General features: G+C 42.4%; 1 protein-coding gene across 1 annotated transcript; it reads left to right on the top strand.

Moving 5' to 3' along the window:
- The first annotated feature begins 42,489 nt into the window (after positions 1-42,489).
- Positions 42,490-68,426, top strand: LOC132822703 (troponin C, skeletal muscle-like). The gene is made up of 5 exons (XM_060835969.1): positions 42,490-42,550; positions 65,676-65,819; positions 65,938-66,040; positions 67,777-67,913; positions 68,338-68,426. The coding sequence occupies exons 1-5, from the start codon at positions 42,508-42,510 to the stop codon at positions 68,412-68,414; spliced, it is 504 nt and encodes a 167-aa protein (XP_060691952.1). The 5' UTR covers positions 42,490-42,507; the 3' UTR covers positions 68,415-68,426.
- Positions 68,427-72,089: the final 3,663 nt, after the last annotated feature.

Genomic DNA, 72,089 nt, shown 5'->3' with positions numbered 1-72,089 from the left:
GAGCAATTGATTAGGTGACGATTGCTTTCACTGGAGTTCAGATGAATGAGGGAGGGATTTCATACAGACTTGTAAACTTTGAACAGAACAAGACAGGGGAAATGTAGGAAGGATGTTCCTGATCGTGGGTGTGTCCAGAACCAGGGGTCACAGTCTAAAGATTCGAGGGGAATCATTTAGGATGGAGATGAGGAGACATTTCTTCACCCAAGGAGAGGTGAGCCTTTGAATTCATTACTACAGGAAGTAGTTGATGTCAAAACATTGAATGTATTGAAGAGGCAGCTAGATATTGCACTTGAGGGTGAATGGTGAAATGGTCTCCCTGATCGGAACCCATCTGAGTGGGGAATGCCCATCAAGGAATCAGTACCTTGGCTAATATCCCTGCAATTATGGTTGCAGTGCTATCCCTTGCCTTGAACACCTCTACCCATCATATAAAGTGATTCATTCTAACTGAACATTATGTACGGAAGGGACAGGCTCTGTAAAAGCTTTCTTAATAGTTTCTCAGGTCCCCTTCATCTGGGTTGATGGAATATTTAAATATTTATAGCCCTCCTAGGATGTATTGCCAGCAGCGTATATTCTGTTGGCATCGTTTAACCACCCCACATCTGAGTGCCAGCCACCACCAGTTTTGGTATCAAGTAGTTATCATGACTCTCTTTCCATGGTGATCAATCCCATGATGCAGTCTGATCAGCATTTTCCTCGTGCCTTCTGAGATATTACTCTGTTGTAGTGGTTCTCCGTTGAAAAATGTGGTGCTGGAAAAGCACAGCAAGTCAGGCAGCATTCATAGAGCAGGAGAGTCAACATTTCAGGCATCAGTTCTGATGAAGGGCTTATGACTGAAACATTCCCCTAACTGAATCTCCATTCCCTCAGTGTCATTGGGTCAAAATCCTGGAACTCCCTCCATACAGGGAACCTGAGATGCCTACCTGCAACAAATGGACTGCAGTGACTCAAAACATTGCGCATCTTCTGAAGGGAAACTTGGGATGTGCAATAAATACTGCCCAACCAGTGATGGCCACATCCTTTGAATGAATTAATTTAAAAAAAGATTCAAATGCAAACAGATTGATCACTGCCAATCAGACAGTAATTGCAGGCAGGTCTAGTTGATGGCACATCTTTGCCTCTTTATCTGGTGCTGGATAGGCGTCAAGAACAAGCTCCTTGGAGGAAAACCCTTCTCCAGAAGCAGCCCATCACAGAATCTGGAGTTTGGCCTGGAGAGGTGGAGAAATCTGATCACAAGATCATGAAAGTTCCAAGATGCACTTTCTGTGCTGGGTTTTCAATGAGTGTCTTCTCTATTTAGGAATCTTGCAGGCAGGCTTCTTGTTGCCTGGATGATAAAGAAGGTACAATCAATCTCTCCCTGGATCTACAGGAATCCACCAGCGGCTGCAAATCCTAATACCCTCTACAAAAACCAACCCATTCTTCCCCACCTACCTCATCCTCTGTAACAGAGTTACTGTATTCTGTCTGATGGGTTGATGAGGTACCAACTGCGAAATGCTACTCAGGTCCATTTGATGCCTGGAATGATCTGTTTGCAAAAAACTTCAGGCTAATAGTGACCTTGGAGGCTGGAGTAGGGGGACTGCTATGGAATGAGTGAGGTATTAGGTCATTCTGGGTCAAAGCACAGATGTCCACAACCACCTTCCTGGATTGCTGCAGCTTCCAACAGCACTGAAACAGTCATTTGCAAGTATCTGACTAAATAGTGGTATAATTTCCATCAAATGCCAGTATTTCCCCTTGCAGTCTGTGTGTTTGCTCTTCCCAATGTGCAGGACACTCTTTGTGCTATGTGTAATTTTATTCTTTAATGTAATTTCTTCAGTGATACCTTCTGGACCAGCCAAGAAAAGTGCTGCAGGTAAAGTAGCCCTTGCCAGTCAAAATTAAAAAGTGCTTTAATGTTAAGTATTGTCTTATTTCTTTACTTTTCTACTTACTCTATTAAGAGTTGGAGGTGCTGGTGTTGGACTTGGGTGGACAAAGTTAAAAATCTCATGACAACAGGTTATATTCCAACAAGTTTATGAGGAAGTACAAGCTTTTAGAGCACTGCTCCTTCATTAGGTAGCTAGCGGAATAGGATCATAGGACACAGAATTTGTAGCAAAAGAACATAGTGTCATATAATGAGGCAATATATGGAACAAATCTAGATCACTGTTCAGTCTTTAAACTTTTAGAATGGGTTGCTGGTTTTGATTCATTAATATGTAAATCCCAGAACTTCTTTCAAGTCACAGTCCTGAGATAAATTATGGTGTTATTAAAAAAAGTGACATCACAGCTCAGACAATGTATTAAAGGTACAAGGTTAGAGTCTGTATGTATTCCAATCTTGAGTCAGATTGATTCTATTTCCAAGGTAGGAATTTATAAAATGTCACAGGTATTATAAAAAATCTTGACTGCCCACAGATTGTGTGCTTTTTGAACAAAATGGAATGTATCTGCAAATACAACTCTGCAAATGCAAATTCACCCCATATGTATGTGCGTATGGGGGGGGGGGGGAGAGAGAGAGAGAGAGAGAGAGTGTGTGTTTGCGTGTGTTGGAGGGCAGGAGAGAGAGAGAGAGAGAGAGAGAGTGTGTGTTGCTTGATAAAGTGTGTACATGAGTGTGATGAAGTATATGCCTGTGACAGGGTATGTCTGTGTGCTTTTGTGTATGTGAGTGCATGGCGTAGTGGGGTCACCTGTAGTTTGACATGAATCCAACGTCCCGGTTGAGTCTAGCCTCATGTACTGAACTTGGCTATCAGCCTCTGCTCGGTCACTCTCCATTTTATAAATTTCTGCACTCCTGTTACCTATCTCTATTTATATTGAAACCCTAAAAGCATCCATAGGTCTGCAAGTTGTCAAGATTCTGATCTGAGCCCTGTTTAAGGGGAACCCATGTCAATGGAATAATTCTGTCTTTCCTAGAGATCCCAGTGCCTGATGAAGCAAATTCCCCTTCCTCACAATCCACACTCTGGGATACAAAGATTAAATCTCAAATCTGTAGATGCCTTCTTTGTCCTTCACAGTGAAAATGGTCATATTTGTCATCTGGGGTGTTTGTTCACCATTCACTGGGTATGTATGTCACTGCTAAAGCCAATCTGTGCCTGGAAGGTTTGTACTCAGAAGGTTCTGCTGCAAGTAGACCAGCTGACTGCAGATTGAGGTTTTGGTGTGCTGCTGGCTCAGGGGTTAATCTCCTTGATTTCCTATCATTTGATATGCACTTGTTTTTGAAAGAGGCTGCACCATTCTCTTCAACAACAACGAACAACAACAACAGAAATTGCTGGAAAATCTCAGCAGTTCTGGCAGCACCTGTGGGGAGAAATCAGAGTTATTATTTTGAATCCAGATATCCTTCTTCAGCATACCATTCTCTTATTTAGTTGGGCCAGACACACTGTCTCACATGAATTTTTCCCAAGACTAGAAACCCAAATCAAAACTCTTAGGTGGAGCTTTCTAAGTGTCCTTGTAATGCTTCTGTTGACCACGCTGTGAGTGTACTGCAGACTCAAACTTTCTATGGAGGAGCTGCTTCCTGACCAAGCAGTCTGACATTTGTGACTGTCCTAATACATGGTGGATACTTGGTATGCGTGCTCACTCACTGGCATTTTGTCCTGCCACATGATCATCAGAAGCTTCTGAAAGCCAGTCATGTGGAAGCTCCCTTTCATGGCTAGAACAATGCCCAGATGTCCTTGGCAAGGGCGCACATGTTGTTCACTGGTTAGCAAGGACTTTCTCAGGTTGGTGGGAAGGAAGGACTGAGGTCTATTATTTCCACCTCTAATAATATTTCTATTCAACTCTAGTTGGCATTTTCTGTATCCATTTGAATCAAAAAGAGCAGGTCCCCGCTAAGCATCTTCAGTCCTGAACTGTCAGCCAGTGAAATCATCCCGACAGACAGAACATCATCAAGTTTATCATTGAATCGTGCACCAAACGACATGTAGCTCAGGTCACAAAGCAAAGGTTTCTAATTTTGAGATTCAGGGTTTTACTTCCGATACTAACTGTTCAAACTCATTCACAGTTCAGAACGTAATTCCTACTTTTCCTTTGATTTGGCAATTGGCCATGACCACTGCAGCTTGTGACTCACATCCAGTTCATACACCAATCTAAATAGTTCGGTTCATGGCTCTTCTCATTTCCCTGTGGTGTTTCAGGTCTAAAAGATGAGCAGGATGAAAGGGTGGAAAGACAAATATATTTCCCTCATCCCATTCAGATCAATTAGTTGTGGATCATAGTCTTGTTGTGAAAACCAACAATTTATATTCCCAGAAAACCTGGCAAAAATACCAGCAACAAAGACAAAGTGAAAGCCATAGATGTAATCTACTTGAATTTTTAAACATTGTTTGACAAGTTGTTCCATCTGAGATTATTACAAACAATAAAAGATCATTATGAAGAGGGTAACATATTAGCATAGATAGGGATTTATTAGCCAACAGTTAATAGATGCATAATTTAGTCATTTTCAGGTTGGCAAGCTGTAACCAGGAAGGTGTCTCAGAGCTTAGCTATTTACAATCATTATAAATGATTTATGAAGGAAACATTCTAATGGTAACCATCTTAAAGGGTGTCAGAGTGGCTCAGTGGTTAGCACTGATATCCCACAGCACCAGCGACTCCAATTCCAGCCTTTGGTGACTGTCTATGCAGAGTTTGCACGTTCTCTGCGTGTCTGCATGGATTTCCACAAAGTGCTCTGGTATCCTCCTGCAGTTTAAAGATATGCAGATATGGTGGATGCGTCACCCTCAATTGTCTGCAGTTTTCAATATTGTCTAGCATCAGGTGGATTAGCCATGGTAAATGTAGGGAAGATTCAGGGTCTGGGTAGGGTATTTATTGAAGCTTCGGTGCATATATGATGGGCCAAATGGTCTCTTTCTGCACCATAGGGATGCAGTCATTTGCTGATGGCACAAAGGGAGGTTGGGAAGTAAATTGGAAGGAAAGAATAATGTGTTTACAAAGTGACAGAAGGTTAAGTGATTGGGCAAAAAAAATTGTCATATGAGATATAAATTGACATGTCTACTTTGGCAGGAAGAATAGAAAAGCAGTTTATGAATTGAATGGAGAAAGCTTCCAGAACCTATGGGTACAATGAGATGTGGATGCCTTCAAATATGAGTCATTCAGGTTTGTATACAGGTTGAACAAGTAATTTGGAAGGCAAATGATGTTGTTATCTATTGAAAACTAATGGGGTTTTTAAAAATAGTAGAATAAAATAACTTATAGAGAAATCTTTAATAGCACTTAGTTATGAGCTGTGAACTGTGGATAAACTCACAAGAAATCAAGCTGTTAGTTAGAAAATACAGGTCTGTTCACAGAACTTGAGAAAATAAATCATGATAGCTTGAAAACATGCATATTACAGAAGAGGAGGGCTGGAAGCCTTTAAAATGCATAAATGTAGATAAATCGCCTGGACCTGATCAGGTGCATTCCAGAACATTGTGCGAGGTTTGGGATGACATTGCAGTGTGCCTTGCTGAGCTATTTGCATTATCGACAGTCAGGGATCAAGGAACATGACTGAGAGTTTGGAGAGTTGTCCAAGAAGAAGAGAAATGAAGCCTGAGCGGTAGATGTTGTCTATTTTTTGCAAGGTCTTTGACATGGTTCCACGTGGGAGAATGGTTAATGAGATAAGATCATATGGGATCAAGGAAGAGCTAGCTAATTGGATAGGAAATAGGTTTGACAGTGGGAGATAGAGAGTTGCATTAGAGGGTTGTTATTTGGACAAGAGACCTGTAACCGGCAGTGTGCCACAAAGATCAGTGCTGGGTTCACTGCCTTTTATCATTTATTGAAATGATCTGGATGATAATACAGGAAGCATGGATGGTGAGATTACAGATTACCAAAATTGATGATGTGGTGGATAATGAAGAAGGTTATCTAAGAGTAAAATGAGATCTTGATCAGATGGACCAATGATCTCGTTGGTCCATCTGGGGAGTGACAGATGGAATTTCATTTTGATAAATGTTAAGAGTTGCATTTCAGTAAATCTAAACAAGGCAGGACTAACCCAATTAATGGAAGGGTCCTGGGGAGGTGTTGCCAAACAGAGAGACCTCGGTACATGGTTTCTTCAAAGTAGAGTCAGGTAGGCAGAGTGGTGAAGATAGTGCTGAGTATGTTTGACTTTATTGGTCAGAGCATTGAGTATAAGAGTTGGGAAGTCATGTTGCAGCTCACAAGACGTTAGTGAGGCCAGTTTCTGAATATCACATTCAGTTGTGCTTGTCTTGTTACAGGAAAGATGTTGTTAAACTGGCAAGCATGTAAAAGTTTACAAATGTGTTGCTGGGACTGGAGGGTTGAGATCCAGGCAGAGGCTGAATAAACTGGAACTGATTTGTGGCACCTCCACCCTCAGACCCCACCCCTCCAACCGTAACAAGGTCAGAATGCCCCGGTGCTCACCTTCTACCCTATCAACCTTTGCATAAACCAAATCATCTGCCGACATTTCTACCACCTCCAAAAAGGCCCCACCACCAGGGATATATTTCCCTCCCCACCCCTTTCTGCCTTCGGCAAAGACCGTTCCCTCTATGACTACCTGGTCAGGTCCACACCCCCCTACAACCCACCCTCCCATCCTGGCACCTTCCCCTTCCACCGCAGGAATTGCAAAATCTGTGCCCACATCTCCTCCCTCACCTCCATCCAAGGCCCTAAAGGAGCCTTCTACATCCATCAAAGTTTTACCTGCACATCCACCAATATCATTTATTGTATCCGTTGCTCCTGATGCGATCTCCTCTACATTGGGGAGACTGGATGCCTCCTAGCAGAGTGCTTTGGGGAACATCTCCGGGACACTTGCACCAATCAACCGCACCGCCCTGTGGCCCAACATTTCAACTTTCCCTCCCACTCTGCTGAGGACATGGAGGTCCTGGGCCTCCTTCACCGCCACTCCCTCATCACCAGACGCCTGGAGGAAGAACGCCTCATCTTCCGCCTCGGAACACTTTGACCCCAAGGCGTCAATGTGGACTTCAACAGTTTCCTCATTTCCCCTTCCCCCATCTCACCCTAGTTCCAAACTTCCAGCCCAGCACTGTCCCCATGACCTATCCTACCTGTCTATCTTCTTTTCTACCTGTCCACTCCCCCCTCCCCCCCACCTATCACCTTCATCCCCTCCCCCACTCACCTATTGTACTCTATGTTACTTTCTCCCCACCCCCACCCTCCTCTCACTTATCTCTCCATCCTTCAGACTCTCTGCCTGTACTCCTGATGAAGGGCTTTTACCCAAAATGTCGATTTTACTGCTCCTCGGATGCTGCCTGAACAAATGTAAAAATGTCTGTACCTCTCACAACAAGACAGACTGAGGCATCAGGTTAAAACCTGAGATTGGAAGGAAGTGCCTGGAAGGCTTTGTTGGGTAAAAAAAATGTGTTCATGTATTTTTTGGGCGTCGTGCAAGTTTTCTGTTTGAATTTCGCAAGTGCCTGCGGTCACTGAGCTGCTTGCTTTGGTTTCTTGGTTGCTCTTCGATGTGTGATGTCATTTCTTTTTGCCCAATGGCTTGACAGAGGGTCACAGAATCAGAGAGAGATGTACGGCACGGAAACAGACCCTTCGGTTCAACTCGGTCATCTCAAGAAAATGTTTCATGCCATGAGGTTACAACCTGCCGGAGTTCATTTATCGAGCACATACACAAATGTAAGTGTGGATGCTTTTAAGCGTCTGAGTTATTTTAGAAAGTAAATGAAGTTAAGCTGCAGATTTATTGAAGTATTGCGTGTTGGGGTTTTGCCGCGTTATTCAGGCTCCCGCAGATAACAGACTTGTGGTGAAATGGGAATTGATTAAAGGACTAGGATCTGGGAATGATCTGTCCCCTTTAAGGAGCTAACGGTGGTTCTCAACAAACAGCGGCACCGCGGTGAGTTGAAGTCAGAATGTTAAAGGGTTTCTGATGAGAATTTCCCTCCTGGTTTTTAAATACAGTTGTATAAAAGGCAACTGAAGAGAGAAAAATCAATACAAATGACAACTGAACAATTTCACATCATAGTGCTTTGACATGGCTGAAAGAATAAATCAAATTTTGAAAACCGCTCCAGCAAAAGCAATCCAGAAGACACGGGAAAGACGAGTGACAGTTCTGTTCGGGATCCTGAAGCAGTTAGGAGTTATCCCAAAAAAAAATCAGGGATTCACAGCGTTTAGATTAATGACTGGTTGAACTGAGCAGTTGCTGTGAAGAAGGTAAATCTGTAAATATTTCGGGGAACCAAATAAACAATTATATGTGATTCTGAATGAAGTCAAGGCCAGACCGTAATTTAAGACTGAGAGAGAGAGCAGCAGCTTGATAATCCCAGGGACCAGGGGACAATGTCATGGGAAAGGTGGGGCCAGAGCTCGGCGGATTCCAGTCACAGAGACACCGCCTTTATGAGGGAATTGAACAGGGGATGTGTGTGCGCTGATAGATATGAGAACGTGGAATAGATGGAAATACTGAACACAAACTGTACGAGGATTCTATGGAGTTTAACTACTTCCCAACTGGTGGGTGTCAGTCTTAATTTTATTACAGGGACTTAGGTATTTGTCCACAGCTCCCGGACATTCATGTAGCACATTATTTTAATGACTTTTTGATCGGCGGACCAATGGGAACTGTGGTGACGGAAGCTCTCGTCGCACTTGTGCAACATATGTGAGGCAGAGACTGGGAAGGGAACCCGAAAATGAGACAGGGAGCAGCACAATCACTGCAATTTTTAAGCATTCCGTGTACAAAAAGGAATAGAGTTATCTCTAAAAAAAAACTAACAATTCAAGAAATGTTTGTTCCAACTATCAAGACTGAGGCACAGAATTTTATAGGATAGCTAGGAAATTGGGATAGGCATGTCCCTCACTTGATCATGTTACTCAGATGTTACTGATATACCATCACTCAAAAGAAAGCTGAGTGTGAATGGGGCTATGAAGAACAGAGAGCATTGATGGCCGCGAAAGAGGCCGTAGCACTAACACTGCCCCTGGTTCCCTCAGATACCTGGCCTAGCCTTTGAATTACAAATGTCAGTAGTATAAGATGTAGCCATGTGGAGTTTATGGCAGAGACAAAACGGGAAAGCGATATCTTTGGGGCTTCTGGTCCAGAAAGGTGACTGAGGCAGCTACACGTTACACAACACTTGAAAAGCAACTTATGGCCAGTTACTGGGCCATGGTAGAAACTGAAGGGCAGACGGACAAGGACAAAATGCTCCACAGCCTGGAGTTACCAATTCTGACAGGGGTGTTATTTGGTGTTGTGACCCACAAGGCCGGTAGTACCCAACAAAGCACCATTGTAAAATAGAAATGGTACATCGCTGATCGGAGCCAAGAAGGGAAAGGAAGGGGTTGCCAAACTCAATGAACAAATAGCTGAATACCCGAGCTCTGACCTGGCCATTCCTGCATCTCCTGTTCAGTGGGGCGATTCCTTTGAACAACTGCCTGAAGATACTCATCACTGTGTTTGGAGGAAAGTTAGATTAACCACCTGGAAGAATGGAGGAAGGCGATGGCGAGCAGCTGTTTAATCCCTCCACACAGACGATTACCTGGAGTGAGAGAGATGGATGAATTGAGCAAGTATGCTGAATAAGCAGCTGTAGTCCTTGCACAAGAAGAGCGTCAATGTTTGTATGTTTAAACTGACTCGTGTGGATGCCAACTTGCCAGTCACGTGACTGGAAGATTGCTGGAAACCCCCTGTGTGGAACAGAACTATGGAAACAAATCTGGGTGAAGGCACAGCACATGGAAATTACTGTGCACCATGTTAATGTCCAGGTGAAAGATTGTCTGTAATCTGCTGATCCTAACAATACTGTAAGGTGGGATAGTAAAAGGCAGCACAATTGAAGGTGCATCTGAAGAGAATCACACTGGAAAATGGGCTCATGAAGAATCAGGACATTGAGGGTATCAGAGTCCTGTGTAGTGGGCACGAGATTGAGGTTTGCACTTCCCCGCCGATCTGGTGAAAGGAGTCATTGGCAGGTGTGAAATATGCCAAAAGGTAAAACACATATTCCTGCCGAAAAAGTCAATGACACAAATCAATTGAGGAGTGCAGCCTGATCAAATCTGGCAGATGGACAATATTGGCCCATTACCGTTACAACAACGATATTAATTGCTGCTAATTATGGTGGACAGTTACTCTGGGCTAATATTAGCTTTCCGGACAAAAAAACTAAGCAGGATATCATTGTTATGGGCCTAGAACCATTCGGGCTTATGCCCGAAACAATCGATTCTCCTGCTCCTTGGATGCTGCCTGACCTGCTGCGCTTTTCCAGCAACACATTTTTTCAGCTCTGATCTCCGGCATCTCACTTTCTCCTAGAACCATTGATATCTCACTATGGTGAACCATAAGAAATACAACCAGACAATGGCTCCCACTTTACAGGTCAACAGGTGCAGCATTGAACTGCAGACAACGGGACACATTGGATGTTCCACATTCCTTACTAGCCTCACCAGCTGGTCTTGTAGAATATGTGAATGAGTTATTAAAATAACAACCTAAATTATTGACCCCTGAATCATATGTTAATGGGATTGCTCAAAGTGCTGCAAGAGATAATGTGCAACCTGAACTATCAGCCTCTGAAAGGAGGGAGACCTCTGAGTAGAATGTTTGAAGGAGCTGGCCAGTTACATCTTCCCAATAAACCTACACTGTCCAATGACCATTGTACAGGGGGAAAGGTTTGTGTACACCACCCTCAACACCCTCCTAAACCTTGTGAGATACTTGCCTCTAGACAAGGTGATATCTGACGGATATTGATAATGGAGCAGGAAGTCCCAGAGTTTATAGGCAGTGGGGAGTTAATGAAAGGAGAATGAGTTGTCAAAGATTGTATGCTGATAAGATATAATTTGTTCACAGTACCCCATGTGAATTATTATGGGAGATTGCTGCTGTGGATAACACATCAGTTTACATGGGCACCGGATTTATGTGGTTGCTGTGCGGAAATGGTGTGGTCAGCCTGAGAGACTAACAGAGTGCAGGACAACTTCACTTATCAGTCAGGACATTGATGTGTCATGCTGCAACATGTACGTCGTATGGGTGGTGGGTAACAAGGGGGAAGTACATCTGCAAACTGTGTGGTGAACAGAAATGGCTTGTGCAACAAACAATGCAACGACCCAGTAAACGACTACAACTTGGCTGTCGCATTGGGTGAAGTTTAATACAAACACACCGCAAAGCGTCAATGATACAATAAAAACCACGTTATTTGCCGATCAATGGTCGAGTTGTACCAAAACATCTGAAGTAGTGGGCAGGACTTGGATGGCGACTGGAGAAGTCAGTCCAGAAAGCTAGTCAACAACAGTTAAGGATGGTCTGTGTCCAACACCTTCACTCAACATGCACCAAAGTGATTGTATCTCCCAGTGTAGTTAATTTCATGATAAGGGTACAATGAGTCAAAATCCCCAGGGTGTAAAGTTAAGCCTTTAGTTAGGTGACTGCAAAAGATCAGATTAAAGCAGGGTCTTAGTACAATATTAGGAGAGCTAGGATCAGGCTTTGGAGTATTGAATGCCATGGAAATTAAGACATGCAAGGTTTGTGAAGGTTTGTAGCTCAGGTTGAGGTTTAGGGTGGAGGTTTGCTCTCTGAGCTGTAGGTTTGATATCCAGACATTTCATTACTTGGCTAGGTAACATCATCAGTGGTGACCTCCAAGTGAAGCGAAGCTGTTGTCTCCTGCTTTCTATTTATATGTTTGTCCTGGATGGGGTTCCTGAGGTTTGTGGTGATGTCATTTCCTGTTCTTTTTTGAAGGGTTGATAGATGGTATCTAGATCTATGTGTTTGTTTATGGCGTTGTGGTTGGAGTGCCAGACCTCTAGGAATTCTCTGGCATGTCTTTGTTTAGCCTGTCCCAGGATAGATGTGTTGTCCCAGTTGAAATGGTGTTTTTTTTTATCCGTGTGTAGGCCTAAGAGGAAGAGAGGGTCGTGTCTTTTTGTGGCTAGCTGGTGTTAGTGTGTCCTGGTGGCTAACTTTCTTCCTGTTTGTCATGCAGTTGGCTCACAGTCATCCTGAACAGAAGGGACTACATAGAGAAAGCCAATGCACTACTCGCAGACACCAACACCTACCAACAGGTGGCGGTAGACCCAAACCCCACAACTAGGAAACAAAATTACATATCTCCTAAGAAAATTGCACAATTCCAGACAATTACACAATTCAAGACAGCAGTAAATTGTGTGGAGAGCATAATCCTAATCAATGTTAAAGATTAGATTCAGATAACTGCACAGCTCTTAAATGGCATGTGTTAATTTCTGGAAACTGAATGGGAGAGTATAACCTCCTCTTCTAATCATTTGTTCTGGGTCCCCAGCGGACCATTCTTAGTCTTTCTGGATCCCCTTGGTATAATTGGGATCAAGTGAACCCCTTGAGGAATATAAGTGTTGTGAAAGTATACTAACAAGGGATGTAAGATTAAGTAATTGGGTTAAAAACTTGGCAGATGGGTGTATAAGGTGGGAATGTTGTCTACTTTGGCAGGAAGAATAGAAAACAGCTAATGAATCAATGGAGACAGTTTCCAGAACTTGTTGGTACATTGAGATCTGGGTGCATTCATAATGAGTCACAGATGGTATTCATGTTCTATTTGAAAGGAAGATTGCATGTATTGAAAGCTAAAAGGATATAAAAAATATATAACAAAATAACTTGCAGAGAAATATCTAATTTCATTCAGTTATGAGTTGCTAACATCAGACTGCAGAACAAACTATTCGTCAAAGTATCAATGGGACCATTTGTTCTCGGAACTTGGGGAAATAAATAGTGAGGTCTTGAAAAGAGTCTCGAATATAGAAGAGCAATAATGGACAGGTTGCTGCAGGAGAATCAGAAAGGCTGGAGCCACATGAATTTGGAAAGGTAAGCACTGACTGAGGATAGTAAAAATAGCTTTGAGCACAGAAAATCATGTGTTCCTAAGTTGATTGAGTTTTTGAAGTGTTGATCAAGAAGATCGATGAAGGCAGGCAGTAGACGTAGTCTCCTTGGACTTGAGTGAGGCCTTCAACAAGGTTCCATATGTAGGCCCATTCATAAGGATCCAGATAGAATGAGCCAATTGGAAATAAAATTGGCCTGAAAGTGGGAGACAGAGGCTTGTGATTGAGAATTGTTATTCAGACAGGAGGCCTGTGAACAGCAGTGTGCCACAAGGGTCAGTGCTAGGTCCACTGCTTTTTATTGTCTATCGAACTGATCTGTATGATATTATAGGAGGCATAATTCGTAAGTTTGCAGATGACACCAAAATTAATGGTTGTAATGGACAGTGCAGAAAGATAACTTAGAGTACAATGAGATCTTAATGAATTGTGCCAATGGGCTGAAGAGTGGCAGATGTGCTAACCTTCTTGTAAGTGACTTTGTCAAAACTCTTTAGAAGTTCCAAATTAACCATTTTTTGGTGTCCATCCAGCTATCACCTTTTAAAGTTTTCACAGTGTTCACTCACTAATTCTCTTCAGATGGGGTTTCATCTGAGGTCCTGAGTGTGACTCAGACCTTGGTCAAAGAGATAGGTGAGACAATTACAAGACACTGTTTGAAATTAATTGGAAGGAATTTCATCAATGGAGTCGGGTTCCTGTCATTCATGTAATTTCAGAGGCTTGTGGAGCTGGAGCGCTCTTTGTAAAGGCAAGTAGCAGCCACGAACATGGCTGCTGGAATCACAATATTTCATAGTAAGGAGAACACAGCCTGATCATCTGTGTGTATGCGATGTGTGGACATGGTTTTGGGTGGTATATGTTCAGATGTGTTTGCTGTGTAGCTGAATGCTGTAAAAATGTGCAGCTAACATTCACTAGCTGAGGATTGTTTTCACTGGAGTTCAGATAAATGAGGGGGGATCTCATAGAGACTTGTAAAATTCTAACAGAACTTGACAGGGTAGATGTAGGAAGGATGTTCCTGATCGTGGGTGTATCCAGAACCAGAGGTCACAGACTGAGGATTTGAGGTGGACAATTTAGGGTGAAGATGAGAAGACATTTCTTCACCTAAGGAGTGGTGAGCGTGTGCAATTCATTACTTCAAGATTGATTCCTGAAGAAGGGCTTCTGCCCGAAACTTTGATTCTCCTGCTCCTTGGATGCTGCCTGACCTGCTGCGCTTTTCCAGCAACACATTTTTCAGCTCTGATCTCCAGCATCTGCAGTCCTCACTTTCTCCTAGATGTCAAAACATTGAATGTATTGAAGAAGCTGCTATATATTTCACTTGGGGTGAATGGGATCAAAGGTTATGGAGAGAAAGCAGGGTCAGGCAATTGTGTTGGATGATTAGCCATGATTGTGACGAATGGGAGGTCATGCTTAGCAGACTGAATGGACTCATCTTGCTCCTATCTTCCATGTAACATCACCCACTTGTAAACATATTGATATGGTCAGAACACCTGAATGGCTCAGCTGTGGTTGTCATTGATGTCATGCGATTAATTGAAGTGGTTATTTTAGTCTACTTATTGTGGCAGGGGTAAACAGGAACTACAACTGCTCACCTCACAGCATTGTCTCATGATATGCCCTACCTGCAGTTGGCCTAATACCTGCAAACTTTCATTTGCTCCTGATCGTATTTGTAACATTAGTTATTCGGCACAGTCTACATGATTTTGGATGAAACTCTCTCATGTATGGTTAGACACATAACACCCTTTTTCCCAACTTTCAGATTTTAACTATGTGACACAGCAAAACCCTTTCTGCAGTCACTGCTGGGGGTGTTGAATTTATAGTCCTTTTCTTGCCAAACTTCCGTTGTGGTGGCTTCACAGAAATGGATGCTGCTGCCTTGCTCTTGGTCAGGCTGGTCAAGATCATAGCCCACTATTATTTCTGAGCAATGAGTAAGGACTTTCATATAGTCTGATCATGAAGTACGGATGTTTATTGAAGAACAGTAACTCCCACGCAGAATTTTTAACATATTATGCATTGTAATCTCTCTTCACTGACATCAGTGTGCATCTACATTCCTGTGTCCATCCTGTCATGGTGCATTTGTGTGCTGTTCATCTCTTTCATACTCACCTGATGCCGATGCTATTGTACAAATGGCAAACACAAATATCCCCATTCTTTGAATTGCCTGTTAAATTAAGAACAACATGCAAATCCTTACTGGATTTATCAGGCCTCATTGACTTTTGATTGGGTCCAGTGCTTCAAAAGTTCCTTCTTGCACCTGTCAGGTATCACTTGCACACGCACCACTTGTCATCAGTACCTTGTAGGGGGGATTTCACCTGGGAGTCATCGAGGTTTTGTCTATAATTTTTATCACTACATACTCATCCGCCTGTCACTCATTAAGTGGGTGAACAGGTGATGGTGGTTCAACATGCTAATCATTGCCTTTAGATTCTTTTTGATCTCTGACTTGCTGACATAATCCCTGAGTGGGTTGCTATGACGATACTGTACTTTAACGAGATGTGTTCTGTCCTGTTCACTTGCAGAGGATGCTGTCACAGTGGAGCCAAGTTGTCTCCATCAGTCAGACAGTTTAGAACAAGTTTGAATTCTCCCTGGGTGTTTCTTTTTGAAGGAAGGCAAAAGAATCATGAGTTGGTGGGGTCAGTCTCACACAGAGATCCAGTGGATTTGGGTTTTGCTTTCAGTTATTGAGTAGTTTTTGCTGGTTCCTCGAGTCGAAAGCTTGATTTCTCTGCTGCTACAGTGAAGCCTCAGACAGAAAAGCTTCCCCTGACAAATTGAAAGAGGCAGGTTCTTTCTTTCAGTGTGTCTTTCCAGTAGACTGGAGAGAGACAGCCTGTGAGAATAATAACTGTGTTGTTGAATTGCAATTACCAAGGGTGTGTTTACAAGATGCTGCAAATATTGGAACAACTGATGATTTGTGGTTAAATAATACATTGTTTTGTTAAGTAATTTCACAGAGTAAAATTATATCAGTTATGTTTTTGAACTTGAACTGTGTTTTAAGTTTAAAGTGTGTTTTGAATAAAGCTTAGTGATCGACCAGTCAAATCAAATCTGGAAAACAGTGCCTTACATTTGCCTGTTAAAAAAATGTTATTAAAGTTTCACGTAGAGGTTACCACATAATATAATATGAGGGAACTGCTCTAGTCCATGTCACTTACACACAGTTCCATTACATACCATTGAACCACTGAGGGCCTACTCTGTCCTTCCAGTCACAATGTTCTCTGGGAGTCTCATTCCTCTCCTGTGTTGCTAACAGGTTAAGCCAATTGGCAGTGGCTTGTAAAAGCTTTCTGAATAGTTTTTCAGGACCCGTTCACCTGGGTAGATGGAGTATTTTAATGTTGATAGCCTCCCCGGGATGTATTGTCTACAGGGTATACACTGTTGGCACTATTTGTCCACCTTGCATCTGAGTGCCAGTCACCACAGTTTTGGTATAAGCTAGTTATCATGACACTCTTCCCGTGGTGATCAATCCCATGATGGGCTCTGATCAGCATTTTCATCATGCATTCTGGGATATTACTCTGCTGTAATGGTTCTCCATCGAAAAATGTGGTGCTGGCAAAGCACAGCAGGTCAGGCAGCATCCATGGGGCAGGTGAGTCAATGTTTCAGGCATCAGTTGTGTTGTAGAGCTTATGCCCGAAACATCAAGTCCCCTGCTCCTCGGATGCTGCCTGACCTGCTGTGGTTTTCCAGTGCCACACTTTTCGACTCTGACACTCCAGCATCTGCAGTCCTCACTTTATGTCATAGTTCTGCTAAGATAGGTACAGTATATTGGCAATAGTTTCAGAATTCTGGAACCTACATTACTACCACCCCACTCCTCCGCCTTTGATTTCTTGGGTGTGGCAGAATACTTCCCATTTGCCTATATAAGTGAAGCTCTAATAACATTCAAGAAACATCACATCATCTCGGGCAAATCAGCCTGGTAATTGGCACCAGGTCCACAAATATCTATTCCCTCAATCATCAACTTAATAATAGTACCATCTACCAATAATAAGATACACTGTTGAAATTCACAAAGGCTCCTTAGACAGAATCTGCTTCACCCATGACCACTACCAACTGGAAGGACAAGGGCATAAAGTACATTGAACACCAAAAGCTTCAAGTTCCCCTCAAAGCCACTCACCATCCTGACTTGGAAATATATCTCCATTCCCTCAGTGTCATTAAGTCAAAATCCTGGAATTCCCTCCGTAAAAGGAGTCTAAGGTGCATAAATCCACCAAATGGACTGCTGTGACTCAAGACATTCAGCACATTCTGAAGGGAAACTAGGGATGGGCAATAAATACTGACCCAGCCAGTGATGGCCACATCCTGTGAATGAATGAATTTTTAAAAAAATCTTTCAATGCAAATTGATTGATCACTGCCAATCAGACAGTAATTGCAGGCAGCTCCAGTTGATGGCACCTCTTTACCTCTTTACCTGGTGCTGGATCAGTATCAAGAACAAGCTCCTTGGAGGAAAACCCTTATCCAGAAGCAGCCCATCACAGAATCTAGAGTTTGGCCTAAAAAAGTGGAGAAATCTCATTGCATGATCTAATCATGAGAGTTCCAAGATGGGTTTACTGTGCTGGGTTTTCAGTGAGTGTCTTCTCTATTTAGAAATCTTGCCGACAGGCTTCTTTCTGCCTGATGACAAAGAAGGTACAATCTATATCTCCCAGGATCTACAAGAATCTACCAGTGGCTGAAATCCCAATACCCTCTGTAACAACTTCCCCACCTACCTCATCTTCTGTAATACAGTTACTGTAATTCTGTCTGATGGGCTTATGAGCTACAAACTGCCAGATGCTGCTATGGTTCACATTTCATGCCTGGAATTATCTGGTTCCATAAAACTTCAGGCTAATAGTGACCTTAGAGGCTGGAGTAAGGGGGCTGCTATGGAATGTGTGAGGTATTTAGTCATTCTGAGTTAGAGCACAGATGTCCATAACCACCTTCCTGGTTTGCTGCAGTTGACAACAGCACTGAAACAGTCATTTCCAAGTAGCTGACTGAATGGTGGTATAATTTCAATCAAATGCCAGCATTTCTCCTTGCAGTTTCCATCTGTCCTCCTCTGGCCTCCTCTTGACCAGGAGGATGTTTCTCTGAAGCTCATCTTTCACTCTGTCTGCTATTAGAGGAGACTGCTGTTACCTGAGTTCCCTGAGTTGTTCCTTTTTTGTCCATCAGGCCTTCCTCTACCAGCCTCTGTTGCACAATATTAAAGGCTGTATGTCTTAGTTTGTTTTTGATTGTGGAGTGAATTGGGAAAAGGGCTGTTTCATAGCAATGAACTGAAGAAGAAATGGTTGTGCTTTTAAAAAGCAAATTATTGAAACTCATTGTGAGCAGTGTTTACACCGCTGTCTTGTTGAAGCCATGGGGGAGGATGTTTGTAGATTGATTAGCACCAGGGAGTATTTACATGTTAGATTTAGCTTGCATTTCAGCACTCTGAAGGGATTTTCTTTATGATGGTTCAACCTCAATCACCCCCAACAGCTCATTCCATTCCCAGATTCCTTTCCAGACAAATGAAGCAGGTGTAACACTTTGCCTTCAATCTCTTTCCTCCTCACTGTTAAAGGCCCTAAACACTCCTTCCAGGTGAAGGATTGATTTGCTTGTACTTCTTATAGTCTCGTCCACTAGATTCACTGTTCAAACTGTAGTCTCCTGACCATTGGGAATACCAAACACTGATTGGATAACCATCTTCCAGAACACTTCAGTGCAGTTCATGAGTATCTCAGTGAGCAATCATTGGCCTCTTATTTTCATTCTCCACCCTGCCCTCTTTTGGTCAAAAGAAAAATCTGGGATACAATGGCAGACAGGAGAGGTCTATGACAGAACAGTCAATATTCAGGAGTCAAAGGCAATTGAAATGTGGCAAGAAACTAAACAAAGAATCAAAAATGTGCCTGGAGCAGGTGTGCTGCCGGCTATAACAAAAATTAAAAACAGAAAGAAAAGAAAAGAAAATTAAGGACAGTGTAATATGAAGTGAAATGTTCAAGTCCAGAAGACGATAAAAGCCTCATTAGAATATCGGGCACTGTTTGTTCCTTTGAGCTTCTTTGGAACAGGGCAGCAGGCCATGTCGATGCCAGCCTGACAGCAGGGTGGGGCGTTAAAATGACAGGTCACTGAAAGCTCAGGGACATTCTGGTGAGCTGCACTGAAGTGTTCGGCAAAATGTTCTTCCAGCCTGTGTGTTTGTTCTTCACAATGTACAGGAGACTCTACTTTGTGTTATGTGTAGTCTTATTCTTTGATGTTATTTCTTCAGTCTTATTTCTTTTGTTTTTGACTTATTCTATTAAGATTTGGAGTTGCAGGTGTAAAACCTGGGTGGACAAAGTTAAAAGTCCCACCACAACAGGTTATATTCCATCAATTGGGGAGTAGAAGCTTTCAGAGTGCTGCTCCTTCATCAGGTAGCTAGCAGAGTAGGATCATAGGACATGGAATTTGTAACAAAAGGGCAGAGATTAGATTATTTACAGTGTGAAAACAGGCCCTTCAGCCCAACAAGTCCACACCGACCCTCTGAAGAGCAACCCACCCAGAGCCCTACATTTGCCCCTTCACCTAACACTACAGGCAATTTAGCATGGCCAAGTCACCAAACCTGCACGTTTTTGGACTGTGGGAGGAAACCAGAGCACCTGGAGGAAACCCGGGCAGATGTGTGGAGAATGTGCAAACTCCACACAGATAGTTGACTGAGGCGGGAATTGAAGCAGGGTCTCTGTTGCGGTGAGGCAACAGTGCTAACCATTGTGCCACCATGCCACCCATGACATCATTCACTGATGCGATACATTGAACAAACCTAGATTGCTGTTAAGTCTTTTAACCTTTAAAAGGGGTTGCAGGTTTTGATTTATTAATATGTAAATTCCAGAATTTCTTGCAAGTCACATTCTTGAGATAACTTAAGGTTTTATATAAAAAAGTGACATCTCAGCTCAGACAATGAAGTAAAGGTATAATATTAGAGTCCGTATGTAGTCCAATCTTGAGTCAGACTGGTTCTATTTCCAAAGTAGGAATTTATAAAATGTTACATGTATTATAAAAAATATTTTCTGCATAGAGATCTTGAGCTTTTTGAACAAAATGGAATGTATCTGCAAAGACGACTCTGCAAATGCAAATTTACCCAACGTGTATGTGTGTGTGTGTTTGTTAGTGTGTATGTATGAGTGGTGATGAAGTCTATGACATTGAGAGGGTGTGTATGGGTGCTTTTGTGTATGTGAGTGCATGGTGTAGTGGGGTCACCTGTAGTTTGACATGAATCCAAAGTCCCAGTTGAGTCCAGCCTCATGGGTACTGAACTTGGCTATCAGCCTCTGCTCGGCCACTCTCCATTTTATACATTCCTCCACTTATGTTACTTTTCTCTATTTATATCAAAACTCTAAAAACATTCTTCAGTCTGTAAAAAGTCAAGATTCTGATCTGAGCCCATTTTAAGGGGAATCCATCTCAATGGAATAGCTCCATCTTTCCTGGAGATTCCAGTGCCTGATGACGCAAATTCCCCTTCCCTGCCACATCATGCTCTGAGAGACAGAGATTAATTCTCAAATCTGTAGATGCCTTGTTTGTCCTTCAAAGTTGGACAAGTTGCTTTTCTTGAAGGATGACAGAAATGGTAGAGGCTGGTATAATTGCAACATTTACAAAGCATCTGAATGAGTATATGAATAGGAAGGGTTTAGAGGGATGTGGACCAGTTGCTGGCAAATGGGACTAGATTAGATTAAGATATCTGTACGCATGTCTGAGTTGGACTGAAGGGTTTCTTTCCATGCTGAAGATCTCTATGACTCTCTGACTGTTCCAAATTCGGTTCTGCCTTTTGTATGGTACATGAAGAAGCATTAATTCCCACCAATTGTTGTAACATCTTTAAAGTAAACTCTAATATAAAGTTAATGTGACACAGCTGACAAACTGAGAACAATCCCTCTCTCACTTCAGCCCGAGAGATCAAACAACAGTCCCTCTGACTTGCAACTGCAGTTTACAATTTCACCTATTTACATGCAGTGGCTCAGTGGTTAACACCGCTACCTTACAGCGTCAGAAACCTGGGTATAATTCCAGCCTTGGGTGACAGTCTGTATGGAAATTTGTATATTCTTGCCATGTTTGCATGAGTTTCCTCTGAGTGCTCCGGTTTCTTGCCACAATGCAATGATCTGCAAGTTAGGTGAATTGGCCATGTTAAATTGCCCATAGTGTTCAGGGATGTGTACGTTAGGTGCATTAGTTAGGGGAAAATATAGAGCAGTAGGGTAGGGGAATGGGTTTGGGTGACTTACACTTCGGAAGACCTTGTTGGTCTGAAAGGCCTGTTTCCACACTGTAGGGATTCTATATTTCATGCTGTAAGTGGATTTTAAACTAAATTTTCATTTTGTATAAAGCTTTACTATTTCCACTCTGCATACTCTCCAGTATTAATTATCCTTTCTTAATAAATGCATCTGTTGGAACTCCACTGATGGGGGTGAAATTCTATCACTTTACAACTCTGTCAAGCCATTAAACGACGCTTGGTTAGATTCCACAAACAACTTGGGAAGAAATGCATCTTCATTCTGTATTTTGAAATGTGGCTTTGTCACTTTTTCTTCGAACTTTGGATTAAAAATGTGTTCAAATTATTTACATCTGCACTTAAGTTTCAATTGTTTAACTCCTGCAGTCATGACCTCTCTTTTAACAACCTTCCTCTACCTTCCTCCCATGCCAATGGTCTTTTGGAGATCACATTTACACTTTTACTTTATCTTCCCTAATGATGCATTTGGCCTTCTTATTACATCAAAACATTTGTTCAAGGAATACAACTGATCTTTTCACACTAATTTGTTGCTTGCCTTTGTATTCTGCAATTGCTAAAACAGTTCCAAATACTGCAGAATCGGATTTTCCTTCTATTTTTACTCAATAACAAGCTCGAGACTGCAGCTAAATGAGGCCTTACAAAAATATCCCTTCATAGAGTGCTCATATGTTTGGAACTGCCTGTTTACCGGAACCTGATTAACTTCGATCATGTTTCTTCCCCTGGAGAATCTTAGCCAGTATATCTACACAGAGACCACAAGTCTATCTTTGAACACCTGCTGTTAGTAACAGTCAAATCCTTTCAACCATCTTGTGTTCGCTAAAAGTCCCCAAGCAGCCATCTTGACAACTTATTAATTGTTTTGTTGTTTCAATTACTTAATTTGGTGAAGGGTCTGAACAGGAAGAGCTGTTTTCTGGGGCTCTTGTGGCACATGTAGACACATCTAGACCTTAAAACCCATTGCATATTTTTCTTGCACTGGAGAATTGGAATATCATCTCAGAGCAGGATAATTTAAAATACTTAAGAGTTGGATTCTGTCTATATATCATGCAGACTGGGATTGTGGTACATAACACATCATTTTTAGTAATGTTGAAAACGGCAGCCCTGGAAAAGCACAACAGTTCAGGCAGCAACCAAGGAGCAGGAGAGTTGAAACATCTCCTGTCCTGCTCCTCAGATGCTCTCTGACCTACCGTTCTCTTCCAGTGCTGCTCTTTTTGACTCAACCTTTCCAGCATCTGCAGTCCTCATGTTCTCCTTTTTTTAAGCTTTGTGACAAGCTCATTATTGTTTTATCTTTGCACTTCACATTCACACTCCTGATATTTGGGGACCCAGTAGAAAGTGTGTTGGCAGACAGCTTGAAGAGCTCCATGTGTGCCTGTTGTGGACCTTGCTAAGGTAGCCATTATTAGGCACAAACAACCGCCCTTGGAGAGGGTTGTAATCCCAGACTGCTGGCCTCTTTTTTGTGATCAGTCAATGCCTGGGTTTACTTGGAGAGGGAACATTCAATGATGTCACAATGTCCCCAGTTTTGAATTTTTTGCTTTTATTTGAGCAGAAAATGCTGGGTTCTGCCCCATTTTGGGAGGGGTGTTGATGGGGTGAGGGAAAGGAGGGATGGACTGTGGGTGTGGTCGCTGAATAGGGAATGTGTCCAGAAGGGAAATGAGGAAACTAGTATTTGTGCTAAACTACAGGTTTATAAGAAAAGCCTTGCGAATTTCTGAAAGTGGTTTGCAACCTAATTCATTCCCTCAATATATAAATCTCCCTCAGCTGATACCTTTCACATTTTATATTACAACCCTAAAAATATTCTTATTTATGTAATTTATCAAGATACCGATCCGAGCCCACTTAAGGGGAAACCCATCTCAATGGAACAGCTCCATCTTTACCAAGTAGAGATCCCAGTGCCCGATGAAGCAAATTCCTCTTCTTTCTGACTCCATTCTCTGAAACACAAGTTTAATTCTCAGATCTGCAGAAGCTTTCTTTATCCTTTGAGGTGAAGATGATGATATTTATCATTTGGGAGGCATCTGGTAAGAGTCCACTGGAGACATATGTCACTGCTAAGGGCAATCTGTGTTTGGAAGGTTTGCACCCAGAAGTTTCTCCTGCAAGTAAACTCGCAGACTGCAGTTTGAGGCTTGGATGAGTTGCTGTCTCAAGAGTTTGTCTCATTGATTTCCTAACATTTGATATGCACTTACATTTGAAAGAGGTTGCACCATTCTCTTCAACAGCAACACCAACAACAACAACAATAAAAACAGGAATTGCTGGAAAATCTCAGCAGCTCTGGCAGCATATGTGTGGAGAAATCAGTTAATGTTTTGGGTTCAGTTACCCCAAATTCAGCATACCATTCTCTTATTTGATTGTGCCAGATCCACTGTATTACATTTACTTTTCCCAGTCCTGGAATCTCAATCAAAACTCTTAGGTGGAGCCATGTAAGTGTCCTTGTTATGCTTTTGTTGACCATCCTGAGACTGTACTGCAGACTCAAACTTTCTATGGAGGAGCTGCTTCCTTCGCGAGTGTCAGGCAATCTGACATTAGTGACTGTCCTCATATGGGATGGATACTTGATATGTGTTCTCAGTGACTGGTATTTTATCCTGCCATCTTATCATCTGAAGCTTCTGAAAGCTAGTCATGTGAAAGCTCCTCACTGCAACCCCCAGGTCATCTCCTCTGCCTCAACAAGGATTTCAGTGAGTCTCTCTCTCACTGCAATCCCCAGGTCATCTCCTCTGCCCCTCTAATCTAGACTCTGATTTCCAGCATCTGCAGTCCTCACTAGTCAAGGGAGAGCTAGCAAATTGGACACAAAATAGGCTTGACAGTGGGAGATAGAGAGTTGTGTTCGAGGGTTGCTATTTGGACCAGTAGATAGCAGTGTGCCACAAAGATCAGTGCTTGGTTCACTGCCTTTGTCATTTATCGAAACGATCTGGATGACAATACAGGAAGCATGGCTGGTAAGTTTGCAGATGACACCAAATTGGTGACATAGTGGACAATGAAGAAGGTTGTCTAAGAGTAAAATGAGATCTTGATCAGATGGACCAATGATCTTGTTGGCCCATCTGAGGAGTGGCAGATGGAGTTTAATTTAGATAAAGGTGAATTGTTGCATTTCAGTAAAACTAAACAGGGAAGGGCTAATACGGAAGGGTCCTGGGGAGGTGTTGCCAAACAGAGAGACCTCAGTATATAGTTCTTACTAAGTGGATCACAGGTAGGGCAGTGCTGGAAATGTTTGACTTCATTGGTCAGAGCATTGAATTTAAGAGTTAGGAAGTCACATTGCAGCACACAAGTTTCCGAATATTGCAATCAATTCTGCTTACCCTGTTACAGGACAGATGTACAGGACTGGAAATCATGTAAAGATTTATAAATGTGTTGCTGGGACTGGAAGGTTTGAGATCCAGGCAGAGGATGAATAAACTCGAACTGATTTCCCTCAAGCATTGTAGGCTGATGGGTGACACTTTGGAGATGGCTAAAATTCCACGGGGAATAGAGAAGGAAAATAGCCAAAATCTTTTTTTCCCATGGTAAAGGAGTCCAAAATTAGAGGGCATTGCACTAAGGTGAGAGGAGAAAGATCGAACAGGGGCATCTATTTCACACAGACGGTGGTGTGTTTATGGAACAAGCTGCCTGAAAAATGGGTAGAGACAGGTACAATTACAACATTTAAAAGGTATTTGGATTGACTTATGAATCAGAAAGGTTTAGAGGGATGTGTACCAAATGCACGCAAATGGGACTAGGTTGGTTTCTGACAAGGACGAGTTGGACTGAAGGGCAGTATGACTCTGTGACTCCATGACTCTAGTCACAGCTGAGATGGAGGAGCCATGCTCCCATATCACAGCAGTGTACTTTTGTCTGGAGCTTCTGATCACAAATGTAAAAATGTCTGTACCTCTCACTCCGACAACAAGGCAGACTGAGGCATCAGGTTAAAACCTGAGCTTGAAAGGAAGTGCCTGGAAGGCTTTGTTGTGTAAATAAAAATGCTCTTGTATTTTTTGGCGTCATGCAAGTTTTCTGTTTGAATTTCGCAAGTGCCTGCGGTCACTGAGCTGCTTGCTTTGGTTTCTTGGTTGTTCTTCGATGTGTGATGTCATTTCTTTTTGCCCAGTGGCTTGACAGAGGGTCACAGAATCAGAGAGAGATGTACGGCACGGAAACAGACCCTTCGGTTCAACTCGGTCATCTCAAGAAAATGTTTTATGCCAAAGGGTTATAACCTGTCGGAGTTCATTTATCGAGCACATACAGAAATGTAAGTGTGGATGCTTTTAAGCGTCTGAGTTATTTTAGAAAGTAAATGAAGTTAAGCTGCAGATTTATTGAAGTATTGCGTGTTGGGGTTTTGCCGCGTTATTCAGGCTCCCGCAGATAACAGACTTGTGGTGAAATGGGAATTGATTAAAGGATCTCGGAATGTTCTGTTCCCTTTAAGGAGCGAACGGTGGTCCTCAATAAACACCGGTGAGTTGAAGTCAGAGTGTGAAAGGGTTTCTGATGAGAGTTTCCCACATGGTTTTTAAATACAGTTGTATAAAAGGCAACTGAAGAGAGAAAAATCAAGACAAATGACACAACAATTTCACATCATAGAGTTTTGGTATGGTTGAAAGAATAAATCAAATTTTAAAAACCTCTCAGTAAAGGCAATCCAGAAGACACAGGAGAGATGAGTGACAATCCTGCTCGGAATCCTGAAACATTTGGGAGTTATCCCAAAAGACAGTCAGGGATTCACAGCGTTGGGATTAATGACTGGTTGAACTCATTTTTTGCTGGGAGATAGGTAAATCTGTGGATATGTCGGGGAACCAAGTAAACAGTTCCACATGATTCTGAATGAAATCAAGGCCAGGCCGGTAGCTAAAGACAAAGAGTGAGATCAGCAGTTTAATCATCCCAGGGACCAGGGGACAATGTCAGGGAAAGGTGGGGCCAGAGCTCTGTGGATTCCAGCCACAGAAACACCGCCTTTATGAGGGAATGGAACAGGGGATGTGTGTGCGCTGATATGAAAATGCGGATTAAATGGAAACCCTGAACACAATTAAACTGTACAAGAATTGTATGGAGTTTACCAGCTTCCCAGCTGGTGGGGGTCAGCCTTAATTTTATTACAGGGACTTAGATGTGTGTCCGCTGCCCCCGGACATTCATGTACCACATTAGATAGATGACATTTTGATCCGCGGACCAACGGGAACTGTGGTGACGGAAACTCTCGTCACACTGCTGCTACGTTTGTAAGATAGAGACAAGGAAGTGAACCCGAAAATGATGCAGGAGGGAGCACGATAAGTGCAGTTTTTAAGCATTCAGTTCGCATAAAAAAACAGAGGTAGCTCTAAAAAAATTGAATAATAAAATTCAAGAAACGTTTGTTCCAACTGTCAAGGCACAGAATTTTATAGGACGGTTCGGATATTGGCGCAGACATATCCCTCAAAACGAGATACAAAAAAGTGAGCAGCCTGACTGGGGAATGGTTGGGACTGAAGGCTACCCAGAAATATATTATCCAGTTGGTTATCTGATGGTAACGCGTAGGGAACAACTGAATAGAATGGGATGGGAACAATTTCACACATCCCTACAGCAGAATAATTTCCAAAAAATATACGATGTGCATGTTCCATGAAATTACTCGTCAATTGTCAAGAGCAGAATTGGAATGAATATCTCTATCAGGACACATGATTTGGAATATCACACAAAGTTAAAAATCACACAACACTAGGTTATAGTCCAAAGGTTTAATTGGAAGCACTAGCTTTCGGAGCGACGCTCCATCATCAGGTGATTGTGAAGGGCTCGATCGTAACACAGAATTTATAGCAAAAGTTTGCAGTGTGATGTAACTGAAATTATACATTGAAAAATTGATTGTCTGTTAAGCCTTTCATCTGTTAGAATACAGTGATAGTTTCACTTCTTTCACGCCCTCCACCTCCTTCATGACTTTCGCTTCCCCGGTCCCCAACGCCTTATCTTCACGATGGAAACCAAACCATCATCTCCGAGACCATCCATAACCTCATCACCTCAGGGGATCTCCCATCCACCACCTCCAACCTCATAGTCCCACAACCCTGCACCGCCCGTTTCTACCTCCTGCCCAAAATCCACAAACCTGACTGCCCCGGCCGACCCATTGTCTCAGCCTGCTCCTGCCCCACCGAACTCATCTCCCAATACCTCGACACGGTTCTGTCCCCCTTAGTACAAGAACTCCCCACCTATGTTCAGGACACCACCCATGCCCTCCACCTCCTCCATGATTTTCGCTTCCCGGGTCCCCAAAGCCTTATCTTCATGATGGACATCCAGTCCCTGTACACCTCCATCCCCCATCACGAAGGACTCAAAGCCCTCCGCTTCTTCCTTTCCCGCCGCACCAACCAGTACCCTTCCACTGACACCCTCCTTCGACTGACTGAACTGGTCCTCACCCTGAACAACTTCTCTTTCCAATCCTCCCACTTCCTCCAAACTAAAGGAGTAGCCATGGGCACCCGCATGGGCCCCAGCTATGCCTGTCTCTTCGTAGGATATGTGGAACAGTCCATCTTCCGTAACTACACTGGCACCACCCCCAACCTTTTCTTCCGCTACATCGATGACTGTATCGGCGCTGTCTTATGCTCCCACGAGGAGGTTGAACAGTTCATCAACTTTACCAACACCTTCCATCCCGACCTCAAATTCATCTGGACTGTCTCAGACTCCTCCCTCTCCTTCCTAGACCTTTCCATTTCTATCTCGGGCGACCGAATCAACACAGACATCTACTATAAACCGACTGACTCCCACAGCTACCTGGACTACACCTCCTCTCACTCTGCCTCCTGTAAAAATGCCATCCCATATTCCCAATTCCCTCGTCTCCGCCGCATCTGCTCCCAGGAGGACCAGTTCCAAAACCGAGCAGCCCAGATTCTTCAAAGGCCACAGATTCCCCCCAGACGTGATCGATGATGCCCTCCACCGCATCTCCTCCACTTCCCGCTCCTCCGTCCTTGAGCCCCGCCCCCCCAACCGCCACTAGGACAGAACCCCACTGGTTCTCACCTACCACCCCTCCAACCTCCACATACAGCGTATCATCCGCCGTCATTTCCGCCACCTCCAAACGGACCCCACCACCAGGGATATATTTCCCTCCCCTCCCCTATCAGCATTCCGCAAAGACCACTCCCTTCGTGACTCCCTCGTCAGGTCCAAACCCCCCACCAACCCAAACTCCACTCCCGGCACCTTCCCCTGCAACCGCAGGAAATGCAAAACTTGTGCCCACACCTCCTCCCTTACCTCTCTCCAAGGCCCCAAGGGATCCTTCCATATCCACCACAAATTCACCTGCACCACCACACACATCATCTATTGCATCCGCTGCACCCGATGTGGCCTCCTCTATATTGGGGAGACGGGCCGCCTACTTGCGGAACGCTTCAGGGAACACCTCTGGGACGCCCGGACCAACCAACCCAACCACCCCGTGGCTCAAAAGTTTAACTCTTCCTCCCACTCCACCGAGGACATGCAGGTCCTTGGACTCCTCCATCGCCAGAACAACACGACGGTTGGAGGAAGAGCACCTCACCTTCCGCCTGGGAACCCTCCAACCACAAGGGATGAACTCAGATTTCTCCAGTCTCCTCATTTCCCCCCCCCCACTTTGTCTCAGTGGATTCCCTTGAACTCAGCACCGCCCTCCTAACCTGCAATTTTCTTCCTGACCTCTCCGCCCCCACCCCACTCCAGCCTATCACCCTCACCTTGACCTCCTTCCACCTATCACATCTCCATCTCCCCTCCCCCAAGTCCCTCCTTCCTACCTTTTATCTTAGCCTGCTGGACACACTTTCCTCATTCCTGATGAAGGGCTTTTGACCAAAATGTCGAATTTCCTGTTCCTTGGATGCTGCCTGACCTGCTGCGCTTTAAACAGCAACACATTTTCAGCACATATGCACACGAGTCTGCACATGGGCAGCAGATCCGAGCAGAAAATGGTGACATCATCCATGTACAGGGTGGCCTTAATGCAGCCACACACAAAGGTGGCAGTCAGGTTGAGGGTGGCATTTGGTGTATTTTTTCTCCACGCAATTTCATCAACAGATGCCTAAGGGAACGACAACGGAATAAGGACATGCCGCAACCCAAAAGGACTGGCCACACTACCATACATCAGGAGCATTTCCGAACTGACAGCCAGACTGCTGCGACCACTAGGACTCATAACAGCACACAAACCAACAGCCACTCTCAGACAACAACTCACCAGGACAAAGGACCCGATACCCAGCATGAGCAAAACCAACGTAGTATACAAAATCCCATGCAAGGACTGCACAAAACACTACATAGGACAAACAGGAAGACAGCTAACAACCCACATCCATGAACACCAACTAGCCATGAAACGACACGACCAGCTATCCTTAGTAGCCACACACGCAGATGACAAACAACGTGAATTCGACTGGGACAACACTACTATTATAGGGCAAGCCAAACAGAGAACAGCCAGGGAATTCCTAGAGGCATGGCACTCATCCACAGATTCTATCAACAAATACTTCGACCTGGACCCAATATACTGGCCACTGCAGTGGACAGCAACTGACAACTAGAAGCGGCAGAGACAAGCCACTATAAATGTCGGAGGAAACATCACAGAGCGCTTCATAGGAGGCTCCCAAGCACTGAGGATGTCACCTAGAAAGGGGATGAAACATTTGCAACAAAAACTCCCAGCTCGGCGAACAGAACCACAACAACGAGCATCCGAGCTACAAATCTTCTCCCAAACTTTGTATTTTTTCTCCCTCCGTTGCCCAGAGCCTTGAACATCGGGTCCCTTATTTTGAAGCACCAGCTTTCGGAGCGCAGCTCCTTCGTCAGGTGGTTGTGGAGGTTAAGAGATCATGCTCACAGAATTTATAGCCAAAGGAGTCCATTGTCATTGAGATGTGGTACCGTAAGCAATCGCCAATGAAAACATTCATCTTTTGTAATGGGATATGCTGGTTTCTTTTCATTGATATGTAAATCCCAGAACTTCTTTTCAATTCCATTCTCAAAATAGCTCAACTTTTTAAACGATAGGTGTGAAGTCTGTCTGTGTCCCAATGCTATGCCGGACTGACAAACCCTTTGCATTCATGCAGTTTTTGAACAAAATAAAATAAAATTCCACAAAAACAAATTCACCCCACAAGCCTATATTTGTGTGCATGTCAGAGCAACAGATTGAATGTACATGTGAGTGTGTACATGTGTGTGAGTGCATTGATAAACTGTGTCTATATAAATGTGTGTAAGATTGATGAAGTGTGTGTGAGAGTGTGATGGGGTACATGTGAGAAGGTGTGTGTGTTGATATGAGTGTGGGGGTGGATGTGTGTGCATTTGAGAGAGAGCTTGTGTATGAGGGAGAGTCTGCATTGGTGTGTATGTAGAAGTGTGTGTGTGTGGGTGTGTGTGTGTGAGAGACAGAGAAAGAGAGTGTGTCATGCAGTGGCATGACCTGTCGTGTAGCATGATCCCAAGAGCCTCTTTGAGGTCATGATGATTGTGATGAGTAATCATGTGACTCGGACAAAGTCAGCTATTTCACACGTTGCAGGCAGGATGCCCTGAGGCATGGTACACTGGCGAGACGAGCAGTTGCTAGTACAACAGATGAATGGTCACTGCCCAGCAATCACCAGGCAGGAGTGTTCCCTCCCAGTCAGGGAATACTTCAGCGATCTGGATATTCAGCCTTGGACCTAGGGGTGACCATCCTCCAAGGTAGACTTTGGGACAAGTAACAGTGCACAGTGGCTGAGCAGAAGCTGATAGCATAGTTTGGTCTGCATGGGAATGTGGCACCTTAGGTTCGTATGACACGATAGGCGACCTCATTACACTATATATATATATATATATATATATATATAATATCCCTACACTGACCCATCAATTTCTCTCATATGCACACACATACACCCCTGCACTCACAACAACTCACACACATACACACACTTAACCAAGTTTACACACACACATTCACATTTTTATATCATTGGAATCTCTTCTGGGGTAGAAGTGATCTGCACAAGAAAGACAGACTGCACCTGAACTGGAAGCGGACTAAATACTGGCAGGGAGGTTTGCTTGAATTGCTCAGAAGGATATGAATGAGTAAGTTAGGAGGAGATGACCCAAGGAGAGAGTGAGGAAAGAGATCAATCTGAGACTTGTACAGTTGGGAAAAGGAACAAGTCATACAGTCAGGGCGGGCAGGGCCAAAGCAAAGAACAAGGAAGCTCTGATAAATTAAACTGCAATTATTTCAATACAAGCAGCCTGACAGGGAAGGCAGATGAACTCAGGGCACGGTTAGGAACATGAAACTGGGATATCATCGCAATTACAGAAGCATGGCTCAAGGATTGACAGGACTGGGAGCTTAATGTTCCAAGATACAAATGCTACAGGAAGGAGGGAAAGTGGTGTTTTTGATAAGGGATAGCATTGCAGCTGTTCTGAGGGAGGATATTCCTGGAAATTTATCCAGGGAAGTTATTTGGATGGAACTGAGAAGTAAGAAAGGGATGGTCAGGATTGTAGGATTGTATTATAGACTCCCTTATAGTCAGTGGCAAATTGAGAAACAAATTTGTGAGGAGATCTCAGTTGTCTATAAGAGTAATAGAGTGGTTAAGTGATTTTAACTTTCCAGATGCAGACTGAGACAGCCAAAGTATTAAGGGTTTAGATAGAGAGGAATTTGTTAAATGTGTACAAGAAAATTTTGTGATTCAGTATGTTGATGTACCTACTATAGAAGGTGCAAAATGTGACTTACTGTTGGGAAATAAGGCAAATTTGGTAACAGAGGTGTCAGTGGGAGAGTACGTTGGGGTCAGTGACTATAATTCTGTTACATTTTTAAAATAGTAATGGAAAAGGACAGACCAGATCTAAAAGTTGAAGTTCTAAATTGGAGAAAGGCTAATTTTGATGGTAGTAAAAAGGTAAAAACAATAACTGCAGATGCTGGAAACCAGATTCTGGATTAGTGGTGCTGGAAGAGCACAACAGTTCAGGCAGCATCCAAGGAGCAGCGAAATCGATGTTTCAGGCAAAAGCCCTTCATCAGGAATAAAGGCAGTGAGCTTTAATTTTGACGGTATCAGGCAAGAACTTTCAAAAGCTGATTTCAGGCAGATATGCGCAGGTAGAGTTGAGTGGAAAATGGAAAGCCTTCAGAAATGAGATGATGGAGCCCACAGACAATATATTCTTGTAAGGGTGAAAGGAAAGGCTGGTAGATGTAGGGAATGCTGGATGACTTGAGAAATTGAGGGTTTGCTCAAGAAAAAGAAATAAGCATATGTCAGGTGTAAATAGGATATTTTGAATGAATCCTTAGAAGAGTATAAATATAGTAGGAGAATACCTAAATGGAAAAACCCCAAGGGCAAAAAGGGGACATGAGGTAGTTTTGGCAAATAGGGTTAAGGAGAATCTAAAGGTTTTTTGCAAATACATTAAGGACAAAAGGGTAATTAGGGATCGAATAGGGCTCCTCAAAGATCAGCAAAGCAGCCTATGTGTTGAGGTGCAAGAGATGGGAGGGTACTGAACGAATATTTTGAATCAATGTTTATTGTGGAGAAGGACATGGAAGATATAGAATGTAAGGAAATAGTTGGTGACATTTTGAAAATGTCCATATTGCAGAGGAGGAAGTTAAAAATCACACAACACTAGGTTATAGTCCAACAGGTTTAATTGGAAGCACACTAGCTTTTGGAGCGATGCTCCTTCACCAGGTGGTAGTGGAGGGCTCGATCGTAATGATCGAGCCCTCCACTATCACCTGATGAAGGAGCGTTGCTCCAAAAGCTAGTGTGCTTCCAATTAAACCTGTTGGACTGTAACCTGGTGTTGTGTGATTTTTAACTTTGTACATCCCAGATTTGGCATCTCCAAATCATGACAGAGGAGGAAGTGCTGGATGTCTTTAAACATATAAAAGTGGATAAATCCCCATGACCTGATCAGGTGTACTTTAGATGGAAAGCTTTTGCAGTGATTGCTGGGCCCCTTGCTGAGATATTTGTATCATCTATAGTCACAAGTGAAGTGCTGGAAGACTGAAGGCTGCCGAACATGGTGCCACTATATAAAGAATGGTGTAAGGGCAAGCTAGAGAACTATAGACTGGTGACCCTGATGTGGTGGTGGGCAAATTGTTGGAGAGAATCCTGAGGGACAGGATGTGCGTGTACTTGGAAAGGCAAGGACTGATTAGCGATAGTCAACATGGCATTATGCACGGGAAATCATGTCTCATGAGCTTGATTGAGTTTTTTGAATTAACCAAGAGGATTTATGAGGGCAGAGTGGTGGACATGACATATGTATATGGACTTCAGTAAGGCATTGATCAATGCTCCCCATGGGAGAGTGGTTAGAGAAGTTGGATTTCATGAAAAAATGATCTGGCTTGAAGATGGAAGCCCTTTGGTGTTGATAGAGGGTTGTTTTTCAGACAGGAGGCCTGTGACCAGTGGAGTGCTGCAAGGATTGGTGCTGGGCCCACTACATTTCATCATTTATATAAATGATTTAGACAAGAGGTATATTTAGTAGGTTTGCAGATAACAACAAAATTGGAGGTGTAGTGGACAGCAAAAAAGGTTACCTCAGATAACAACAGGATCTTGAACAGATGGGCCAATGGTCTGAGGTGTGGCAGATGAAGTTTAATTTAGATAAATGTGAGGTGCTGCATTTTGGGAAAGCAAATCTTAGCAGGACTTACACAATGAATGGTAAAGTCCTAGTGAGTATTGCTGAACAAAGAGACCCTAGAGTGCAGGTTCATAGCTCCTTGAATGTAGAATAACTGGTAGATAGGATAGTGAAGAAGGCATTTAGTATGCTTGCCTTTATTGGTCAGAGTATTGAGTACAGGAGTCGGAAGGTCATGTTGCAGCTGTGACACGACACTGGTTATGCTACTTTTGGAATATTGCATGCAATTCTGGTCTTCTTCCTATCGGAAGGATGTTGTAAAACTTGAAAGGGTTCAGAAACGATTTCCAAGGATTTCCAGGGTTGGAGGATTTGAGCTATAGGGAGAGGATGAATAGCCTGGGGCTGTTTTCCTTGGAGTGTCGGATGCTGAGGGGTGACCTTATAAAGTGTTATAAAATCTTGAGGAGCATGGATAGGCAAAATAGACAAGGTCTTTTCCCTGGAGTGGGGGCATCCAGAGGGCATAGATTTAACTGGAGAGGGGAAAGGTATAAAAGAGACCTAACGGGAACCTTTTTCACACAAGGGTGGTACCTGTGCGAAATGAGCTGCCAGAGGAAATGGTGGAAGCTGGTACAATTGCAACATTAAAAAGGCATCTGGATGGGTATACGAATTAGGGGTTGGAGGGATTTGGGCTGATTACTGTCAAGTGGGTTTCGAATCGGTAGGAATATCTTGTCAGCATGGAAGAGTTGGACTGAAGGATCTGTTTCCATGCTGTACATCTCTATAGCTATGAATCTATGATTCTATCACGTGCACTCACACTAACACACATATGCATACTTCATTTGTCGCTGCTGCATGCACACACATATAAGCTTATGGAGTGAATTTGTTTTTGCAGAATTAAATTTTATTTTGCTCTAAAACTACATGAATCCATGTAAAACTTCGTAAAACTATACAAAGGGTTTGTCAGTGTGACATCACATTGGGAACAGACAGACTTCACCCCTAATGTTTAAAAAGCTGAGATATCTTGAGAATGTAATTTAAAAGAAGTTCTGGAATTTACGTATCAAAGAACAGACACCAGCATATCCCATTATAAAAGATGAAAGTTTAATCTAAGATAGTTTACTGTATCACATCTCCATGACACTGAACTCCTTTGGCTATAAATTCTGTGTGCCTGATCTTAACCTCCACAGCCACCTGATGAAGGAACTGTGCTCCAAAAGTTACTACTTCCAACTAAACCTGTTGAACTATAACCTGGTGTTGTGTTGTTATTATTACCAAATAAATATCCATATTTAAACAAATTACTATTGCAAGTATTCAATTAACTACATTTAACCAAATCCAAAAAGAAATGTTTAGATACACCCCATGATTCAAGACAGGAGTAAATTTTGAGGTGAGCATAATCCTGATCAATTTTAATGATTAGATTGTAATACTTATACAGCTCTTACCTGGCATATGTTAATTTCTGGAAACTGAATCGGAGAGTATAACCCCCTTTCTAATCTTTTGTTCTAGGTTCCCAGCAGACCATTCTTAGACATTCTGGTACCCCTTGGTATAACTGGGATCAAGTGAATTCCTTGAAGATGATAAGTGGTATGCAATTATACTAACAAGGGATGTAAGATTAAGTGATTGGGCAAAAAACTTGGAAGATAGCATATAAGGTTGAAATATTGTCTACTTTGGCAGGAAAAATAGAAAAACAGCTTATGTATTGAATGCAGACAGCTTCCAGAAGTTGTTGCTACATTGAGATCTGTGTGTGTACATGTTGAGTCACAAAAGGTTGACATTCATGTTGAGCAAGGTATTTGAAAGGCAAATGGCATTTTTTCAAAGATGAATGGGTTTAAAAAATAATACAATGAAATAACTTGCAGAGAAATATTTAATTTCATTCATTTATGTACTGTTAACTGTGGATAACCAGAAAACAGAACTAACTCTTAGTCAAAATATAAATGGGACCTCTGTTCTAGGAACTTGGGGAAATAAATATTGATATTTTGAAAAGAGGCTCTATTACAGAATAGGAGGGTCTGAAGGTCTTTAACCGCATAAGTATAAATAAATCCCCAGCATATAATCAGGTGCATCCCGGAACATTGTGATAACTAGGGAAATTGCTCTTGGTGATTCTGAGAGACTGCAGTTACAGAGTCATAGAGTCATAGAGAAGTACAGCATGGAATCAGGCCCTTCAGTCCAATCTGCCGACCAGATATCCTAATGTAATTTAATCTGCTTTGCCAGCACTTGGCTCTAAACCTTTCCTATTCACATATCTATCCAGATGCCTTTTAAATGCTGCAATTGTACCAGCCTCCATCACTTTGCCTGGCAGCTCATTTCAAACATGCATGACCCTCTGCGTAAAAAAGTCGCCCCTAAGTTCCCTGTTATACCTTTCCCCTCTCACTCCCAACCTATGCCCTCCAGATCTGGACTCCCCCACCCCAGGGAAGAGACTTTACCTTTTACCTTGTCCATGCTGCTCGTGATTTTCAAAACTTCCATAAGGCCACCACTCAGCCTCTGACACTCCAAGGAAAACACTTCCAGCTGATTAGGCCTCTCCCTACAGATGAAACCCTCCAACCTTATAAAATCTTTGTAAATCTCCACTGAACTCTTTTAAGTTTCACAACATCCTTCCAATAGGAAGAAGACCAGCATTGCAATATTGAAAAAGTGGCCTCACCAATTTCCTGTACAGCTGCAACATGACCTCCCAACCCCTTTCCTTAATGCTCCGTCCAATAAAGGAATGCACAGCAAGGACCTTCTTCGTAGCAAACTATCCTAAACTAACCTCTCTACCTGCGACTCTATTTTCAAGGATCTCTGAACCTGCACTCCAATGTAACTTTGTTCAGCAATTGTTCTTCGGACCTTATCATTAAGTGTACAAGTACTGCTCTGATTTGATTCTCCAAAATGCAGCACCTCATATTTATCTAAATTAATGTCCATCTGCTACTCAGCGAAAGTGAGGACTGCAGATGCTGGAGATCAGAGTCTAGCACAGCAGGTCAGGCAGCATCCAAGGAGCAGGAAAATTGACATTTCAGGCAAAAGCTCTTCATCAGGGCTTTTGCCTACACACATTTGTGTATGGCTGCATCAAGCTGGGCTGAGACCCTCAGTACACAAGCAGTAAGTGTCACTATGTATTGAGGTTCTACCTGTCTCAGTGTTGTGAAAGATGGGACTCATTTCTGCAGAATGTTTCAAGTAGTTAGACTATTCCATGTCACCTGTCTTTTGTTGAGGAATTTGCAAAGAAAATCAACTTTGACCACCAGTCCAACAGGAAATGGTCAGTGGGTAGGGTTATTGAGTCCTTGTGGGAAAGGGAGAGGATGGATCCGGTCAAGTTGTTTCCTGAGCAGACTGTCAAACTCTCCAACAAGCATCATGCCATGGCTTGGGTGATGGTGAGAAGGGCACTACCTGTGAGATCCTTCATGTATGCTGCTTGGTCTGTGCCACCACATTGAAGCAGTTGTGGTGTGGTAGAGATGGTCACACATCTCCTGCTGTAATGTGCCTTTGTAAAGGAAGTCTGGAGAGAGATGCAATGGCTTTTCTCAAGGTCCATCCTGGGCAGCACAGGATCCTGTGCTCTATAGTCTGTTCATGGGATACACACCAAAACCAACATCATCTGCAACTGGAGGACCATCACCTCTTGAAAGGCTCTTTGATCTGTTTGAAACTTGTTGGTCTTCCAGAACAAGGAGTTGACAGTGACTGAGTGCTGCAGACTGGCGTTATCCATGGTCCGGTAATACATGCTGAGGGATGCACCAAGCTTGGGGCAGCTGTCACCGAGGTACAATGGGGAAAGACCTCTGTCTGAGGTCTTTCTACTGAAGGTAAATGAGGATCTGTTCACTTATTGGACTCTCTCAGTATTTCAAGTATATGTAAATGTCGCTATTGTATGAGTTAGAGAGGTCTTTGGCTTTTGTTTTGGATAGAGCCAGAATCCAATGTTTTGTTTGTTTACTGCATATGGACCATTCAGATCCGAACTGCACTTGGGAGTATTAATAAAATAAATATGGTTATGAATAATGCATGGGATTGAAATTTTAAAAAAATCTTAAATCTGAGTTTGGAAGAAAGTGCCTGGAAGGCTTTGTTGTGTAACAGCAATTGCAGGTGTGTTCTTGTACTTCTTGCAGTCATAAAAGTTTTTAGTCTGAATTTCGCAAGTGCCTGCTGTCCCTGAATGATTTATTCTTGGTGTTGACTGTTATGCAACAATTGCCGGAAGCAATCATTTTGAGTGAGGTCAATCCAGGATCACTTCAGAGTAATATCTGTGAATATTTGGTGGACCTAAGCAAACAGTTCCATATGATTGTGAATGAAGTCAAGGTCAGGCAGGTACCTCAGGACAGAGAGAGAGTTCAACAGTTTGACAATCCCAGGGACCAGGGGACAATGTCATGGGAAAGGTGGGGCCAGAGCTCCGCGGATTCCAGTCGCAGAGACACCGCCTTTATAAGGGAATAGAGCAGGGGATGTGTGTGCGCTGATAGATATGAGAATGTGGTGTAGATGGAAACACTGAACACAATTAAAATGTACAAGGATTCTGTAGAGCTTAACAACCATCCAAACTGGTGGGGGTCATCCTTAATATTGTTACAGGGTCTTAGATCCACTGCCCTGGGACATTCATGTAGCACATTATTTTGATGACACCTTGATCCGCGGACCAATGGAAACTGTGGTGACGGAAGCTCGAGTCACACTGCTGCAACATATGTGAGACAGAGACTGGGAAGGGAACCTGAAAATGAGACAGAGAGCAGCACGATCAGTGCAGTTTTTAAGTAATTAGTGGACAGAAAGGACTAGAGTTATCTCTAAGATAAAGAATAAAATTCAAGAAATGTTTGATCCAACTCTCAAGACTGAGGCTCGGAAATTTATAGGACAGCTCGGATATTGGTGCAGACATGTCCCTCACTTGATCATGTTACTCAGATGTTACTGATATACCATCACTCAAAAGAAAGCTGAGTGTGAATGGGGCTATGAAGAACAGAGAACATTGATGGCCGCTAAAGAGGCCGTAGCACTAACACTGCCCCTGGTTCCCTCAGATACCTGGCCTAGCCTTTGAATTACAAATGTCAGTAGTATAAGATGTAGCCATGTGGAGATTATGGTAGAGACAAAACGGGAAAGCGATATCTTTGGGGCTTCTGGTCCAGAAAGGTTACTGAGGCAGCTTTGCATTACATACGATTTGAAAAGCAAATTCTGGCCTGTTACTGGGACAAAGTGTCCCTCAGACCTGACTTACCTGACAGGGGTGTAATCTGATGTTGGGACCCATAATAGCGAGCTCAGCAAAGCTCCATTGGGGCGGCACGGGGGCCCAGTGGTGAGCACTGCTGTCTCACAGCACCACTGTCCCAGGTTCGACTGTCTGTGTGGAGTTTGCAGCTGACACATTCTCCCTGTTTCTGAGTGGGTTTCCTCCAAAAATGTGCGGGTCAGGTGAATTGGGTTCGGTGCATTAGTCAGAGGGAAATGGGTCTGGGTGGGTGACTCTTCGGAGGGTCGGTGTGGACTGGTTGGGCCGAAGACCCTGTTTCCATACTGTGGGGAATCTAAAATAGAAATGGTACACAGCCGATCAAGCTGAGATTGGAAAGGAAGTATTTGCCAAACCCGATGAACAAATAACTAAATACCCACCATCTCTAACCTGACCATACCTGCATCTCCCGTCAATGGGGTGCCCCGTGTAAACAACTGCCTGAAGATTCTCCTCACTGTGTTTGGTTCACTGCGGGATCAGCACCTGGAGGACTGGCGGAAGGCGGTGGAGAGCGGCTGCGTTTAATCCCTCCACACAGACGGTTATCTGCAGGGAAGGAGATGGCAGGATTGAGCCAGTGTGCTGAATTCCCAGCTGTGTTCCTACAACTAGAGAGAAGAGAGTCAGTGTTTGTACATTTAAACTGACTCATGGGCTGTGGATATCTGGATACTAACTTCTCAGTCACATTCTGGAAGATAGGTGGAAAACCCCTGTGGGGAACAGAACTATGAAAACAAATATGGGTGAAGGCACAGCACATGGAAATTACTGTGCACCATATTGATGCACATATGAAAGATTGTTCAAAGTCAATGGCACAAATTAACCTGATGACATCTGGCAGGTGGACAATATTGGCTCATTACTGTTACAGCAACATTATCAATATCTGTTAACCATGTTGGACATCTACTCTGGGTTATTGTTAGTTTTCCTGATAACCAAAGCAAATCGGAATAACATTGTTAAGGATCTAGAACCATTGATATCTCACTATGGTGAACCATCAGAAATACAATCAGACAATGGCTCACACTTTATAGGTCAACAGGTGCAGCATTGCACTGCAGGCAACCGGATACATTGCATGTTCCACATTCCTTACTAGCCTCACCAGCTGGTCTTGCAGAACGTATGAATGGGTTATTAAAATAGCAAACTAAATTATTGACCCCAAATCATATGTTAATGGGATTGTTCAAAGTGCTGCCACAGATAATGTACAACCTGAACAATCAGCCTCTGAAAGGAGGGAGACCTATGAGTAGAATGTTTGAAGGAGCTGGCCAGTTACATCTTCCCAATAAACATACACCGTCCGATGATCTTTGTACAGGGGAAAGGTTTGGGTGCACCACCCACAACACCCTCCTCAGCCTTGTGAGGAACGTGCCCATGGACAAGGTGATATCTAAAGGATATTGATAACGGAGCAGGACGTACCAGATTGTATGGGCAGTGGGAAGTAAATGAAAAGATGGTGATATGCAAAGATTGTACGCTGATCAGATACAATTTGTTCACAGTACCATGTGGATTATTATGGATGGATGCTGCTGTGGATAACACATCAGTTTACATGGGCAACGGATGTATGTGTTTGCTGAGCGGAAATGGTGTGGTCAATTTAGAGACTAACGGAGTGCAGGACAACTTCACTTGTCAATCAGGAAAATCGATGTGTCTTTGAACAATATACCGCAACATGCACATCGTGTGGATTATGGGGAGCACAGGGGAGTACATCTGCAAACTGCATGGTGAAAATAAATGGCTTGTAAGAAAAACAATGCAACGATGCAGTTAATGGATAGAACCTAGTTGTCACACTGGATAAAGTACAGCACAAATACACTTCAAAGTGTAAAGGGGCAGATAAAAAAACACATTATTTGCGGAACAATGGTATGGTTGTACCAATGCATTTGAAATAGTAAATAGGGCATGGATGGTGGTCATATGATCAATCCAGACAACTAGTCAACAGTTAAGAATTGTCCATGTTTAACGCCTCACTCAATATGCACCAAAGCGGTTGTACCTCCCAGTGTACTTCATCTCACGGTGCGGGTACAACATGAGTCAAAACCCACAAGGTTTAAAGTCAAACTTTTAGTTATGCGAAAGATCAGGCTGAGACAGGGGCTTGGTACGATATTGGGAGGGATAGGATCAGGCATTGGAACGTTAAATGTCATGGATACTAAGAACTTTCAAAAAAGAGACAAAAATGTGAGCAGCCTGACTGGGGATACCATTACTCTACGAAATGCTTTGGAGAGCGGGTTAACCAGAAATATATTATCCTGTTGGTTATCTGATGTAATGCGATGGGAACAACTGAATAGAATGGGATGGGAACAATTTCACACGTCACTACAACAGAATAATTTCAATAATTTGCGTGTTCCATGTAATTACCCTTCAATTGTTAAGTGTAGAATTGGAATGAATATCTCTCTCAGGACACAGTGATAGCTGGGTGAACTTATTCAAGTTTGCTCAATGAAGATAGTAGATCAAATCTAATAAGTAATATGTTACCTGTAACATGAAATGGTGTACTTTTACTATGAGCATTATTAATGTGAACCATATACAGAACTGGTGTAACTTTATTACTCTCCTTTATCTGTTTGGCCCGCAGGAACTGGCGACAAGGGGGTGAAATACACTTCCACTGAAAGCCACCATCTCATTTGCGGATGGACAGTTAACACGACTTGCTGATTCCATGATGACCTTAACCTTACATCACTGGAGGGATACATTTAACGGTTAGTACCCAAAGACCACTGCGGTCATTAGCTTAGTAATTCACCCCATTGTTATATTATTCGTATCCATGATGGTTATTTTCATTGTGGTTTTAATTTCCTAGTGTCGGTTACATACTCTTTATTATATGTTCTCACGTGGCTCTCGCTGATTTGCGTCTGTATTTACAATTGGAATATGCTGCATTCCAGTATCATCAGGGGTGAATTGTACAGGATGGGCTGAAGGGCTGAATTTTTTGCTGATATTGGGCAGCTTCATGAGCTTGAAGGAGTTCTGTGAACATTCCTGTACGTACCTCAGACGGCACAATCAGAACTTGTTTTCTGTACTTGTAAGCAGCTTGTGCTGGCTGTTTGTTACTCTGTGAGGGAGAGAGTTTCGTTCCGCGTCATTGGACTTCACCTCGGACGGGGAACGGGGCCGGGGTCGGGAACGGGGCCGGGGTTGGGAACGGGGCCAGGGATACACCTCAGCCTCGAGACCAGCCTCAACCGAGGGGTCTCCGACGGGCAGAAGGATGTGAGACTTATTGCTTTTTTCCGACCTTTTCTTACTATTATCATGATTATAACCTAATAAATACCCACATTAAACAAATTGCTATTGCCCAGTCGTCTCTTAAATACATTTAATCAAATCCAAAAAGAACTGTTTGAACATTCCCTATGAGTCAAGACAGGAGTAACTTGTGTGGAGAGCATGACCCTAATCAATGTTAAAGATTAGATTTAGACACTTGTCCAGCTATTAACTGGCAGGTGATAATTTCTGGAAACTGAATCCGAGAGTATAACCCCCTCTTCTAATCTTTTGTTCTGGGTCCCCAGCGGACCATTCTTAAACATTCTGGGTCTCCTTGGTATAACTGGGATCAATTCAATCCCTTGAGGAGTTTCAGTGGTGCAGTGGGCTTAGTCTCCATGGTCTTGAGTGAGGTCTTCAACAAGGTTCTGCATGTAAACCCATTCATCAGGGTCCAGGGAGAGTGAGCCAATTGAAATAAAATTAGCTTGTAAGTGGGAGACAGAAGCTTGTGTTAGAGGCTTGTTACTCAGACAGGAGGCCTGTGAAGGGCAGTGTGCCACAAGGATCAGTGCTGGCAAACACAAATATCCCCGTTCTTTGAAATTCCTGCTAAATTAAGAACAACATGCAAATCCTTACTGGATTTATCAGGCCTCATTATTTTTTGAATAGGCTCCAGTGCTTCAAAGCATCCTTCTTGCACCTGTCAGGTATCGCTTGCAGAGGATGCTGTCACAGTGGAGCCAAGTTGTCTCCATCAGACAGACAGTTTAAAACAAGTTTGAATTCTCCCTGGATGTTTCTTTTTGAAGGAAGGCAAAAGAATCATGAGTTGGTGGGGTCAGTCTCACACAGAGATCCAGAGGATTTGGGTTTTGCTTTCAGTTATTGAGTAGTTTTTGCTGGTTCCACGAGTTGAAAGCTTGATTTCTCTGCTGCTACAGTGAAGCCTCAGACAGAATAACGTCCTCTTAAAAATTAAAAGAGGCAGGTTGTTTCTTTCAGTGTGTCTTTCCAGTAGAGTGGAGAGAGACAGCCTGTGAGAATAATAACTGTGTTGTTGAATGGTGTTTATGGGATACTGCCCATATTGGAACAACTGATGATTTGTGGTTAAATAATATCTTGTTTTGTAAAATAATTTTACAGAGTAAAGTTATATTAAGTTCTTTTTTGTGGTATTTTAACTGCATTGTAACTTTAAAGCATGTTTTGAATAAAGCTTAGTGGTTGACCAGTAAAATCAAATCTGGAACACAGTGCCTTACACTTGACTTTTTAAAAAAGTTATTAAAATTTAGCATAGAAGCTATCACATAATATAATATGAGGGAACTGCTCTGATCCATGTCACTTACACACAGTTCCATTACATACCATTGAACCACTGAGGGCCTGCTGTGTCCTTCCAGTCACTATGTTCTCTGGGTGTCTCATTCCTATCTTGTGCTCCTAATTGTGAATTGGCAGTGGCTTGTAACCACACGAGGTTTGTGGGGAGCACCTCCACCCAGGGTCTTCCTGTTTGCAAGATGACCCTTGCGAGGAAGGTCATTGGGGTTCAATTCACTCTTTCCAACATTGCAGAACAGTGGCGATGGTTGGGTATGTGAAACTTATGTTTTATCCGCATTAATTTCTGGTCTACTTTGCCACTTTTCTGGTGAAATGATCTCCTTGATCAGAAAACATCTCAGTGTGGAACGGACACCAAGGAATCAGTACCTTGGCTAATATCCTTGTGATTGTGGTTGCAGTGCGATCCTTTGTCTTGAACACCTCTACCCATCATGTAAAGTGATTCATTCTAACTGAACAGTGTGTTTTCACCTCAGCATGGAAGGCACAGGCCCTGTAAAAGCTTTCTCATCGGTTTTGCAGTTCTGTTCATCAGGGTTGATGTAGTATTTTAAGGTTGATCGCCGCCCGCGATGTATTGCCTGCAGAGTATATACTGTGGACACTATTTACCCACCTCGCTTCTGACTGCCAGCCACCACCAGTTTTGGAATAAGCTGGTTACCATGACACTTTTACCATGGTGATCAATCCCATGATGGGGTCTGATTAGCATTTTCCCCATGTAATCTGGGATATTACTCTGCTGTAGTGGTTCTCCATTGAAAAGTGTGGTGCAGGCAAAGCACAGCAGGTCAGGCAGCATCCATGGAGCAGGAGAGTCAATGTTTCCGGCATCAGCTCTGCTGCAGAGGTTTTGCCCAAAGTGTTGAGTCTCTTGCTCCTCAGATGCTGCCTGACCTGCTGTGGTTTTCCAGTGCCACACTCTCCAATTTTGACTCTCCAGCATCTGCAGTCCTCACTTTATGTCGTGGTTCTGCTATTGCTGCAAATTAAGGTGCAGTATTTTTGCAGTTTCAGAGTTCTGGAACCTCCATTACCCACCCCACTACCCCACCTTTGATTTCTTGGGCATGGTGGAATAATTCCCATTTGCCTGCATAAGTGCAGCTCTCAGAACATTCAAGAAACATCACATCATTTTGGGCAAAGCAGCCTGTTAATTGGCACCAGGTCCACAAATCTTAATTTCCTCAATCAACAACTTAATCGCAGCAACATCTACCATCGGTAAGATACACTGTTGAAATTTGCCAAGGCTCCTTAGTTGGAATCTTCTTAACCCATGACCACTACCAGCTGGAAGGATAAGGGCAGCAAGTACATGGGAATATCAACAGCTTCAAATTCCCCTCAAAGTCACTCACCACCCTGACTTGGAAATATATCTCCATTCCCTCAGTGTCATTAAGTCAAAATCCTGCAACTCCCTCCATACAGGGAGTCTAAGGTGTACAACTCCACCAAATGGACTGCAGTGATTCAAAACATTCAGCACCTTCTGAAGGGAAACGAGGGATGGGCAATAAATACTGACATAGCCAGAGATGGACACATCCTGTGAATGAGTTAAGAAAAATATCTTCCAATGCAATGATCACTGCCAATCAGACATTAATTGCAGGCAGCTCCAGTTGATGTCACCTCTTTACCTTTTTATTTGGTGCTGGAGAGGCATCAAGAACAACCTCCTTAGAGGAATGCCTTATCCAGAAGCAGCCCAGCAAAGAATCTGGAGTCTGGCCTGGAGAGGTGGAGAAATCTCATCGCATGACCGAATCATGAGAGTTCCAAGGTGCATTTCCTGTACCAGGTTTTTAGTGAGTGTCTTCTCCATTTAGGAATCTTGCAGACAGGCTTCTTGCTGCCTGGATGACAAAGAAGGTACAATGAATCTTTCCCAGATTCCTTTCCTGACAAATAAAGCAGGTGTAACATTTTGCCTTCACTTTTCTTCATCCTCACTGTTCAAGACCCAAAACACCTCTTCCAGGTGAAGGATTGATTTGCTTGTACTTCTTTCAGTCTCATCCACTGGATTCACAGTTCAAACTGTAGTCTTCTGTCCATTGGGAAGACCAAACACTGATTGGATGACCATCTTCCAGAACACTTCAGTGCAGTTCAGGAGTATCTCAGTGAGCAGTCAATGGTCTGTCATTTTCATTCTCCACCCTGCCCTCTTTTGGTGAACAGAAAGATCTGGAATACAATGGCAGACAGGAGAGGTCGATGACAGAACAGTCAATATTCAGGAGTCAAAGGTAATTTGAAATGTGGCAAGAAAATGAACAAAGAAAGAAAAATGTGCCTCCAGCAGAAAACAAAAACTAAAAATGGAAAGAAAAGGAAAAAAAAGGACAGTGTGCTGTGGAGTGAAATGTTCAAGTCCAGAAGACGATAAAAGCCTCATTAGAATGTCGGGCACTTGAGCTTCTTTGGAACAGGGCAGCAGGCCAAGTCGAAGCCAGTCTGACAGCAGGGTGGGGCATGAAAATGACAGGTCACTGAAAGCTCAGGGACATTCTGGTGAGCTGCGCTGAAGTGTTTGGCAAATTGTTCTTCCAGCCTGTGTGTTTGTTCTTCACAATGTACAGGAGATTCTACTTGGTGTTGTGTGTAGTTTTATTCTTTGATGTTATTTCTTCAACAATGCCTTCTGGACCAGCCAAGAAAAGTGCTGCAGGTAATGTAGCCCTTCCTACACAGAATTATTAAGTATTTTAATGTTAAGTATTGTCTTATTTCATTACTTTTCAACTTATTCTATTAAGATGTGGAGGTGCCGGTGCAGGACCTGATTGGACAAAGTTAAAAATCCCATCACAACAGGTTATATTCCAACAAGTTGATTAGGAAGTACAAGCTTTCTGAGCGCTGCTCCTTCATCAGGTAGCTAGTGGGGTAGGATCATAGGACACAGAATTTATAGCAAAAGAACATAGTGTCATTCACTGATGCAATATATTGAACAAATCTCGATTGCTGTTAAGTCTTTAAATTTTTAGAATGGGTAGCAGGTTTTAATTCATTAATATGTAAATCCCAGAATTGCTTTCAAGTCACACATTCCTGAGATCACTTTAGGATTTATATAAAAACATGACATCTCAGCTCAAACAATGAATTAAAGGTAAAAATTACTGCTCCTGAACTGCTGTGCTCTTCCAGCACCACTAATCCAGAATCTGGTTTCCAGCTGATTTTACTGCTCCTCGGATGCTGCCTGAACTGCTGTGCTCTTCCAGCACCACTCATCCAGAATGAATTAAAAGTATCATGTTAGAGTCTGTATGTATTCCAATAGTCAGATTGGTTCTATTTCCAAAGTAGGAATTTATAAAATGGCCCGTATATTATGAAAAGTATTGCCTGCCTACAGATTTTGTGCTTTTTGAACAAAATGAAATGTACCTGCAAATACAACTCTGCAAATGGAAATTTACCTGATGAGTGTGTGTGTGGGTGCATGCTTGATAGTGTGTGTGCATGAGTGCAATGATGTATATGCCTGTGAGAAGGTATGTATGTGTGCTTTAGTGTATGTGAGTGCATAGTGTAGTGGGGTCACCTGTAGTTTGACATGAATCCGAAGTCCCAGTTGAGTTCAGCCTCGTGGGTACTGAACTTGGCTATCAGCCTCTACTCAGCCTCTCTCCATTTTATAAATTCCTCCAATTATGATACCTTTCTCTATCTACACCAAAACCCGAAAAACATCCTTAGATCTGCAAGTTGACATGATTCTGATCTGAGCCCAGTTTAAGGGGAACCCATCTCCAGGGAATAGCTCCATCTTTCCCAGAGATCTCAGTGCCTGATGAAGCAAATTCCCCTTCCCTCCCACTACCCACTTCTGAGATACAGAGACTAATTCTCAAATCTGCAGATGCCTTCTTTGTCCTTAAAAATGATAAGGATCATATTAGTCATCTGTCGTGTTTGTTCAGTGTCCACTGGATATGTATGTCACTGTTTAGTCTAATCTGTGCCTGGAACGTTTATACACAGAAGGTTCTGCTGCAAGTAGACCAGCTGACCGCAGATTGGGGTTTCAATGTGCTGCTGGCTCAGGGGTTAATCTACTTGACTTCCTATCATTTGATATGCACTTGTTTTGAAAGAGGCTGCACCACTCCCTTCAACAACAACAACAACAAACAGAAATTGTTGGAAAACCTCAGCAGCTCTGGCAGCACCTGTGGAGAGAAATCAGAGTTAATGTTTTATACCCAGATACCCCTTCTACAGCACACCATTCTCTTATTTGGTTGTTTTGGATCCACTGTTTCACAGGAATTTTTCCCAGGACTGGAAACTCAAATCAAACTCTTAGGTAGAGATTTCTAAGTGTTCTTGTAATGCTTCTGTTGATCATGCAGTGAATGTACTGCAGACTCCAACTATCTGCAGAGGAGCTGATTCCTTAGCGAGTGTCAGACATTCTGACATTTGTGACTGTCCTAATACAGGTTGGATACTTAGTATGTGTGCTCAGTGACTGGTATTTTGTCCTGCCATCTAATCATGAGAAGCTTTTGATAGCTGGTCATGAGAAAACTCCCTTTTGTGGTTATATCAATGCCTGGGTGTCCTTGGCAAGGGAGCACATGTTGTTCATGGGCCAGCAAGAAGCTTCTTGGGTTGGTGCAAAGTGAGAGTTGAGGTCCATTATTTCTACCTCTAATAATATTTTTATTTAACTTCAGTTGTCAGTTTTTGTTTCCATTTGAAGAAAAGAGTGCAATTTTCTGCTGAGTATGTTCAGTATTGAACTGTCAGCCAGTGTAATTCTCCTGCCAGCCAGAACATCATGAAGTTTATCCTTGAATCGTGCATCAATTGACATGTAACTCAAGTTACAGGTTACTAATTTTGAGATTCATGGTTTTATATCAATACTATCTCTTCAAACTCATAATTCCTATTTTTCCTTGGATTTGGCAATTGGCCATGAACATTGCAGCTTATGACTCACATCCAGTTCGTACACTAATCAAAATAGTTCGGTTCATGGCTCTTCTCATTCCCCTGTGATATGTCAGGTCTAAAAGATGAGCAGGATGAAACGGTGGAAAGACAAATATATTTCCTTCATCCCATTCAGATCAATTAGTTGTGGATCACAGTCTTGTTGTGAATGACAACAATTTGTATTCCCAGAAAGCCGGCAGAACTAACAGCAACAAAGACAAAGGGAAAGCTGTTGATGTGCTCTTTTTGAATTTCCGATGGTTGTTTGACCAAGGTGCTACATCTAAGATTAATACAAAACGTAAAAGATCATTGTGAAGAGGGTTACATATTAGTATGGATCAGGATTCATTGGCTAACAGCAAGCAGATGTATATAAGTTAGTCATTTTCAGGTTGGCAAGCTGCAACCAGTAGAGCTTCACAGAGTTTAGCTATTTACAAAGATTATAAATGATTGATGACGGAACAATTTTGATGGCAGCAATATTAAGGGGGGCAGAGTGGCACAGTGGTTAGCACTGTTACCTCACAGTACCAGTATCTCCAAATCTAACCTTGGGTGACTGTCTGTGCAGAGTTTGCACATTCTCCCGGTGTCTGCATGGGCTTCGACCCAGTGATCTGGTGTTTCCTGCACTCCATATAGTCATGCTGAATTGTCTGTAGGGATGTCTAGGTTAAAATGGATTAGCCATGGTAAATGCAGGGAATGTGCCAAATGGTCTCTTTCTGCACCATAGGGATTCTATGATTTGCTGATGGCACAAAGGTACGCTGGGAAGTAACTTTTAAGGAGAGCATAACATATTTATAAAGTGACATAGGGTTAAGTGATTGGGCAATACATTGGCAGATGAGTTACAAATTGAGAATATTATCTACTTTGGCAGGAAGAATAGAAAAGCAGGTTATGATTTAAATGGAGACAGCTTCCACAATTTATGGATACAATGAGATAAAGATGCCTTCAGATATGAAGGTTGGTGTGCAGGTTGAACAAGTTATTTGGAAGGCAAATGAAATGGCTATCTATTCAAAACTAAAAGGTTTTTTCAAATAGTGTAATAAAATAACTTGTAGAGAAATATTTAATGGCATTCAGTAATGAGCTGTGAACTCTGGATAAAGTCACAATAAAGTGAACTGTTGGTTAAACAATTCATGTCTGTTCTAGGAACTTGAGGAAATAAATTGTGATATCTTCAGAAGAGTCCATATGACAGTAGAGGAGGGGTGAGAGGTCTTACAATGCATCTATGTAGATAAATGCCTGGGAACAGATCAGGTGCATTAAGAACGTTGTGCGAATTAAAGGATGAGATTGTAGGGCTCCTTGCAGAGTTATTTGTATCATTGACAGCCCAGTGTCGGGTGCTGGAACACTGGAGAATGGATAATATTCTGCCATTATTTAACCAAAACCTGCTGCAAGGAAAAACCAAGGGAACAACAGACGAATGAGCACTGACATTAATGTTATTGGAGGGTATTCTGAGAGAGAGGTGTTCCACACATTGGGAAAGGCAAGGAGTGATGAGGGGTAGGAAGCTTGGCTTTCTTTGTTGGAAATGATGTCTCACAGACTTGACTGTGTTTTTTGATAGTTGCCCTGGAAGAGAGTTGAAGGCAGAGTAATAGATGTTGTCTCCAAGGACCTTTTAAAGACCTTCGACAAGATTCTGCATGGTAGACTGGTTAATAAGTTAAGATCACATTGGGATCACGGGAGAACTAGACAGTTGAATACAAACTAGAGTTTTGGGAATTGACAGTGGGAGGTTGAGAGTTGTGGTAGAGAGTTGTTATTCAGAGTGGAGGACTGTGACCAACCACAAAGTTCAGTGCTGGGTTCACTGCCTTTTACCATGTACGGAGATGATCTGGACTACAATACAGGAAGCATAGATAGTAAGTTTGCAGATGAGAACAAAATTGTCGATATCATGGACAATGATGAAGGCTATCCAAGAGTGCAATGAGATGTTGATCAGATGGACCAACCAGCTGAAGAGTGGCAGAAGAAGTTTAATTTAGATAAGTGTGTGATGTTGCATTTTGATAAAACTAACCAGAGCAGGACATTTAATAGAAGAGTCCTCGGGAAGTGTTGCCAAACAGAGAGACCTCAGCACATAGTTACTTCAAGGTGGAATCACAGCTCAGCAGAGGGTGAAGAAGGCATTTGGGATGCTTGACTTCATTGGTCAGAGCGTGGAGCATTAGAGTTGGGAAGTCACGTTACAGCACACAAGCCATTGGTAAGGTCAGTTTCAGAATATTGTGGTTGTCCTGTCCGAGGAAAGATGTTGATAAACTGGAAGGCACGTAGAAAATATTTACAAGTGTCTTGCTGGGACTGGAGGGTTTGAATGCCAGGACGAGGCTGAATAAGCTGAAACTTATCTCCCTTGTGTGAGAGGTGGTACTATGGAGGTTTGTAAAATCACAAGGTGAATAGACAATATCCTTCTTTTTTCCCAGGGTAAGGAAGTCCAGAATTAGAGAGAATAGCATTAAGATGAGAGGGGAAAGATTTAAAAAGGACTTGAGGGATAACTATTTCCCACAAAGGGTTTATAGAACAAGCGATCTGAGGAAGTGGGAGAGGCAGATATAATTGCTATGTTTAATAGACTTGGACGGACTCATGAATCATAAAGGTTTAGAGGTACAATATCTGGGCCAAATGCAGGCAATTGTGTCGCGGTTAGTTGAGGATATGCATGGACAAGTTGGACTGAAGGATCTGTTTCCACGCTGTATGACTCTATGACTCCATGACTGTAATCACAGCTGAGATGGAGGAGACAAGCTCCCATATCACAGCAGTGTACTTTTGTCTGGAGCCTCTGATCACAAATGTAAAAATGTCTGTACCTCTCATTCCAACAACAAGGCAGACCGAGGCATCAGGTTAAAACCTGAGCTTGGAAGGAAGTGCCTGGAAGGCTTTGTTGTGTAAAAAACTGTGTTTTTGTATTTTTTGACATCATGCAAGTATTCTGTTTGAATTTCACAAGTGCCTGCGGTCACTAAACTGTTTGATTTTGTTCGGTAAAAGTGAGGACGACAGACACTGGAGATTAGAGTCGACTATGTGGTGCTGGAAAAGCACAGCAGTTCAGGCAGCATTCAAGGAGCAGGAGAATTGATGTTTCAGGCAAAGGCCATTTATCAGGAATGAGTTTAGGAGTCTCAAGGGTCCAGAGATAAATGAGAGACGGGTAAGAGTGGGGCTGTGGGGAAGTTAGCTGAGAGTGCAATAGATGGATGGATGTGGGGGTAAAGGTGATAGGTCAGAGGGGAGGATGGTGCAGATTGTGGGAAGGAAGATGGACAGGTAGGACAGGTCTTGAAGGCGTAGTGAGCTGGAAGGTTGGAACTAGGATAAAGTGGGGGGAGGGGAAATGAGGAAACTGGTGAAATTCGTATTGATGCCATGGGGTTGGAGGGTCCTGAGATGGAAGGTGAGGTCGGGTCCCTCCAACCCCATGGCATCAATGTGGATTTCACCAGTTTCCTCATTTCTCCTCCTCCCACCTCACCCCAGTTCCAATCTCCCAGCTCAGCACCGCCTTCATGACCTGTTCATCTTCCTTCCCACCAATCATCTCCATTCTCCTTTCTGCCCTATCACCTTTACCCCCACCTCCATCCACCTATTTTACACTCAGCTACCTTCCCCCCCAGCCCCACCCAGTCCCATTTATCTCTCCACCCCCAAGGCTTCTAGCCTCATTCCTGATAAAGGGCTTTTACCTGAATCGTTGATTCTCCTGCTCCTGGGATGCTGCCTGACCTGCTGTGCTTTTCCAGCACCACACTCTCGACTTTTGTGACTTTTGTTACTTGATTATGAAGTGTTCTTCTTTGTGTTAAGTCATTTTTTTTCTGCAGCTTGACATCTCAATAAATATTTTCTGCCATGTTTGTATAACCTATAGGAGCTCATATTTCTGGGTACATACGGAAAAGAAAGTGTAGATGTTTTTAAGTGTCTGAGTTAGTTTAAAAATCATGGTGTAAAGTTGCAGATTTAATTGAAGTATTCTGTGTTGGGATTTTGCCGCATTATTCTGACTCTCCCAGATAAGAGAATTGTGGTGAAATGTGAATTGATTAACAGATTGTGATCGTGGAATGATCAGTCCCTTTTAAGGAGCTAACGGTGATCATCAAATAAAACAGCTGCACATTGGTTCATTGAAGTCAGAATGTTGAAGGGTTTCTGATGAGAATTTCCTTCCCAGTTTTTCATTACATTCAGGTAAAAGGCAATTGAAGAAAGAACAATCAAGAGAATTGACGTCACTCCAACAACAATTTCACATCATTGAGCTCTGGCAGGGTTGAAAAAAAATCAATCAAAGTTTAAAAACCTCTCCAACAAAGACAATCCAGAAGGCACGGGAAAGGCATCATTGTAAAAGTTCAGGAATAAATTACAGTCTTGTATATAGTCTCAGTAATAACTCACTATTGAGAATTGTGTACAGAATTGTGTACAGTGTCTTAAAAAGAAGGTTGTACATAGATTGAGTGTTGTAGAGGTTCACCAGACTAGTTGCTGGAATGGGAAGAATGTTTAATTCAGAGAGGTTGATAAGACCTAGTCTGTGGAATGCTGGGTGGCCTCAATGGAATAGAAATTGGGGAAAAGAGAATTCCTCATTTGGAAAGGGAATGGTAGATCTTGGAGAAGAACATAGCATAACTTACCACAGGGTAAAAAGGAAACCTTGAAGGGGAAAGAGAAGTTTAAACATTTCTGTTGAATTCACTGCAATAAAGTATGCTACGTGAAATCACAGTGTTGGTGGATTAGCAAAAGCACTGGGAAGCCAGATGTAGGAAAACAGGAGAGGCCAGTGAATTTTGTTAGAGTGGTAACAGAAAGCACAGTGGAAGTTGGAACGCTACGTCAGAATGTACAACTGGGGTTTGGTTCAGGAGGAAGTGCGGATCTTCTTCATATTTTTGTGAAGGTAAAGTTTACTTGCATAGGCCAGGAGCAGCAGGTAAAGAGGGGCAGCATGGTGGCTCAGTGGTTAGCACTGTTGCCTCACAGCACCCGGGCCTGGGTTAGATTCCTGTCTTGGGCGACTGTCTGTGTGGAGTTTGCACCTTCTCCCTGTGTCTGCGTGGGTTTTGTCCGGATGCTCCATCTTCCTCCCACAATCTAAAGATATGCAGGTTAGGTGAATTAGCCATGCTAAATTGCTCATAGTGTCCAAGGGTAAATATAGAGTAGTAGGGAAATGGGTCTGGGTGGGCTACTGTTCGTAGGGATGTTGTGGATTTGTTGGGCTGAAGGACCTGTTTTCACACTGTAGGGGTTCTATTAAAGGTTACAATATTAAGGAATTCCATGATCCTCACAATATTTGATGTTGAAAAATGGGAAGAAATGTACTTCAGGAGAATTGTTACCAGAAAACATGCGAGTAACAGGAATTCGCAGTGAGACAAGAAGTGCTTTGTTATACAGAATGAGCTGAAAATGTGTTGCTGGTTAAAGCACAGCAGGTCAGGCAGCATCCAAGGAACAGGAAATTTGACGTTTCGGGCCAGAGCCCTTCATCAGAATGAGGTTAGAGTGTCCAGTGAAGAGTGGAGAAGTCATGGTACTGAGTTACAGCAGAAAGATGAGAAACTAAACCAATTGTATCAGAAAGCATGTAGAAGAATCTAAGTGTATCCCAGTGTGCTACTACCTTAAAAATGATGTCTTAATGAGGAAATGGAGACCATCATACATTCAGGCAGATGAGAAATGTGCAGAAGTTCATCAAGTCGTATTGCCAATAAGTTATATAAAGGATTGTTGGAGGCACTACCAGTAGGAGTACCATTTGGGGGGAAGGAAAACTCAAGCTAAAATACAAAAACATTTTTAGTGCCCTGGACTGCACAAGGATATAGATGAATTTTACCAGACATATCATACATGTCAGGTAATTGGAAAATCACAGGCAGCAATCAAACCAGCACTTTTAATATCCACTCCCATATGTGAGGAACCTTTTATAAGAGTCTTAATTGATTGCATTGGACCTGTATTAAAAACAAAAAATGGGAATCAGTATTTGTTAACAATAACGGATGTGCCCACCCAATTTCCAGGGGCCATTCCATTACACAACACCACAGCTAAAATGATTATGGAAGAGTTACTCAAATTTTTCACGAGATACAGATTACCCTCAGAGATACAATCAGATCAAAGTTCGAACTGCACATCAAAATTATTCAAGGAAATTATGAACAGTTTAGGAATAAAACAATTCAAATCTACTGCACACCATCCAGAGTCGCAGGGAGCACTAGAAAGATGGCATCAAACATTAAAGATCATGTTGAGGGCTTATGATCAAGACTACCCAGATGACTGGGATAAGGGAATTCCTTTTGTCCTTTTTATTATCAAAGATGCACCAAATGAATTGGCCAAATTCAATGCATTTGAACTAGTTATTGAGCATGAAGTGAGAGGACTGTTAAAATTAATTAAAGTGAAATTGGAAATTCAGAATTCAGAGACCACATGTTTGGACTATGTGTCAAATTTTAGGGAATGGTTCAATAGAGTGAGGGAGTTGGCTAGACAGCATTTAAAAGTATCGTGGCATACATGAAATGGGAAGCAGACAATAAAATCAAAAACTGACTATTTTGCGATTGGGTTAAGGTATTAGTGTTACTTGCAATGGTAGATGAACCTGTAAAAGCAAGGTTTAGTGGAACTTACCAAGTCAAAACAAGATTAAGTGAGGTGAACTATTTGCTAAGGACTCCAGACAGTAAGAAATCTCACAGACTGTCATGTGAATTTGCTCAAATGTACGATGGCAGGGAAGGAAAGCCAAAGGAGACGGTGTTATTGGTTACAACACAGAGGGAAGAACCAAGTTCAGAGGATTCTGAATTGGACATTCTGCAAATTAAATTGGACAATGAGGATGTTGTCAAAAATTGGTATAAATTGTTGAGTTACCTTCCAGAGGAAAATCAAAATGATCTTAAATAATTATTGCTGTCATAGCGGAGATATGTGGAAATAATGTGGGAAGTGCTAACCTAATTATGCATGATGTAGATATGGGAAGTGCTGTTCCAATTAAGCAACATCCTTGTTGGCATAACCCTCTAAAGTTGGCACAGGTTCAAAAGGAGATTGGACGCATGCTCCAAGACGACATAATCAAAGTGAGTTACAGTGATTGGAGCTCACCCATGGCAATGGTGCCAAAACAGATGGTACCCACTGGTTAAGGTGTGGATTATTGCAAAGTCTATGAAGTTACAAAGACTGATTCATATCCAATTCCATGTTTGGAAGACTGTGTTGGGAAGGTGGGACAAGCAACTTATATTTCTAACTTAGACTTGCTCAGATGATACTGGCAGGTACCTCTGTCCAAAAGAGTGTCCATTTTCAGCTTTTGCAATGTCAAGTGGACTGTATCAGTTTAAAGACATGCCATTTGATACGAAAAATGTGCTGGCCACATTTCAGTGACGAACAAATAAGATCATTTCTGGATTACCCAATTGTGTAGTTTATATCAATGATCTGGTGATTTTTAGTCACACATGGAAGGAACATTTACAATATTTATCCAAATTGTTCGATCGAATTTGGGAGGGAGGTTTGATGATAAAGCTGGCTAAAAGTGAATTTGCCAAAGTCCATTCACCTTCCTGGGCCATGTTATTAGGCACAGTCAAATGGCCCCACAGAATGCAAAAGCAAAAGTAATTGGGGAGTTTCCCATACCATCGACAAGAAGAGCCATACTATAATTCCAGAGTGTCACTATCCACTTTGCAGGCATCCTGCCCCTATTCTTGATGAAGGGCTTTTGCCCGAAACATCGATTTTCCTGCTCCTCAGATGCTGCCTGACCTGCTGTGCTTTTCCAGTACCACTTTAATCTAGACTCTGGTTTCCAGCATCTGCAGTCCTTGTTTTTACCCAAGAAACAGTTCTATGCTGATCCTTCCTGTTTCTCTGACATCTCTCCTGTAAGAGCCTGTGTTTGATATTACATTTTTTGCCAAGAGGGAGTTTATGGGGATGTTGTAAGTATTTGGAACAGCATCAGTAAATTGTGATTGAGTTGATTGTTTTTTTTAAATATTTAACGAATTCTACATCCTGCTCCCTTTTGTTTATATTTCATTTTGTTATCTTGTAAATAAATTCTGTTTTACTTAATTCATTCCCATTTACACGTGCGTAAAACAATGAGCAAAATTACAGTTTGGGTTACTTTCTGGAAATGTTCTGAAGGGGTCTGGCCAGGTCCATAACAGAGGTAATTGTGGTTGAGATCTTGTTCATTCCCTTTACATCCCTCTTGGTTCCCTGGCCTCCTAATACAATTCCCTGAGTTGTTTGCTGTGACAATACTGTGTCTTTAAGAGATGTGTCCTGTCCTGTTTCTCTTGTGGAAGGGTGTTGTCACAGTGCTACCAAAATGTCTCCTTCAAACGGGCAGTTGGGAAACAGCTTTGAATTTTCCCCGCGTGATTTTTTTTCAAAGTAAGATAAATGAACGATGAGTGGGTGGGGTCAAGCTCACACTGAGGTCCAGAGGGTTTTGGTTTTGCTTTCAGCCAGTTGCCGGTGTTTACTGGCTGCTGGAGCTGAAAACTTAAGCTCTCTGCTGCTAGAGTGAAGCTTCTTAGACTCAGAGGCTTCCTCTTAAAAGAGGCAGATTGTTTCTTTCTGGTGGACTGGAGAGTGACAGCCTGTGAGAATAATAACTGTGTTGCTGAATTGCCTTGACCAAGAGTGCATTTATGAGGTTGAGAGTGTGGTGCTGGAAAAGCACAGGCAGCATCCGAGAAGCAGGAGAATCGAGATTTTGGGCATAAACCCTTCAACAGGAATGAGCCCAAAACATTGATTCTCCTGCTCCTTAAGTGCTACCTGATCTGATGTGCTTTTCCAGTGCCACACTCTGGACTTTGAACTCTAGTGTCTGCAGTCCTCCCTTTCTCATAGTGTGTGTATGGGGTGCTGTTTGCATTGGAACAATTGACGATTAGTGGTTAGCTAATACAATATCTTGTTATGTATTTCAAAAAAGTTATGCCAATTCTTCCTTTTGTTGTGTTTTAACTGTGTTGTAAGATTAAAGCATGTGTGATTAAAGCTTAAGGGTGCACCGGTAAAGTAAATTCTGGAACAGAATGCCTTTGAAACATAAAATATACAATTTAGAGTCTAGGCTACCACCATAGTATTTTTTAGGGTCCTTACCTGGTCCATAACACCTCCATGACATACCATCGAACCTGGTCCCTGGAGTCCCTATTTCCTTTGGGAGTCTCATTACTCACTCTGTGTTCCTAAAGTTTTAAGCCAGTTGACAGTGGCTTGTCATCTCATGAGGATTATAGGCAGAACATCTATCCATGATCTTCCTGTTTTCTCGATGGCCCTAGCCAGGGAGGTCTTTCAGGTCTACTTCATTCTTTCTACCATCTCAGAAATTTGGAGATGGTAAGGTATGTGGAATTTCTGTTTATAATTGTGGTTTCTGTGCAATCCCATGTCTTGAACACCTGTACCTGTCAGGTAAAGTGATCCAGTCTAACTAAATAGTATCTTTTCCACTCAGCATAAGAAAGACCCTATTAAAGCTTTCTAAATGGTTTCTCAGGTCCCATTGACCAGTTTTGATGGCATATTTTATGTTGATAGACTTCCCTGGGATGCATTGCCCATAAGGTATATGGCATAAGTGTGTATTGCAGATGCTGGAGATTAGAGTCAAGATTAGAATAGTGCTGGAAAAGCATAGCAAATCAGGTTGTATTCAAGAAGCAGGAAAATTGATATTTCAGGCAAAAGCTCTTCATCAGGAATATGTTTTTGGCAATATTTAGCCACCTAAAATTCAAGTGCTAACTATCAACCGATCTTAATGTAAGCTAAGTATCATTACATCCCTCCCTTGGGATTGAGGTCTGTCTGCATTTTACTCATGCATTCTGGGATATTACTTTGCTGTTGAAGTTCTGCTATTGCTGCAAAATTTTGGCAGCAGTAAAAGAATCCCAGAACATTCATAACTTCCACCATGTTAGTTGAGAATAGTACTTCCCATTTACTGAGATGAGTACTCCAAAACTCCAAAAACATTCAAGAAGCATTACATCATCTAGAACAAAGCAGCCTGTTGATTGGCAACACACTCCCAAACATTTGTTCCCTCAATCACCAACTTGATAGCAGAAATGTTTACCATCTACACGATGCACTGAAAAAACATCACCGAGGCTCCTCAGACAGCGTTAGGGCGAGTCATAACCTAGAGACATGAAATGGAAGATGTAAGGGTGGCCCATAACTGAGAGACATGAAATGGCGGACAAGTGGTTCAACAGAATTAAAAGCCTGATCCAGATTTTCAGTGAAATCATGAGTTGAGACAATGGTACCTTTGAACAGGAGTTATTCCAAGAATAACGGAAAGTCCTGCACAAACAATGGCTGCAAAAAGGCTTGTGAGCGACAGTTTGATAAGAAACATACAAGGACAGACATCTTGAAGATTTGTATCAAACATTGAAGGGAAAAGTAACCTCCCGCAATAACAAATGCAGATGAACTTATGGGATTATGGCTCGTAAAAATCGAGACAATCAAACAAGTTCATTAAGCTGCAACAGTGACTGACTCCCAGTCTCATCAATGAAAGAATGTTGCCTGATTAGGTGAAAAGGGTTAGTCAGTTCAAGGGGAGTAAATCTCAACCCAGAAGATTGTATGCGATCAGTCCAGGTTATGGTACGACTATGAAAACTACAGAGAAAGACATTTCACAGTAATTTGTTGTTTCATTGAAATTATTCACAATATTAAGAAATGGATCTAGTTAAAGATTCTTCAGATAATCACAGTGATAGTTTTCAATGTAATTATAAATATACATGTAACAAAATACAAAGATCATTAAAAGCATTAGGGGACAACATTCACAGAAAGATGTGAAAGTTAAGTAATCTCAGAAAGCCTTCCATTTATCATTAAAGGAATGCCTAGCGCACACTGTAAGAAACAAACTGCTCACAACTCATTAGCTAAAGAGTGCTAACAGTAGGGGTAGATGTAAAATTTTACACATTACTAATTTTAAAATAGAATTAATATTACAAATCTTATAGCAGTTAGTAAGAACCAATCATCTTTTGTATCTTTTATAATTAGGATAGTGGGAAATATAAGATGACTAACAGGATTTGATAGGGATAGCAAATGAATACAGTGAATAACAGAATTCAAGCAGTCCTTAGCAAGTCTGGGACATGTCTGAAGGTGTATAGCCAGTAACTTTGGAATGCGAATTAATAGCATGTATTGAAAGGTCCCAAGGCATAGTGATAATAATGTCTGTCAAACATCAAAAGATCATGGGGAACCTGAGGTTTCAATCAAAGTGTCCATCATTGACTATGGGTATCACAGGATTGGATGTACAGAACAAAGGGGAGGGCAAAGTGACATGTGATATATGATTAATGTTACATAGCATGTATAAAAATACTGTGTTCTACTCATTAAATCAAAACATCTTTGACCTCTCTTCTGATATGAATCAAAGGTTAAGGGGATGACTGAGTCCTCACATTGAGTCCAGATTAGGGGGTGATCACTGGCTCTCCCTCTGCACAATCTTGTGCTTAGTTGAATAAGAGTACCATGTGTCTGAATCTTGCTGCCTCCCGAGTCTTTGTCCCTGGTTAGGGGGTTTCGCTGCAACAGACAGAGCCTTCTAAATCCATGACAATGACCACGACCACATAGGAGGACAAGGGCAGCAAGAAATTGGGGACACCACCAACTGCACATTCCCCTCCAAGCTACTCGCCATCCTGACTTGGAAATATATCTCCATCCCCTCAGTGGCATTGGGCCAAATTCCTGGGATTCAGGACTGAAAGGCACCAAATGGACTACAGTGGCTCAAGACATTTGACCCCTTCTCAAGGGCAACTAGGCATGGACAATAAATAATGACCCAGCCAGTAATGACCATATCCTGTGAATGAATTTCAATAAAAGTATCTTCAAAATGTGAAAGGTTTGATCAATGCCAGTCGGACATTAATTGTAGGTAACTCTGGTTGGTAGCACCTGTCTACATCTTTATCTAGGTGTTGAACAGTTCTGAAGAACAACCTCCTTGGAGGGAAATCCTTATCTAGAAACAGTCTATCACAGAATCTGGATATTGGCCTGGAGAGGTGGAGAAATCTGATCGGATGATGGAAGCTTGAGTGTTTCAAGAAGCATTTCTTGTGCTGACAGTTGGGTTTTTAATGAGTGCCTTCTCTGTTTTAAAATCCTACACACTGGATTCTTGGTGACTGGATGACAAAGAAGGTACAATCAACCACTCCCTGAATCTACAGGATTACATCATTGGCTGCAAATTCTCATGTCCACTGTATCTAACCGACCCATCTTACCCCACCTACCTCAAGCTCCATAGTACACCTCTGTATCCTGACTGATAGTATAATGAGCTACCAACTGTGAGGTGCTACTCAGGTCCACATTTGATGCCTGGAATGATGTGGTGACCTAAACCTTCAGGGTAATAGTGGGCTTAGAGGCTGGAGTAAGGGGTACTGCTGTGGAATCTGTGAGGCATTAAGTCATTCTGCATTAGTGTATAAGTGCCCACAACCATCTCCCTTGATTGCTGTAGTCTGTAACTGCACTGGAACGGTCATTTACAAAGAACTGACTCAATAATGGTATAATTATCATCATTTTCTCCCCATAGTTTGCCTCTGTACTCCTCTGGCCTCCCCTTGACCAAGAGGATGCTTCTCTGAAGCTCATTTTCCCCTCTGCCTGATGTTATCTGAACTCCCTCAGTTGCAGGCCTTTGTTCATCAGGGCTTCTGCTGCTAACCTCTGTTCCCAAGTTGTAAGACTTGATCATTTATTTTACTTTATTTTTGATTGTGGACTGAATTTGGAAAAGGCGGCAGTGGAAATTAGAGTCAAGATTAGAGTGCTGCTGGAAAAGCACAGCAGGTCAGCCAGTATCTGAGGAGCAGGAAAATTGATGTTTCAGGCAAAAGCGTTTCAACAGGAATGAGGCTGGGAGCTTTGGAGGTATAGAAATAAATGGGAGGGTGGTGGAGCAGGGGGAAAGGTAGCTGACTGCAATAAGTGGATGGAGGTGGGAGTAAGGTGATAGTTCAGGAGAAGTGTGGAATGGATAGGTCAGAAGAAGATTGACAGGTGGGACAGGTCATGAGGATGGTGCTGAGCTGGAAGGTTGGAACTGGAGTAAGGTGGAGGGAGGGGAAATGAGGAACCTGGTGAAGTCTACATTGATGCTATAAGGTTGAAGGGTCCCGAGGCAGAAGACGAGGTGTTTGTCTTTCAGACATCAGGTGGCGAGGGAGTGGGGGTGGAGGAAGCCCAGGACCTGCATGTACTCAGCAGAGGGGGAGGGGGGAGTTGAAATGTCTGGCCATGGGGCAGTGGGGTTGGTTAGTGTGGGTGGCCCGGAGATGTTCTCTGAAGCACATTGCGAGAAGGCATCCGGACTCCCCAGTGTAGGGTTACTGTATCGGGAGCAACGGATACAGTAAGTGACATTGGTGGAAATGCAGGAGAAACTTTGATGAATGTGGAAGGCTCCTTTGGGGCCTTGGACAGAGGTGACGGGGTTGGTGTGGGTGCAGGTTTTGCAGGGGATGTTGTGGGAATGGGAGGGTGGCTTGTTGTTGGGGGGGTGGTGGTAGTCATGGAGGGAATGCTCTTTGCAGAAAGCGGATAGGTGTGGGAAGGGAAATATATCCCTGGTGGTGGAGTTCATCTGTAAGTGTGAAAATTGTTGGCAGATGATGTGATTTAAGCCAAAATGCGCTCATCCCTCCAACTGTAACAAGGACAGAACCCCTCGGTCCTCAACTTCCAGCCACCAACCGCTGCATAAATCGCATCATCTGCCGACACACAGAGCGCATCAGAGAACATCTCCGGACCACCTGCACCAATCAATCCCCCTGCCCCATGGCCAAACATTTCAACTCCCCCTCCCACTTTGCTGAGGACATGAACTCCTGGGCCTCCTCCACGACCACTCTCTTGCCACCCAACACTTGGAGGAAGAACACCTCATCTTCCACCTCAGGACTTTTCAACCCCTCGGCATCAATGTAGACTTCACCAGTTTCCTCATTTTCCCTTCCCCCATCTTACCTCAGTTCCAACATCCCAGCTCAGTGCCATCCTCTTGACCTGTCCCACCTTTCAATCCTCCTTCCCACCTATCCACTCCAACCTTCTCTCCAACCTATCACCTTACCCCCACCTCCATCCACCTGTTGCACTCTCAGCTACCTTCTCCCCAGCCCCACACCCCTCCCATATATCTTTCCACCCCCAAGGCTCCCAGCCTCATTCTTGTTGAAGGGCTTTTCCCCGAGGCGTTCTGTCCTTGTTGCAGTTGGAGGGGTGAGCGCATTTCGGCCTAAATCATCAATTTTCCTACTCCTTGAATGCTGCCTGACCTGATGTGGATTTTCAGCACCAATCTAATCTTGACCCTGTATTGGAAAAAGGACTATTTCACGGCAAAGAACTGAGGAAGGAATTGCTGCACTTTTAAGAAGCATAGTACTGAAACTCATTGCAAGCAGTGTTAACACAGCTGCCTTGTTCAAGCAGTGCAAGAAGATATCTGTTGACTGGCCAGCACCAAGGAGCATTTACAATGTGAAATTTGGCTGGAATTTCAGCATTCAGGAGAAATAGTCCTACCTTAGTCACACCCAACAATTCATTCCATTCCCAGGACTCCTACCCTTTTATCTCCTCCTTCCTCACTATTCAAGGTCCTTCACACCCCTTCCAGGTGAAAGATTGATTCATGTGTACTTCTTTCGATCGCATTGACTGTATTCTCCACTCTGCCCTCTTTTGGACACAAGCAAGATCCATGATATAATCGAAGATGAGGAGATTGATAACAGAAAAACCAGTCTTCGGGGAGGAAACGAAATTGAGATTGGGCAAAAAATAAACAATGAAACTGAAGTGTGCCAAGAGCAGTGTGCTGTTGGCTAACACAAAAATAAAAAAAAACAAATAAAAGGAAACAAAGCAGAGAGCAATATGAAATGTATTGAAATGTTTGATTCCAGTAGATTATAAAACAATAGAGTACAAGAAAAAGCACTGTTTGTTCCCTTGAGCTTCTTTGGAACAGGGCAGCAGGCCATGTCGATGCCAGCCTGACAGCAGGGTGGGACATTAAAATGACAGGTCACTGAAAGCTCAGGGACATTCTGGTGAGCTGCGCTGAAGTGTTCAGCAAAGTGTTCCACCAGCCTGTGTGTTTGTTCTTCACAATGTACAGGAGACTCCACTTTGTGCTGTGAGTATTTTTATTGTGTGGTGTTATTTTTTCAATGAACCCTCTGGGAGCAACCAGGCTAAGTGTGTAGGTAAAGTCGTCCTTCTACTTTCTTACCAATTAAAAAGGACTATTGCTTTATTTCATTATGCATCTACTTAATTCACAAAAGTAGTGCTTAACTTTTTAGCTGTTTCTTTTCTTGCTTTGTACCCATATTTTTTTATTCCGAGTTTGATAAAATGTGGAGCTGGAAAAAGCACAGCAGGTCAAGCAGCATTAGAGAAGCAGGAGAGTCGACATTTCATCAAACCCTTCATCAGAAGTCCTGCTCCTCCGACGCTGCTTGGCCTGCTATGCATTTTCCAGCTCCACGTTTTATCAATTCTGACTTTGCAGCATTTGGAGTCTTCACTTTTTCCTTTCATTCCTAGGTATGTTTTTCCTTCTGTGGTGACTTAATACAATTTTCACAGTACTCCTGTCATTTTGTCCTTGAGTAGATGTGATAATAAAATCTAATTCTAAATCAATCTTCTCTCATTAGGACACAATAGTTTACTCCATTTTCACTTATGATTGATTTCTTGGGTTTCCCACAGGTAGCCAAATCTCAGATCAGAACAGTGCACACTAACACTGTTATAGAATTAATACATTGGGATTGAGCATTGGACTGAATGACTGTATCTGTGATTAATTACTATGAACTGTGTAACACCAAACCAGCACTGTTCTTACTTAATCTACATGTAGATGCCTATGTGACAGTGTACATGTATTGACTGACTAAATGCTGAGAATTGTCTGGAACAGATGGAAACAAATAATAACATGATGGTAATTACTGAAATTTGTTATCATAGAGATTAAGGCCATGTTTGAGAAGTTCGATATTGATGGTGATGGTGACATCAACACCAAGGAGTTGGGTCAAGTGATGAACATCCTGAGACCGAACCCCATCAGAGAAGAGTTGAACGCCATCATTGAGAAAGTGGATGATGATAGTAAGAAAGCATTTCTCAATCATACTTAATAATTACACTTTTTCAAATGTCATTTCGTTCTCAAATATTCATTGTTAACAATAGACAGATCTTACATTCCACTGTGCTCTTAACTCAGGAAGTGGCACCATTGACTTTAAAGAATTCTTGGCGATGATGGTGAAGCAGATTAAAAATTGGGTGAAAAAAGAGTTGGCAGAAACATTCCGCATATTTGATATGTGAGTTTGACCTTTAACTATGCTGCTGGAAATATGGTGTGCATGAATTCCATTTTGAGGCAGTAGTTTCTCTGTTGTACACATTGTGAAATAACATAACTTGGTCAACGATTAGCACAACAGATGAAAACCAGACCTATTTGAACCTAATTTGGGGGGTGGTGCTGCTAATGGTTCAGCTAGCTTATTTGCCTGGATAGCTGGTTTGCAATGCAGAGTTAACACCAACAGTGTGGGTTTCATTCCAAACCATCTGACAGACTCTCCTTCTCAACTCTCAAATTAGGCATGGTGACCCACAACCTAAACTCACTCCCAGTCATCTCTCTCCAATGAGAATGTAGCGCTATGATCAGCTGAGACTTTGGTGACTTTACTTTAAATTAATGTAATTAGACTATTTTAACAATGAAATATATCTATTATATAAATAATAATAGAAAATTTCAGTAGGTTTAGCACCATCAGTAGGGAGGGAAGAACAGATTTTATGTTTTCAGTCCACTATAATTTGTTCAGAACAGAAGTGGTGAGAAATATGGAAATATTTGGCACTAGAAAAATTTCTGGCAGAACTAGTAATTGCTCAACACGTATTGAACCTTGGTTCACCCACATTGTCTGTCACATGTATTATCTTGCATCAATTTGTAAAAAAGGTATGGAGGCACTAGAAATGGTGGTTTGAAGATTAAGAAGAAGAAAGATCGTAGAAATTCTTGGGTATGTACATCAGGAAAGGATTAACAGTGGAGTCTATTTCTCTTCATGAAAGAAGACGAAGGGATGATCCATAGTGGTCTATAAAATTAATCAGGATTTTCATAGAGTAGTCAGACAGCATGTTTTCAATGGGGGAGATGGTGCAACAGTGGAAATGTCACTGGACTAGCTAGCCAATGACTAACACTAATGTCCCAAGGACAAAGATTCAATTCTCATCCAGTCAGCTGGTGAAATAGAAAACTCAAATCGTAAATCTGGAACATAAAACTAATGTCAGTGACGATTGTGACAATTGTCATTGATTGTTGTGAAACCCTATAAGGTTCACGACTGTCCTTCAAAGAGGATTTTGTGCCATTCTTACCTAGCTGGCCTAGATGTGATCCCAGACCAATGGAAATGCATCTGTTAACTACACTCTGAAATGGCAAAACAAGCAACTCCATTCAAGACCAATTAGCCATAGGCAACAATGCTGTCCTTGTCAGCAATGCCCAAATCCATGTAGGAAGTTATGGAGAACATGACTAGAGACCAGAAATAGAAGACAGTCGGAAAAACTTCCATGGCCAAAAATGTGGAACAACAAAGAGTGTGATTAAAGATTATAATTGCAATTAAAGGGGAGCTGGATAGGATTGAAAGAAAAAGGGGATTACAATGACAGATTATTTTTAATTGCTTTCAGAGTACAGGGCCCACTATCCAATTCAGGCCATGAGGAATTTGAGGCATTGTGTGGGAAGAGTAGTATGCTTGGATGGAACAGCTGATTTTGGACCAAGGATTCTGACGTTCTTTCCTGAGATGTTCATGCATCAGATGTAGATCTGTTGTACACCAGTGATGAAAATGGAATATTATGATTCGATTATATACTGTAAATTTCCAGGTTGGAAAAAAGTGAAATTAGATAGAAACTGATATTTTCTTATCTCACAACTTCTATTTTGATAAGGCAGATAACATTGCTGGATTGGGAACGTTCATACTTTTCTTGCTATTTCCAGGAATGCTGATGGATTCATTGACTTTACTGAGCTGATGAACATCATGCATTCTGCTGAGATGTTTGTTACAGATGAGGAAAATGATGAACTCATGAGGGACTTGGACAAGAACAATGATGGCAAACTTCACTTGAATGGTATGTACAAATAATAAAATGAGTTAAACTCATTAATGATATGATGTTGGCTTACTATTGAGTATGGAGAAAGTGAGCTGAAAATGTGTTGCTGGAAAAGCACAGTAGGTCAGGCAGCATCCAAGGAATAGGAAATTAGACGTTTCGGGCATAAGCCCTTCATCAGGAGAAAGTGAGGACTGCAGATGCTGGAGAACAGAGTTGAAAAGTGTGGTGCTGGAAAAACACAGCAGACCAGGCAGCATCCGAGGAGCAGGAGAATTGACGTTTCGGATATAAGCCCTGAAGAAGAGCTTATGCCCAAAACATCGATTCTCCTGTTCCTCGGATGATGCCTGGCCTGCTGTGTTTTTCTGGCACCACACTTACTATTGAGTATTTAAATATGTATCTTTTCAATCAAATATCATCTTCCCTTTTACAGAATGGATGAAGATGATAGAGAATCTCCAGGAAATGACCAACATTCCTTACTCCTTTATTACTCTCTCATTTCTTTAAGAAGCATCATGCACCTCTCCGATACAAAATCGATTGATCGTATTGTCTTAGGGCTTGGCTCTGCTCCCAAGATCACCAAGTGTAAATGATTTAACAATTTAATGAATTGTGTGTTGTTGCCCTTCTGAAGTAAACTGATCAGACAACTGAAATACACATGATAATTGCAAAGAATTCAAGATCTGTTAGAGAGGACTGGTGCTACACATGAAGCATTTAGATTAACTGTTAAAGTTCTCTTTTAGTGAAGAAGAAGCAACATCCGGTGTTTGAAACTCTTAATGATTTCACCACCAGCATAGAACACTTCACAATTTAGTCAAAAATCTTTCCTAATAAAGTTAATGTCATCTTTTCCAATAAATTGCTGTTGCATTTCATTTGGTGAATGACATAGATTCTCTGGATTTTTATTCGCTGTTTTCAGCAGGTGACAATGTTCAATTGCATCTGTCAAAACAGGTTTATATCTTGCCATCAGAACCATCTACATTTATATGACACACCTTTCACAACCACAGGATCACTCAACAGGTGTTATGGTCAGTGAATTATTTTTAAACTGTAGTCAGTGTTTCATGAAGGAAACATAGTCACCAACATACATGCAGCAAACTTTGCATAATTAGATAACCTGTTTTTGTGATGATGTGAGGAATAAATATTGGCCTGTTTTGCCCTTCTTTTTAAATAATGTTCCAGGATCCACAGATGGTGGCTATCATCCAAATGACAAAGTGTCTGTAAGTCAACATTCCCCCAGGTATTGGCCTTTTTTCAGTAGGTCCTGGTGTCAGACTGGAGACCACATCTTTGCATTGACAGAGAAGAGTGCTTCAAACTGAATCATAGCTCAGTCTGTAGCACAACAAGCTGCTATTGGTGAAAGCTCAATAAATTATTGTACAATTACGTTTAATGTTATTGGCCATGACAAGTCAGCAATTGCCTCACAATCTAAAGCATGACACACACCCAGGAAATCATGGAACAAAAATTATAATGATACATATATCATGATAATTATATGATGTCTCTAAGCATAAATCTAATTCCAAATTCGCAGAAACTTGGCTTTTATCTGTGATGTGTTTATTAATTAACGAGTGCAAAAATATAAAACCTCGGTGGAGGAATAGAGAATATAACCCCTCAAATCTACTCTGCCATTCAATTAAATATTGGCAATACTGAAATGAAAATAACATAAGGTGGAATTCAATTGTATTGAAAGCCATTTTTTTCCAGGAATTTTAAGGCATGAAATTACCAATTAACCTTGGCACAATGATCTAAAATAGATTTGTCTCTGGTTGGTTCCACAACAAACATTCTAGCCTCGCTTTGCAAAGTTTGGGTCGACCTAAATTCAAAGTGGAATATCTCACCTTTCCCCAAACTATGCTTCATCTTCTACAATGTTTCTCATGAACTTAACACATATGTATATATCACTTGACAGCAGATTTGTCTCCCTCACCACTTTCATCCCCTTCCAACTTTCTGGCAGCTTTGAGCATGTGATGTTCATGTAATTTGTATTTAAATAGTCTGCTTTTATGGAGACTGATTACTCACCATTGTCCTTAACAGGCTGTAAATGTATGTTGCTTATTATTTGGAAACACTGGTATCAAAGGTGATATAACAGGTGTATATGGGTGATTTGGTGGTGTGGAAAGCAAAACCTGCAGTTGTGCATGAAAGCTCTTCTGGATATATAAAAAAGTGCTGAGTTCTTCAAGTTGACAAACCTCTCTGTGGGCCTCTCCTGGGCTTGGCCAAGGTAGACATCAATAGGTGCAGACAGAAGTACGCCGTAAAAATCATAGTTCCTGCAGCTAACTTTGTGTCCAATGTCAATAAAAAAAAGCACATGGTATCCACCAATACATTTGAGCTATTTAGAGAGAGCTTGGTTCCAAACCAGGGGTTCGGAGTGCATTATTTCCCGCACTAAATCAATGTTAATTTAATTTCTTCCCTCTCTTTCTACTCTCCTCTTTTTGTTGCTGTTGTATTTCCTCTGATAGGTAGTTCTCGTTAATTGTCTACTATGTCAAATGGGTGACTAAAAGAATGAGCTGGGTTCTTCAAGTCAGAGGATTTCTTTGTGGGCCTGCTCCTGAGTCTGGCCAAAGTTGCCATCTATACGTCCAGCCAGTGGGCGGTGGAGGTGGTCATAGTTCCCAATTGCCTGTGCCTTTTCCATGGATACGTTAGCACTTGGGTGTCATTAGGGAGGGAGCAAACGCTTCATCAACACTCTCAAGGCATTTAGAGAGCAGGGTGGAGGGGTGCATTATTTTCCATTCTAATTTTGTATTGATTTAGCTCCTTTCTCTTGACCTACCCCTCCCTTGTGTTGTCATTATGCTGTCATTGGTGTGAAGTGATTAGATTAGATTAGATTACTTACAGTGTGGAAACAGGCCCTTTGGCCAATTAAGTCCACACCGACCCGCCGAAGCGCAACCCACCCATACCCCCACATTTGCCCCTTACCTAACACTGAGATGGGAATTGAACCCAGGTCTCTGGCGTTGTGAGGCAGCAGTGCTAACCACTGTGCCACCGTGCTGCCCACAAGTGCTTGTAACTTGTCATTTTAACTAACGACATGGGTCATTTTGTGTTTTTTTACTTAATAAAATATGAGCCAGAATAAATGGATGATGTGACGCACATTTATAAAAGAGAACAGGTGCTGTGGCACAGGGGTAGTGTCCCTATCTCTGAGCCAGCTACTCCAAAGTTCTGACATAACATGTATAAATGGGTTAATTCACAACATGAAGAGCTGAACACTTGTGGTAATCTCCCTAACCCTGACCCAGAGATGAGAGTTGAAGTCCCAACTACCCCAGACATGTGTAATAATGTGACTGGACTGGTTGATTAAAAAGAGTTGTGTTTTAGGCTTTGATGAGCTTTTCTTGTTACTGGTTTTGTTGTTTCAATCAGTTAATGTTGAGAAACATAGATAGAGAGGATAGCCAGAGACTTTTCCCATGAGGGGAATGTCTATCATGAGGGAGCATTATTTTAAGGAAATTAGAGGAAGGTTTAGGGGAAATGTCAGAGGTAGTTTCTTTACTCAGAGAGTAGTGGGTGCGTGGAAAGCACTGCTGGCAGTGATACTACAGTCAGATACATCAGGGTCATTTAAACAACTTTTGGATGGGCATATGGAAGTTAGTACAATGAAGGGTAAGTAGGTTAGTCTGATCTTAGAGTAAGATAAAAGGCAAGCACAACATTTAGGGCTGAAGGGCCTATATTGTGCAATACTGTTCTATGTTCTGAATTTGATGTAGGATCTAAGAAAAAAGAGTTGGTTTTGGGACTCCTGTGGCACATATTCATACCTCTCAGTCTTAAAACCTGAATTCAAATTTGTCTTGTTCTGGACAAGTGGAATATCATGTCAGAACATATTAATTGCAAATATGTAAGAGTTGGATTCTGACTGCCAATCATGCATACTTAGATCTTGGGGGATTGCATCCCCTTTTCTGCTTTTTGAGAAGGTCATTATTATTCTTTTGGTTGTACTTCACCCGCACACTCCTGATCTTCGAGGACCCAGTACAACGTGGGCTGGCAGACAGGTTGAAGGAGCTCCATGTGTGCCTGTTGTGGATCTTGCTAAAGTAGCCATTATTAGACACAAAC

Source organism: Hemiscyllium ocellatum, chromosome 15 (assembly GCF_020745735.1).
Source record: "Hemiscyllium ocellatum isolate sHemOce1 chromosome 15, sHemOce1.pat.X.cur, whole genome shotgun sequence".
Taxonomy (NCBI): Eukaryota; Metazoa; Chordata; class Chondrichthyes; order Orectolobiformes; family Hemiscylliidae; genus Hemiscyllium; species Hemiscyllium ocellatum.
Note: the sequence above shows the minus strand (reverse complement) of the source record. Positions and strands in the feature narration are given on the sequence as shown.

Coding starts and splice junctions, on each gene's coding strand:
- LOC132822703 (XM_060835969.1), top strand. CDS start 42,508: ATGATGACCTTAACCTTACATCACTGGAGGGATACATTTAACG. Junction 42,551..65,675: donor CTGGAGGGATACATTTAACG/GTTAGTACCCAA, acceptor TTGTTATCATAG/AGATTAAGGCCATGTTTGAG. Junction 67,914..68,337: donor TGGCAAACTTCACTTGAATG/GTATGTACAAAT, acceptor TCCCTTTTACAG/AATGGATGAAGATGATAGAG.